This window comes from Ziziphus jujuba, chromosome 9, assembly GCF_031755915.1.
Source record: "Ziziphus jujuba cultivar Dongzao chromosome 9, ASM3175591v1".
NCBI classification, from domain to species: Eukaryota; Viridiplantae; Streptophyta; class Magnoliopsida; order Rosales; family Rhamnaceae; genus Ziziphus; species Ziziphus jujuba.
The window spans coordinates 10,098,730-10,170,818 of record NC_083387.1 but is presented as its reverse complement, the minus strand read 5'-3'; the positions used below and the strand labels follow the sequence as shown (position 1 = coordinate 10,170,818).

At 30.2% G+C, this 72,089-nt stretch overlaps 2 protein-coding genes and 2 long non-coding RNA genes across 5 annotated transcripts; 3 read left to right on the top strand and 1 right to left on the bottom strand.

The window, feature by feature from the left end:
• Positions 1 to 6,816: 6,816 nt before the first annotated feature.
• Positions 6,817 to 8,220, bottom strand: LOC107426817 (BURP domain protein USPL1). The gene is made up of 2 exons (XM_016037113.4): positions 8,055 to 8,220; positions 6,817 to 7,911 (listed from the first exon to the last, which is right to left on the bottom strand). Exons 1-2 carry the CDS (start codon positions 8,109 to 8,111, stop codon positions 7,162 to 7,164), a joined length of 807 nt encoding a protein of 268 aa, XP_015892599.2. The 5' UTR covers positions 8,112 to 8,220; the 3' UTR covers positions 6,817 to 7,161.
• Positions 8,221 to 22,233: 14,013 nt separating this feature from the next.
• On the top strand, positions 22,234 to 23,882 carry LOC132799476 (uncharacterized). Its single transcript, XR_009634099.1, has 3 exons — positions 22,234 to 22,248; positions 22,730 to 23,638; positions 23,851 to 23,882. It is a non-coding gene; the product is annotated as an uncharacterized LOC132799476 (long non-coding RNA).
• Positions 23,883 to 31,210: 7,328 nt separating this feature from the next.
• Positions 31,211 to 32,985, top strand: LOC132805387 (uncharacterized). Its single transcript, XM_060820197.1, has 3 exons — positions 31,211 to 31,366; positions 31,862 to 32,584; positions 32,639 to 32,985. Exons 1-3 carry the CDS (start codon positions 31,322 to 31,324, stop codon positions 32,759 to 32,761), a joined length of 891 nt encoding a protein of 296 aa, XP_060676180.1. The 5' UTR covers positions 31,211 to 31,321; the 3' UTR covers positions 32,762 to 32,985.
• Positions 32,986 to 33,376: 391 nt separating this feature from the next.
• Positions 33,377 to 48,366, top strand: LOC132799525 (uncharacterized). 2 transcript variants are annotated; one of them, XR_009634243.1, is made up of 4 exons: positions 33,429 to 35,449; positions 42,836 to 46,530; positions 46,688 to 46,748; positions 47,347 to 48,139. It is a non-coding gene; the product is annotated as an uncharacterized LOC132799525 (long non-coding RNA). The 2 variants fall into 2 exon arrangements; XR_009634244.1 differs by lacking the exons at positions 42,836 to 46,530; positions 46,688 to 46,748; positions 47,347 to 48,139 and adding an exon at positions 48,146 to 48,366 and having other exon boundaries at positions 33,377 to 35,449.
• Positions 48,367 to 72,089: the final 23,723 nt, after the last annotated feature.

The following is a 72,089-nucleotide window of genomic DNA, read 5'->3' as shown; positions in this document are numbered from 1 at the left end:
GCAAATAATTGAGTAGGCATTATGAAAAAGAGAAAAGGCCCTTTTTCATAAAGTTTAACTTTTATTTTTTGTTAAAAAGGTAACTTTTTTTTTTTTTTGGTTTTTATTGTTTTTTAAATGGTTTACTATTTATATATTTCAATAATATATTAATATTAATCAGTTAAATATTTTTATTAATTATAAATGTAAGTAGAAAATCTAAATAGAAAATAGAATACAATATAAAATTGTGTTGTTTTTTAATTTTTAATTTTTAATTTTTTTATAATTAATTAATATATCCAAAAAAAATTAATTATCATCAACTAATATTTATAAATACCTAAAATAAAATAAAAAAACTATGTAACATTCTTTAAAAAAATAAAAATAAAACATAAAAAATAAATTTGTTATCAAATAGAATTTTATATATATATTTTGGTAAATAATATCATATTCTTTTTTGCTAAAAAATAATATTATATATTTTTGTTATTTGATCATGATCTCCATAAAATTATTAAAGTACTGAATATTACAAACCACGTGCAAAAACTTTTCTATTTTTTCAGCTCTAGCACGATCAAATTTTAAATCTGAAGGTTATCATCTCAATTGATAATTTCCAATTACTCGACTATTCAAAAGGGACATAATATTTAATTATTCAAGCAATGATGTAAGTGACGTATATTAAATAACTTAAACATTAAACATGCCTTTGAAAATTAAAAATATAAAATAAAAACTTAACATCAATTACATAGTCGATCGTCATTCCTTTTATTTTCTAATTGAAGTTGAATGCAATGCCTACAATCATATTCTAGTAACAGAAATTAAAGCATTAGGTATTTATTAGCTAATGAAGTTTAACCGACCTAATATGAATATTATATATCTTTTTTTAAAATATTTTTTAATATTATACTTTTCTTGATATTTATTAGATGGCTTGTTACTGAATTATCTTTATTTGGAGGATGATAAAAATATAATCTTCATATTTCTTCAAAAGTCATAGCTAGTTTTACCACTAAAATTATGTAATTGACTTTATACGTTAAAATGGTGGATAATTTACAAAATATATATATATATATATACGGAAATTCTATGGTGAGGACGGTCCGCATGAGGACCGTAGTATTAGTAACGGTTTTTCATAATATTAACAACGGTTTCTTAGAAAATCATCACCAATACTATGAAAAACCGTCAGCAATACTGTGGTCCGCATGAAGACCGTCCGCACCATAGACGGACTGTATAAAATATATATATATATATATATATTAGTGTTATAATCTTATCAACAACTCATGTCACAGTTAATTAATAAGTATTCAATTATCCAGCTTAGTGGACTGACATAGCACACAAGCTATTAAAAAAAAAAAAAAAAAAACTCAAATAGCTAGAGGGATAATTGTTTTATAATTATTAGGATAAATTCGGCAAAATGCCTCTTTAATTTCTCTTTAATTTCACGGTTTTTTTTTTTTTTTGTTTTTTTCCATATACACATTGATTTTTGAAAAACTGCACATATACTTCCCTTTGTAGTTTGAATTGTCTTCTACATGGTATACTTCTTTAAGTCAAACTTTGAAATTTGATGGTCAAATATAGTTTACTTTATTGGATGAAGTTGATTTAGTTGATATACTCCATCCCTTACCTTTACACTCATAAAGTCACATGGAATTTGTTGTAATGATAAAAAAAAAATAGTTTATTTTTATGTAATGAAAAATATAATCAATGTCTGATATTAACAATATAATAATTATTCCATCTTTTTAGTAATTATTTTATAAATAAGTTTATTTGCAGGAGTTATAATTCAATGTTTGGGGGGCCAAAATGTAAACCAGAAAAGATGATATTGCATATAAGGAAATTATATGGTGCGGACTTCAATATTGATGACTATTTTTGAACCATCTTCAATACTGAGATCCGCATGATAAAAATATACAGATGTTTGCACTATAAACAGACTTATTGTATATATATTTATATATATAAATATCGTATGCACTATAATATGAACGTCAAATATTAAGTAACATGTTACTTGAAATCCCTATCAGACAACATGTTATTTCACGTTAGAATACATTATGGTATACTTTGTATGCACCATAAAAAATTTATATATAAATATATATATATATACATATAGCAATGATTTTGTGGGCAATCTACTTTATTTTATGGTTAGTTCTTGAAAGGTAAGATTGACAAATAGTATATGACAATATTAATTTATAAGATTTATTTTGATTTTTATATTTTAATGCTAAAAACCTAACAAGGGAGAGTTAACCTTTTTATTGACATTCAATTAGTTTGTCATATGGGTTTGTATATTAAAATTGGATTTTTCCTCCGAAAAAAAAAAAATTACATATATTGTCTTTTATCCCCATTTAATATTATGGTACGTAAATATTATATATCATAAAGGAAGTTAGTATCTCATTAGATTAGAACCGTATTTGCATATATGATATATGATCAGAGATCATTTGCATGTAAAACGTTTATAGAAATATACATAAATCACTTTCTTTTACTTGTGAATGGTAATTCATTATGATAAAAAAGAGCCTAGACCTGAGAAAGAATAATATTAATACAATTTAATACATTATTCTTTTGACTATTCTATAAAATTATTTACAAGAAAATTTTAATTTTTCAAAGTAATTATCAATATTATGTTACAATAGTATATTTATTTTAATCGTTAATATTATAATAGATATGTTTTAGCAACATTTACAAATAATATAATACCACAATAAACAAAATATCGCAAATCAAAACCAAATTTTGAGCATGGGTAATAAAACAAATAATGAAATTCCAAACTTTGATAAACATTAACTAAAAGCTATCAAAGTAATCTTATTTTCCTTGATTTATAACTTGTTTATAAACTAAACATATAAAATATTATCAACTGATTGTTACGATGGAAATTAAATTCAATCTACTTTTGAATTGTAAACTATAATTAGTTATGATAATTTTTATGTGCTCTATCTAAAATTCAAGATAATATATGCAATGTTTATGAAAAAATATATGCAATGTTTTTTTAAATAACATTTTTAAAAAAAATATATATGCAATGTTTTATTTTAATTTTTTTAAATAACATTTTTTTAAAATGTGTTATATGAAAAAAAAAAAAAAAAACAAAACTTTAAACTATAAGTAGAATTTATGTAATTACCTTTCATTATTATTATTGTTATTAGAAAAGAATTTATTTTTATATTTTTAATGTTAGATTTATTTGTCATTTTTTTTATCAGTTTAAATTCAGTAGTAAAATATCAAAATTATAATTTTTTAATATTATTTAATTATAAAATTTTAATTTTAATTTGTTTTATTTGTTAACTATTAAAATTAATCAATAAAAATTGATAAAAATAATTAATAAATTTATTTTAACAAATAAAAATTTTTAAGAAATTAATGATGACTTTTTTTTTATAAATATAACATTTAATTGAAATAGGTGTAATTTAATTATAAAATATTCATTTTAATTTTTTAATTTTTTTAACTATTAAAATTAATTAATAAAAAAAATTGATAAAAATTAATAAAGAATTTTATTTTAATAAATAAAAAAAAATTTAAAAAGCTGTTAATGATGACTTTTTATAAATGTAACATGTAATTGAAATAGGTGTAAATAAATTTACCATTATTATCATTGAAAAATAAATTCAAATAAATGATCATAGGAAGACATCAAGAAACATGACAATTAATAATAGACCCCCCGACACAACGTGAATCCTCCTGCTGTCCCCAATCATATCCAATTTTCTGAAAATATGTTCGTCCAAAGAAAAATTAATCAAGAAAACTTTTAAATTCAAATAGATCATCATGAGAAGACATCTAGGGGTGGGCATGGATTGGGTTGGTTCGGTTTTAGACTGAAATACAACCCAATCCATACATATCAGTTTTTCTAATTTACAATCCAAACCAAACCATTGAAGCATTAAATCCAAACCAAACCAAACCATTTATGATCGGTTTGGTTTGGATTGGTTGATCGGTTTGAAACTTACTAATTTATAAATATATAATACAAATAAAAAAAATTTCAAATATAAAATATAAATAATAAATTATAATTATCTAAACATAAAATACAATTAGAATAATATAACATAGTCTACAATGGAAAATAAAGAAGAAAATATAGCAAATGATACACATCATGCACTTATTAAATAGCAAACATTAATGCCATCATCTCACTCCTATAAAATCAAATTAAAATTGTTAGAACAAATAATGTAAAATAATACATTCGTCAAAATTCATTCACTCAAGAATCAATGCATAATTCTTTTTTTTTTTTTTAACCTTAAAACTTTGGTAAATTATAAGTTAATCAATGTTGATAGATTCACTAATTTTAGTTGATTCTGTAAGCTCTACAAAGATCAAAACAATAAAATTAACAATAAATTATATTTAAACATTTATATATATATATATAAGTAACAATTGGATACAATATATGTAGATATATATATATATATATATATGATGGGGATGTAAAAAATATATATATATTATGGTGATGGTGATGGACGGGTGGTGAGCGGCAACAAAGGTAAATATTTAGTTTAGGGTTACAACTTACAATTTGATTTGGGATTTGGGATATGGGGATGTAAAAGAAAAAAAAATTTATCTATATATATTAAAAATCAATATATAAAATTGGAAAAAAAATTTAAAAATTAATATATAAAAATGAAAAAAATATTCTAAAATTAATGTATAAAAATGAAAAAAATAAAAAATATATAATTTTTTAGCTATATAATATTTTATTTGGATTGGATTGGATTGGATTGGATTAGATTAGATTTATATTTCCAATCCATAACCAATCCAATCCATACAATTTATAATATTTTGAATCCAATCCAATCCAATTGATGTAAAAATCCAATCCAAACCGTTAAAAATGGATTGGATTGGACGGGTTGAACGGGTTGTATTGGATTTTACCCACCCCTAAAGACATCAAGAAACATGACAATTAATAATAAACCCCCAGCGACGTGAATCCTCGTGTTGTCCCCGATCATATCCAATTTTCTGAAAATATGTAGGTCCAAAGAAAAATTAATCAATAAAACTTTTAAGAAAAGGACAAATGAAATAAATGAAGGGTCCAAAAAAGGAATGGCATGCAACCTTGTGAGTCCCACTCCATTTATTAGTGTAAACAGGAAATACGTCATGCCGGATCCACGGTATTTTTTTTCAATGAATTTGGACACTGATGGCTCTGTCGTTTCCGTATACGGCAGAAAGGCACTGTTTTCTCACGGGTCGTTGGATCAATGCTCTTTTCTTGTATTGATTTGCACATTATATTATACATTACTCGTACAGATGCACGTCCAACAACACACACAATCAGCGCCATGTTCTTTGCTTCTGGCGATTCTAAACTATTTCAACGTATTTTTATTTTTTACACATTATTATTAAAATATAAAACAAATATAAATTTTTTTTATATAATATTTTTAATATTTAAAATATTCTTGATTTATACAATTTTTTTCTAATATATTTTTTAACTATTTTTAAAAATCGATCAAAATTATTTTTTTATTTTTAATCCTTCATGAAAAAGATCTTTCTTTAATGATTGTCTGTCAAATGTTTTCCATTGACATTGATTATCTTTGAACCAAAAATATTGTGGGAGGTCAAATTTTTTAATATTTGATAGTAAAATTTTAAACAATTTTTAAAATATTTAATTGTATATTTCTAAATATTTTTTAAATTATTCAATCATAAATTTTTGAATATCTTTAAATTTGTATTATTTTAAAGTGTTTAGTCTTAAAATATATAAAATAATAATAAAAATAATATAATATATCATTTACTTGTGTTTGACATGTGACATTTTCTTAACGTGACACACGGCACCATTATTAAGTTACACGTGGCATATACTGTTCACATGCTAAACAAATAATATTAAAATGATACGGTATTTGAAAAATTTTGCAAGTTCATAACTTTAAAACAATATGTCCGAATAGGGCGTGCCGCTAGTTTACGGACTCAGGTCGATGCGTACTTTGCAATGGTGCCTCGATCAACCTAGAATTCTTACCGAGTCAAAAAGTCAAAATTTGACCTTTCTCGGTCAACGACAATCAACTTGAGAAAATTCCGATGTACTTCAGGATGGGGTGTTACAACCCGCAAGCGATATTGTCCTTTTTGGGTCTAGAGAATCCTCTTATAATCCAGCCCTCAAGGTTTTAAAAGATCTCGCAAGGGAAAGAATGAAACACTCCTTATAAGTGAGTGTGGATACATTTCACTTGCGATGCGTTTTAACAAAACCATACGAACTGGGCCCAAAGCAGACAATATCATATGCAGGTGGTTTGCCCTGTTGCAATACCGGACAAATTGCCATCCCTATGTCAAACTTTAAAGAAAGACAGAATGATTCCTGTTGTCTTCTAGACGGCCCAAAGCATTGTTTTGTTTTTGGGTAATATTTGGTGGAAACAATGAGATTGTTACTCGAATGTTTCCTAGGGATTATTTTATATTTTGAACAGTATACTTTTTATTAGAAGAATAACAAAACAATTAAGAATTTTTCTTGCATAATTGTTGAAGTTAATTTTTAATATCGCATATTATATATATAAAACAAAAAAAAAAGAAAAAAAAGAAAAAAAAAATAGATATGTATATATATATATATATATACACCCTATAACAAATCGGCAATACTTATTAATAATGCATATTATATTGATTTGGACATTACATTAAACTCTACTCGTACAGATGGACGTCGACGACGCACACAATCAGCTCTATGTTCTTTGGCAAGTCGAGAGCCTCATGCTACGTACAGACTCGAAACCTTCTAGTGGTCATTATTCGTTATAGTAGGTATAGAGAAAGCACACAGACCAAGCATTTTTTTCTTTTATTTAAAATTTTTCGGTGGACTTAATTAGATAACATTATTAAGGACGATTTTAAACACTACAACAGAGGAAGTACCCGAGTACATTCATGCATAAACCTAATACACGAATAAACAAACAAATAAACTACACATTGTCGTTAATTTTTAACCCAAACAGGGTTATGCGGGCCGAAGAAATGGCAAATCGAAACTGTTCCAGGCTTGACGCTGAGGAGTTTGAAAGAAACGTGATCGGGTGCCCATTGAGATGTATCAATGTGACAAACCGCAATAGCATTAAGTGCATCTCCGACCTCTTGACCAACGATCTTGATCTGGTACACCCTACTGGTTTGGCTGTGGCACATATATACTATATAAGGGTAGTCCATAATATGGCAGGCCACCATTATTGGGCTATGCACCTCTTTGATGTCGAGGAAAGTGTAGTTCTGATAAACGCTGACTGGTTTCCCCAAATGGGTAGTTTTTATAGCTCTGAAATCGACCCCGTATTGTCCTCCTCCTAACATAGAGCTCGCGAATTCGATGAAGGATTCTATGGAAGTTGCACAAGTCTTTTGCTCCCCCTTTATGGGTTCCTCTGCGCAGGTTCTCAGGGTCCTCTCAGCTAATTGGACCTCTGGAGATCCTGGAGCCATCCCAAAGAGTTGAAGAATAAGCGGAAGTTCTTTCACTGAAAATGGAATGCGATCCGCAACTTCTTTGGACAGAAACGGAGGTAAAGAAGAAGGGTCTCTGGTGTAAAACTGAATGCCCACTGCTTTTCCCACATAGAGATCATCCACAGTGAAGAATCCTACTCTTCTAGCCATATCCAGAGGATCGTCACCGCCGTACTGCTGCTGGTGGTGGTGCTGGGGATGACCATTTCCAGTACTGCACAACTGCATAATCGAATTAATTCAACATGGAAAAATATTGTAAATTGATTAGATCATAAAATATATATATATATATATATATACACATATATATACTAACTATATTCAAACCAAAACATTAATAAAAATGAAATTTAAATTATTACCATCAACAGGGAAAGGTACACGATGAGAAGAACACAAGAAGCAATTTCCTTTGCCATTTTTCTAATTTTCTTCGCCGTCCTCACACTTTCTCTCTCGTTTTTTTTAGATAAGGGAGTATATGAAAGAGGATATAAAAGAAAAATTAGACTTTTAGAGAAGGGCCTGCTGTCAAATATTATTCACCCTCTCTCTCTCTCTCCACACTACGCGAAAATTAATATCTAGCGACAGTTATTTAGCGACGTTACGAAACAAACACGTTTGAAAAAATAAAACCGCAACTCTAAGATTAATGCATCAGTAAAAATTCAATAAATATACGACGCATTCCAAAACAATCGATGTCAAATGATCGCTAAAAAAAAAAACAACATGCGACACATCCGTAAAGAGTCGCTGAATATGCAGCTGAATAGAGTCGCTTTTAATACTATTCGTATATTTTACCTGAATTGTATTGTTTAAATGCTAGACTTATGAAAAATGGTTAACCATCCACTTATCTATGTTTACATTATAACAAATTTTAATTATACGAGGTTGTTGTTCAATTATATAATTTTTCATATACAGTTTATTCTTGCAAATCTCTTAAATAATATTTTTCTTTTTTTTTTAAGATATTGGTAATAGGCGTGTCGCCTGTTCTCCTTTCTTTTCTTTTCTTTTTTGGTTTTTTTTATCAATCTAATTTTATTTCAACTACAAATAACCAGTGAAAATATTAGAGTAACATAACCGAGCTAGTTTATTTTTTATTTTTTATTTTTTTAGATTTTGGTAATAGGCGACACACAAAGAAGATCGTGCATCGCCTGATCTCCTTTTTTTTTTTTTTGGTTCTTTTTATCAATCTAATTTTATTTCAACTACAAATAACCAGCAAAAATATTAGAGCAACATAACTGAGCTTCTTTTTTTTTCTTTTTTTTTTTTAAATATTGGTATCAAATTAGGCAACGCACATTGTACGTCTCCAAATAGTAATAGGCGACGCACATTGTGCGTCTCCAATTAGGCGACGCACATTATGCATCTCTAGTTACCAATATATTACCAAAACAAAAAAAAAAGCTCAGTTATATTGCTCTAATATTTTCACTAGTTATTTATAATTGAAATAAAATTTGATTGATAAAAAAAACAAAAAAAAAAAAGATCAGGCCACGCACAATCTTCTTTGTGCATCGCCCGTTACCAAAATCTAAAAAAATAAAAAATAAAAAATAAACCAGCTCAGTTATGTTACTTTAATATTTTCATTGGTTATTTGTAGTTGAAATAAAATTATATTGATAAAAAGAACAAAAAAAAAAAAAAAAAACAGAACAGGCAATGCACAATCTTCATTGTGCGTCGCTAGTTACCAATATATTAAAAAAAAAAAAAAAAGCTCAGTTATGTTGCTCTAATATTTTCACTGGTTATTTATATTGAAATAAAATTTTATTGATAAAAAAAAAAGAGGAGATTAGGCGACGCACAATCTTCATAGTGCGTCGCCTGTTACAAAAATCTAAAAAAATAAAAATAAAAAATAAATCCGCTCAGTTATGTTGCTCTAATATTTTCATTGGTTATTTGTAGTTGAAATAAAATTATATTGATAAAAAGAACCAAAAAAAAAAAGCTGAACAGGCGAGGCACAATCTTCTTTGTGCGTCGTCAGTTACCAATATCTTTAAAAATAAAAAAATAAAAAAGTAACTCAGTTATGTTGCTCTAATATTTTCACTGGTTATTTGTAGTTGAAATAAAATTATATTGATAAAAAGAACCCAAAAAAAAAAACAGCAGAACAAGTGACGCACAATCTTCATTGTGCATCGCCAGTTACCAATATCTTTAAAAAAAAAAAAAAAAAAAAAGTAGCTCAGGTATGTTGCTCTAATATTTTTATTGGTTATTTGTAGTTAAAATAAAATTAGATTGATAAAAAGAACCAAAAAAAAAAAAAAAGGCAACGCACAATGAAGATTATGGGTCGCCTGTTACCAAAATCTTTAAAAAAAAAAAGAGCTCAGTTATGTTGCTCTAATATTTTCATTGATTATTTGTAGTTGAAATAAAATTAGATTGATAAAAAAAACACAAAAAAAAGGAGAACAGGCGACGCACAATCTTCATTGTGCGTCACCTATTACCAAAATCTAAAAAATAAACCAACTCAGTTATGTTGCTATAATATTTTCTCTAGTTATTTGTAGTTGAAATAAAATTAGATTGATAAAAAAAAAAAAAAAAAAGCAGATCAGGCAACGTACAATGAAGATTGTGCGTCGCCTGTTACCAAAATCTAAATAAAATAAATAAATAAATAAACCAGCTCAGTTATGTTGCTCTAATATTTTCTCTAGTTATTTGTAGTTGAAGTAAAATTATATTAGTAAAAAGAACAAAAAAAAAAAAAAAAAGCAGAATAAGCGACGCAAACTCTTCTTTGTGTGTCGCCTGTTACCAAAATCTAAATAAAATAAATAAATAAATAAACCAGCTCAGTTATGTTGCTCTAATATTTTCATTGGTTATTTGTAGTTGAAATAAAATTAGATTGATTAAAAAAAAAAAGGAATAGGCAACGCATAAAGAAGACTATGGGTCGCCTGTTACCTATATTTAAAAAAAAGAAAGAAAAATCTAGCTCAGTTATGTTGCTTAAATATTTTTACTGGTTATTTGAAGTTGAAATAAAATTAGATTGATTAAAGATTAAAAAAACAATAATAAAACATGGAATAGGTGACGAGTTTTATTGGAATTGCGTCGCCTGTTCCTTCAATTTTTTATTTTTTTTTAAGAAAAAGCAATTTAATATACTTTCAATTTTTAAAAACAAGTAAGCTATTATTGACCACAAATACATGAAATTTAAGCTCATTGAACATACTTATATAGATAAATTGGTCAATAAATGCTTGTTGAATTAGAAATCTATATTCGGTACCCTATTTCAAATTAGGTCTTGAGATATTTTGTATCTTGTTTATACACATATATGTGAATAATTGAGAAGAGCCTTGACAAAACTATTTTCTGTTTTTAGATCAATGGAATTTATATTCATTGGATTGCTACATGAATATATTTGTATCTTGTCTATACACATATATGTGAATAATTGAGAAGAGCCTTGACAAAACTATTTTCTGTTTTTAGATCAATGGAATTTATATTCATTGGATTGCTACATGAATATATTTGTAGATGAACAATTAAAAAACTATTTAAAGATTTTAAAGAAAATATAAAAATTGGAGCAGGCGACTCTTTTCGACCATAATGCGTCGCTTGATCCCACAATTCAAGAACAGGCAACCCTTCTTGAAGAGAATGCGTCGCCTGTTGTCTCAATTAAAAAAAATAAAAATTTTAAAAGATATGCAAATTTTATCAAGAATAAATGTGTACTTGAAAAACAAAAAAATAAACAACAATCTTCGATATTTTGCTTCGTATTTTTAAGAAATATTTTTAGTTTTTATTTGTAGATGAAAACTAAAAAATTAATAAAAATAAAAATAAAATTGAGAGAAAAGGTGCGTTGTTGCCATTTTTTGAAAATTTTTGGAACGTTTTGAAATTTTTATGCTTGCCTTTAAATCTCTTTTCTTTTTTAAAATTACATCAAGTACACTATCTAATAGATATTAAATTTGGAAGCAATCTAAGAGAGACTTGAAGAGTGGGATATTTCGGGTTTCATTTTTCATTTGCCTATGTTGTCGTCGGCCGGGAAGCTGGATTTCTCTGTGTTGCATGATTTTCTAGGTTTCTTCTTTCTTCGTCTCCATCATTTAGGTGATTTTCTTTTTTCTTTGTGGTTGGCGAAGACATGTGGTGGGTTATTTTATTTTTTTTTTCATTTTAACCGCAGGTTCGGTTTATTGGGTTTTATTAATCTTGCTTTTGTAGAAATTTTATTTGTGATATTGCTTGACATTATTTTGCTAAGTTCAACAAGTATTTTATGTTGAAGATCAACATGATTCGAGATGGTCTGTTGTTTTAACTTCACCATAACTTCGTACTTTTGTCGAAGAAGATGTTCTTGGAGATATTACAATGGCTCACAATCCATTTGTCATATAGTTGTCAAGTATTGATGAAAATAACAATGTGGATGAATGTGATAGTAGCTATGTTTGCAATGATTGTAAGGGGATATATATAAACAATATCTTCTAAATAAATTGGTATGTATATTTATTAACCTATGTTTTAAGTAATATTTATAACATTTATTATTATTCATTTAATTATTTTTTTGATCCGCTTCATTATGTGTTTTCCATTTTTCATTGGGAAAAATGCGTCTCGTCAAATATTAAGAACAATGGTAATATTTTTTAAATTTTCATTTACTAAATTACAAATTTAATAATGATTAATATTTTATTTATTTTGCATAAGTGTTAATAACTTTTTTAATTTTTCCATATGCAGTATGAGAGTGTAATATCGTCAACAAGAGGACATCAACTTCCATCTCAATGAGTGTACATTCATGGAAGTTTAATTAATATTAAATTTGTTATGAAAAAATACAATAGTTTACAAATTATGTAAAAATATGTCAATGAGATAATATTTAATTTATTTGATAATTAATTTGTTACAAAAAATATTTATTTTAAATTTTTGTATTCTAATTATTTTGGATAAAGCTAGTTTTAGTTTTTTTATATTTTAATTATTTTTATATTTTTACTATTTTAATCACTTTTCACAAAATTAAAAAAAAGTAAAATAAAAAAAAAGGGACGACGCATTAACAAATAACAATGTCGTCTAACATATTTGGCGACCTTTAAATTGCCTATTTTTAGCAACTAATATATTTAACGATGCTTTAAAATAAGTCGCTAATAGCTTTTTTAGCGACTCTCCCGAATAGTATCGTTAAATAATGCGTCGCTATAAGTGGATTATCAAATGGGTCACCAAAAGCGTCGATGCATCGCTAAATAGACAACTCTATTAATGCGTCGCTAAATAGGCGACTCATTAGCGACGAATATATTTAACGATACTATATAAAACAGTCGCTAATATATTTTTAGCGATATTGTGATGAAGCGTCACTATAAGTGGATTGAAAGAATGTGTCGCTAAAAGTCAATATGTGTCGCTAAAAACTAAAATATATGCGACTTGCATACTGCGTCGCTTGTTGTTTTATGACTTTAGCGACGGAATGTTAGGCGACACCATGTGATACGTCGTTATTTATTTTGTGCGACGCATTTATTGCGTCATTTATCAATGCGATTCTAGTAGTGCTCTCTCTCTCTCTCTCTCTCTCTCTCTCTCTCTGTCTTTCCTTTTTTTAATTTATTTATTTAAAGTGAAAGGTTATTTTAAATTCAATATATATATATATATATATATATTAATGGTCTATATTACTAAAGTATTAAGTGAAGAAGCTCGACCATCTGCTGATCGGCTCGAGCTCAGTTCAGTTTTATCTTGCTCGAACTCGATTCATAAAGAAAATAAACCAAATTTGAACAAAAATTGAAGCTTGTGAGTAGCTTAAACTTATCATTTATATATATTTATATAAAAATTATATTATGAATTTAAGTACATTAAGTATCTATAATGCATAAACAATATTTTTCATATTTTAAATTTATAAACTTTTTAAAAATTAAATTAATTTTATAATAAAATTAATTGAATAATCAAAATTTATATCTATTAATGTTAAAATATTTTAAGAAAATAAATATTCAAGTTTTAAATTTTTTATAATATAATAATTTGAGTAGATTTAAGCTTGAGTTTTTCAAACCAAGCCGAGCTTAAACACTCTTAAAATCATGTAAGCTGAGTTTGAGAATACAAATACTCGACTTGATTTAGCTCATTTACACCATATACTATAAGATATTAAAATAGATTACCAAATGATTGAGCACTTTGCTAGTGTATATATATAATAATAATAATTATTTTGCTTCGATGAGAGAAACTATATGTATATATATATATTGAATCCTATTTTGAAAAATTTTACTATAGCCTCCACTAGATTTTATTTCTGTTTCACTCTAGCACCCTAATTAGTCAAATTATTAGTTAGCATATCCATTTTACTCAAGATGACATTGCTTAAACCTTTTCTCTTTTTTATCAACAAAATATATATATATATATATATATATTTTTCTCTTTTTAATATAATACATACAAGAAATAACAGTTATAACTTTATTTATTTAGCCAGTAATCAATTGTTTTTCACAACATATATATATATATATATATATATAGTAAAAACGTAGATTTATTTAAAAAAAATAATATATATATATATATATAATAAAGAGGGCTAAAGTGAAATTTACCATATATATATATATATTTATATATAATAATCTTGAAGATTAATTAACATTGCCAATTTGCTTGCAAACAGATAATTTGCTAAATTTAAAGAAAATATCAATTTGTTAGAATTGTTTAAAACAATGTTAAACATTAATAAATTTGTTATATTTTTATTTATTTATGATTATAATTTTACCAACAATTTTTTTTTTTTTTAGTATGTTAAAGATACATCCCGATAGTATTATAATCAATAGGTTAAAATTATGCAATATAGCAGCAAAAATCGTTCAAAATAATAAAAAAACTTATTAAATGTTCAAACCATAACTCTTAAATCCACATACATAATAACTAAGTGGTTTGGTTTTGTCTAGTTATCACTTGGTGGTTATCTATAATTTAAATTTTGTATAATTTTAAACTATGAAAAAAAATTCATGAAATCGTCCTATAGGATGACCCATTCACATATGAGATCCTCTAAAACTTTTACCAAATTATTTGCGCTCTTTATTGGGAAAAACAAAGTTAATTACGCTACTATCAAAGATGAAAGAAAGATAATATGATATATATCTTTTGATTCTCGCAACCATTTTATTTTTTTGGTTCTTATAACTTCTATTTCTAAAATAAAAAAATAAAAAAAGAAATGATATGATAAATCTTAATATGATATATCATATATCGATTTAATAAACTTAAAACTAATATATATTTATAAATTCAGAAGCACGATAAAAGAGAAATCCACCTTGTACGTACATATGCAGGGGTCGACTGTTTTTTATCCATTTTGGAAGTTTTGATTGATTATATAAAAATTGGGAAATGTAGACATCCAATAAAACAGCAGTTAAAAGAAAACAACAGGATTATTTGTCTTGTAGTAATGATTGACGGAAAATTATTATTGATGTGACAAACAATTGAGCGCGTTTATTTATTCAAAAAGGTAATAATAATGATAAAATAAAATAATACTTCAATCATGGCAAAGCCAAAAGAAAAATGTTAAGTAGTGCCATGTCAGTTTTTTTCTTTATTTGTCTGTCAGGATTCCCTTTTCCGTTTTTTAGATGGGAGACCGCGAGGGTTCCATAATATTATGTTTGGAACATTATTTTAAATACCAACATATTCTAATTTTAAAAGGGCGGTCGTCACCACTGGATCAATCTGATTATGTTAATGGATATAGTTATTTTAATTCATACCTCCGATTGATAATTTGCTATATCTTTTGCGATAATTTTTGGCCTAAAATCAGTTAAATAATTAATTAATTACAAAATATGAAAAATGTTCATATTTTAATTAATATTTTTAAAAGAGTTTTAAAATATAAAAATATTCAATTTATATTTACATATAATCTATAGGACTCTAAATGTATTTAATTTAGATTATATAAACTTTATAAGTGTTCAATTAGAATTTTTTAATAATTTATCAAAATTTAAAAGTATGTGAGAAATCATGTATTTAAAAGAATTTTATAAAATAATAGATTATATTAGATTTTAGAAAGGTTAGTATAAAAATCAAAATCTATCACATATCCAGTCTTATGATATAAGCATTTTCAATAATTCTATCTATTATTATTATTTTTTTTACTACATCGAAAAAATAAACAACTATCAAACTGATATGGTGAGGAAAAAATAAACATTTCAAACACTATAAAATTTCCTTCAAAATTTAAGTTTTAATATATATATATATATATATAACTAATTAATAATCATAAATAGTATTACGTATATTAATATTAAAAATAATTTTATAATAACTTTAAAATCCACAAATATAATGGTTAAATAGTTTATTCTGCCAAAATTATCTGCTATCCAAATTTTGTAAGATTTTAAACTGTCGGTAGTTACTACACATAGTAGAGTAGTCCTTTAGGATGCCCCAGTCACTGTAGGCGCAATGTGAGTAGAGACCACTAATACTTCCACCAAGTTAGTTGCACTCTTTATTAGAAAAGAAAAAGTTTACTGCATTATTGTATAAACCATATAAGAGAGATAATGTGATATTTATCTCTTGATTCTTGCAATTATTTTAATTTTTCCATATAACTTTTATTTCCCAAAAAAAAGAAAATGAAAGAGATAATATATTAGATTTTTAGAATAATATTATATGTTGTTTAATAAAGTTAAAACTAATATATATTTATAAATTTAGAAACACGAAAAGAAAATTTACCTTATATGTACATACGGAGGGGTCGAGTGTTTTTTTTTTTTTTTTTTAAATTATTTGCAATTCTGGAAGTTTTGATTTTATTATAAAAAAAATTGGGAAATGTCGACATCCAATAAATAGCAGTTAAAAGAAAACAACAGGATTATTTTTGTGTTGTAGTGATTGAGGGAAAATTATTGGTGATATGTAAAATAATTAAGCACATTTATTTATCCAAGAAGATAAAATAATACTCCAGCCGTCACGACCGCTCCATTTAAAATTAGAATATATTGGTATTTAAAATAATATTTGAAACATAATATTATGGGAACCCTCACATAATATTATGGGAACTCTCACAGACTTCCACCTAAAAAACGAAAAAGGGAATCCTGACAGGCAAATAAACAAAAAACTAACATGACAATAACTTATTAACTTTTTTCATTTTGCTTTGCAATGATTATTTTTTTCCTCAACTTGTAACACTTTTAAAAGAGTTCTAAAATATAAAAATATTCAATTTATATTTTTGTAGAATCCATAGAACTCTCCATAGAACTCTAAGTGTATTTAATTTATATTATATAGACTTTATAAGTATTCAATAATAATTTTTTAATAATCTATCAAGATTTAAGGATATTTGAAAAATCATTTATTTAAAAGAATTTTATAAAATGATAAATTATATTAGATTTTAAAAAGGTTAGTATAGAAATCAGAATCCAACACATATTTAGCTTGATGATAAAAACATCTCTAACAACTTTATCTATTATCAATTTTTTTATCAAATTGAAAAATTAAACAATTATCAAAATGATATCGTAAAATATATAAATATATGTATATATAGATAATGTCAAAACAACCATTGAATTTTTAAAAATCTATCACATATTATGAAATTTCATTTAAAAGTCAAGTTTTAAAAAACTAATAAAATATATATAATTTTGTATAGTATTATTTAAAAATAATTTTTTAATTTATATATTTACATAGTTTAAATTTAAATAATATTAATTTTTATACATTTATTACTGATTATTGAAGATAAAGATTTTACTTTTCTTTTTTTTGCTGAAAAGATTTTACTTTCTCAGTCTCACAGTTTCTTGGATAGAAAAGCAAATGCGGTACTTTTTTATATGAAATTTTCTCTTCCACTTATATTTTGATATTTGGGATTTTTCTGGGTATATGCCGATTAGGATTCCCTGCATCAACCCGTTACTGTTACCTGATTGCCAAAAGATCAAAAAATAAAAATTAAAAATCACTGATCCCGAACCACCACTTCTCTGTCATGATGGAGACAATTTAATGGAAGAATCAATTATATCACGGAATCGCTGGTCGTTAAGGACAACTTCTCTGCTATCCACTTCTGTATAGTTTTTTTTTTTGGGGCGAATAAGGACCACTTCTATATAAGGATTCAATAATGGAGACAATTCCATTGGATTTTTTTTTTTGTTTTTTTTTTTTTTCAAATGCCTAATAATATATGTGTGTGTATATATATATATATTAAGTTTTTTTTTTTTTTATGGTTAGGATCTGATGAGAATAGTACGGTTTAAAAATATAAAAAAATAATTAATCATTAAATTTCAACTTATTCAGTGAACGGTTTAGATATTTCCTTATCATACTTGAAAAGATTGCAACTTCAAAAAAATTTCTTTCAATCTTTCTACTTCAAAATATCATTTTCTTTCCTGCTAGCACCACTGTTTCACACAGACTTTACCATTTTAAAATTTCCAAATAAAATCCTCCATCTCTTATCATTTTAAAATTTCCAAATAAAATCTTCCATCTATTACCGTTTCAAAATTTCCAAATAAAATCTACTGTTCCAGCCCTAGATATTTTTTTATTGCTTCCATCGCCCGGGCCTTCTTCTCGACAATCCAAAATCCATTTAGAGCTTTGGTTAAAGGTTAATATTTGTGAGCCATTGTTTTTTTTTTTTTTAGCCTTTTTTTTTTTGGTCTTTTAAGTGTGAACAAAAAATCAAAAAAAAAAAAAAAAACAATGACATTGATGATCTGTAAAACGTCACTGGCTTAGGTACCAAACAAGTGGGCATTTTCCTCCAGATTAAGGGCTACTCTTTCTTGGTGGTCCAGAGTAGTCTTAACATGGCCGAGAGCAAAGTCTTGGTGGTGACTGTATCACTCCCAAAGTAGAAAGGGTGCCTACGACTTTGATAATTGAGTCTCGTTTGATTGAGTTCTTTTGAATTTTGAGGCCCCGATCTTGATCGGATATGAGACTGAGGAGTTCCTACTTGGAGAGTTTCGATTGAGCTGTGAGGGATGAGTAGGCGATCATAGAGGAGTTAGAATGGTAGGGTTTCAGAGAACAAAAATTGAAATGGTGGTGTTGTGGGTTGAATTGAATATTGGAAAGAAGGAGATTTGAGGACGTAGAGTTCTGGAAATTTTCTTTTTTTAATTTCTTTGTAATTTTTTTATATTTTTGCAAGTATCATTCAAAATAATAAAATTAAAACTTAACCAAAAAAGATTGAGGACTAATTGAAAATTACTAAATTGAAAATATAATAAAAAAAAATAGGGGACCAAAGCCAACGCTATTATATTCTAGCAATGTTGGCTTTGGTACTTCAATTTTAAAATTTATTTTTATTTTCATTTTCATTTTCTTTTTTTAATTCCTTTATAATTTTTTTAAATTTTTGTAAGCAGCATTCAAGATAATAAAATTCAAACTTAACAAAAAAAATTGAGGACTAATTGAAAATTACTAAATAGAAAAGATAATAAAAAAAAAAAAATTGGGGGACCAAAGCCTGCACTATTACATTCTAGCAGTATTGGCTTTGGTTCCTCAATTTTTAAATTTTTTTATTACTTTTTTAATTCTTTTATAATTTTTTTATATTTTTGTAAGCATCATTCAAAATAATAAAATTCAAACTTAAAAAAAAAATTGAAGACCAATTGAAAATTACAAAATTGAAAAGATAATAAAAAAAATTGGGGGACCAAAGCCAACGCTATTATATCGCAGCAGTGTTGACTTTGGTCCCCCAAATTTTTACTATTTTCTTTTTTATTTTTATTTTTTTAATTCCTATGTAATTTTTTCATATTTTTGCAAATATCATTCAAAATAATAAAATTCAAACTTAACAAAAAAAATTGAGGACCAATTGAAAATTACAAAATTAAAAAGATAATTAAAAAAAATTGGGGGACCAAAGCCAGTGCTATAACATCCCAGTAGCGTTGGCTTTGATCCCCCAATTTTTTAAATTTTTTTATTATTTTCTTTTTTATTCTTTTTAATTCCTTTGTAATTTTTTTTATATTTTTACAAGTATTATTCAAAATAATAAAACTCAAACTTAATAAAAAAAAATTGAGGATCAATTGAAAATTACAAAATTTAAAAGATAACAAAAAAAAAAAAAAATAGGAACCAAAGCCAACTCTTTTACATCCTAAAAGCCTTAACTTTGGTCTCTCAATTTTTTAAAGTTTTTTATTATTTTCTTTTTATTTCTTTTTTTAATTCCTTTGATGAAAATTGGACAAAAAAAAGAGGAAATTTTTTTTGATGAAAATAGGATAATGAACAAAAAAAAGAAAAAAAAAAAAAGAGGGCTTCTCTTTAAAATTGGACCAAAAAAAGAGAAAATCGTTTTTTGATGAAAATATGAAAATGAAAAAAAAAAAAAGAGTTTATGTTTAAAATTGGACTAGAAATGAAGAAAAAATGGGAAGAGAAAAAAAATTGTCACAAAGGAGAGCAAAGCCAACGCTATTTTCTTAACAAACGTCGACTTTATACAGGCTTTAGCGACGCTATTTTAAAATTGCACCATTAAAAACTATGTATATAAATTTTAAAAACCAAGTATATACTTGATTTTGTCGCAATTTTAAAATAGCATCGCTAAATCTTGTACAAAACCGACGCTTGTTAAGAAATAGCATCGGTTTTGCTCCCTTTTGTGACATTTGTTTTTCCTTCTTATTTTTTCTTCTTTTTTAGTTCAATTTTAAACACAAACCCTCTTTTTTTTTTTCATTATCATATTTTCATCGAAAAAAATTTTCTCTTTTTTTTGGTCCAATTTTGAAGACAAACCCTTTTTTTTTTTTCATTATCATATTTCATGAAAAGTTTTTTTTCTCTTTTTTTTATCCAATTTTAAACACAAACCCCTCCTTTTTTTTTTTTGTTCATTATCATATTTTCATTAAAGATATTAAAAGAAAGAAAATAATAAAAAATTTAAAAAATTGGAGGACTAAAGCCAATACTTTTAGGATGTAAAAGCATTGGCTTTGGTCCCCCAATTTTATTTTTGTTATTTTTTCAATTTTATAATTTTGAATTGGTCTTCAAATTTTTTTGTTAAGTTTGAATTTTATTATTTTGAATGATACTCGCAAAAAGATAAAAAAATTACAAAAAAATTTTAAAAAAATATTTTAAAAAAATTAAATAATATATTTACATCGTTTAAATTTAAATAATATTAATTTTTATACATTTATTACTTATTATTGAAGATAAAGATTTTACTTTTCATTTTTTTTTTTTTTGCTGAAAAGATTTTACTTTCTCAGTCTCACAGCTTCTTGGACTCAGAATAAAAATATAGAAAAAAAAAAATCTCAAAATAGAAAAGCAAATACGCTATTTTTTTATATGAAATTTTCTCTTCCACTTATATTTTGATATTTGGGATTTTTCTGGGTATATGCCGATTGGGATTCCTTGCATCAACCCGTCACTGTTACCTGATTGCCAAAAGATCAAAAATTAAAAATTAAAAATCACTGATCCCTAACCACCACTTCTCTGTCATGATGGGGAGACAATTCAATGGAAGAATCAATTATATCACTGAATCGCTGGTCATTAAGGACAACTTCTCTGCTATCCACTTCTCTATAGATTTTTTGTTTTGTTTTGGGTGAATAAGGACCACTTCTATATAAGGATTCATAATGGAGACAATTCCATCGGATTTTTTTTTTTTTCCAAATGCCTAATAATATATGTGAGTATATATATTTATATATATATATATAAATATAAGGACCGCTTTCATATATTTTTCTTTGGCAACATATTTTGGAATTTCAGAACCACATCATCCAACGTTTTAACGGTAGGTTTGAGAAAGTTAAAATCAACGAGAATGAAATTTTTTCATTAAAAATAAATTTTTTTATAGATTTTGATGATTTTTTATAAGAAGAAAAATATAGATTCTAGTAGAATTTAAATTTTATAATGTAAAAAAAAGGTAAAAAATAAATTCTTTAACAAAGACATCATTTTGAATTCCCTTTCTATATTTTATTAAAAGATAATTTTTTTTTTCAAATTTTAAAATATAAATTAATTAATCACATAATAATCCTAAATATCCAGATATTAACCAAACACTTTAAGAAATAATACATAAGAAATTGACAACTGATTCCAGTTTACCAGTGCCAAGTACTGTTCATTTCTCTCTACCTTTTTGTTCTTAATTTTCCTTTCCCCTTCTATGACTTCACTATATACTGCTTTAAAACTTGAAAAGATGTCTACTGAATATTCTACAAATTAGACAAGTGCTTATGTTGTAAACAAAATTAATTTAAAAAGGTAAATTGACCTTCTCTATTATTGTTTTCTTGAAGAATGTAACTCTGATACATCATACATAAGCTGTATTTGACCTATACGATATTATTATCATATGACCATTCATTGGTTATTATTTATTTCGTTTTATTTTTTTAATTGAAGTTTACTTTCTTCAAAAGTAAAAGCAAAAGGTTCATACCACAGAAGATCTTTATGCAGTTTAAATATCTGTAATACTTTGGCCATATATACGTACTCCTGTCCTGTTAATAGTGAACAAAGTTAATACCTGTATTTGCATAATATTTATTTTATATTTTATACAAATTTTGAGTATGGCATTGTATTGTGGCCTTAGTTTTATTATCTTTTGGGCTTAATATAATACAATATATATTATCAGACTATTGAATGTATTGTATTCATTGATTTTGATGGATAAGTAGTGCAGTCTAACTAATTAAGATAATAACTGGATTATTAATTATTACTACTTCAGATCATATGGTATGGAGCATGGCTCAAGAAATCTTCTGAGGATACCATGAGTCATTAACCGTAACAATATTGTAAGTTTTCTTATAATTGTTACTATTGCTTTTGTTATTTCATTTTTCTTATGTTCTTTTACTTGTAATTTATTCCCAAATGCGACTTGCATAATTTATATATAATACATTTTAAGGAGCATAGTGAACCACAGTAATTATGCTTTGTGTTTAATGTGTTTTCATTTTGTGGTTTTGGATTTTCTTGATACGGAATGCTTACATAGATCTAAATTTCCCACATCTCTTTTCGTCGTGTTTCTTTCTTTCTTTCCTTTTTTTTTTTTTTTTCCCCTTCTTGTAATGCACCCATCAATGTTAAATTTTAAAGGACGTAACAGAAGAGAATGACTTAGACCTTTATTTTAGGACTCTTATGTAGTATTTTGGTTATTTAGATATACTTTTTGGACATGCCATACAAGAATCTTCTTCAGCATGTTTTCTTGAATTTTATTATTCAAAGATTGATTACACTATATAAGTTCCGTATTGATTTTGCCTTACTTTTAGAATTTTGCATTAACAGTAATTTTGGTAAAGAATTAAGTAGTAAAGGAATTAACAAGTCACTTCCTGCCTTTCTACTCTCACAATAATTTTAGTTGTCCCCAAGATACCGATTTTCTTTTCTGCATTATATTCATCTAACCCGGCCTTGAAATCTCTGAGCCTGGAGAACGTTGATGGAACAGATCTTCCTTTTCTTGTGACTCTCAATGCAAAAGATAAACCAAAACAAACCTTGCTTAAGTGGTCTACTGGCCACCCCGTTCCATCTGTTGCTGCATCAAAAGCTTCACTTGAACTTCATCATATTCAAGGAAAGAGAGGAATTTGGTTTTGTGGAGCATATCAGGGTGAGCTTTCCTGCTCCTTAAAGATAGCAAACATTAAAATCCTGAAAATAAGACTGAAGTGTTTCCTAGCTAAGTCATAGCTCTATCTTGGAATAACTTATTAAAAATATTAAAATCAGAATAAGTAGTGTTATAGGTCTCCAATTCTTTAACTGTTCACATTGACTTTACATTTTCTAACTCTTGAGTATCTATTTTATGTTTTCTGTCAGGTTATGGCTTCCATGAGGATGGATTGAAGGCTAATTGTGCTCTTTGTTAGAAAAGAAAAAGAGAAAATAAAAGAGAAATAATGTGATATGTATCTCTTGATTCTTGCAACCGTTTTGAATTTTTTTTTTTATAACTTCTATTTCCCAGAAAAATAAAAAAAGGAAGAGAGATGATTTGATAAATTTTTAGTATAATAATAATATATGTGAATTTAATAAAGTTAAAGTTAATCTATATTTATAAATATAGTTACTATGTCGGACCAAAACTAAATTGAACAAAACAAAGACCTTAGTTACCAAAATAAGAAAAAGAAAAGAAAAGAAAGGAAAGTCACAATTCGTGCATCAAAAAGAGAAGAAAAAAAGAGAGTCACAATTTATTTAAAAAAAAAAAAAAAAAAAAAGAGAGACCGTCAGAATTTATTTAGCAAGAAAACAAGAAAAAGGACGGTTCCAACTTGACAAACATGACTTAATAAAATATGTGGCACTTTAAAGAAAACAAAAAAGAAAAAAAAAACAGTATATATTTATTATCAAAAAAGGAAAAGCAGTATTCTTTGTCTTGTAGTAATAATTGAAGGAAAATTACCAGTCATGTCATATGTAAATAATAAAATGGTGAATATTGTAATAAATTTAGGAGAAAAGAAGGTGTTTGAATTGTGCTTCAGTCTTGAAAAAAGTTGAAGGATACATATCAGCCATAGTTAGCAAGTATATGTTAGCGGATGTACAAGTTGAATGTTACTGATAGTCCGTAAAGTTGACAATCTAGATGTTCGAACTGGAAAACGGGACGTTTTACGTTCTACTATAATTTTAAAAAGTTACGCACTTTTGTTTATTGACCAAAAAAAATGAAAAAAATACTTTAATCTTTATATTAGCCAAAAAAGAGAAAAGCTAGCTGGTGCCATCTTTTGTTTTTTTCTGCGTTTGGTGAAGCATTTAATTCCTCTGCGGTGCCGCATGCACCAAAAGACAATCTTCAGCCTGTCCTGTTTTTAGAAGGAGGGGTCGTGATTGGATTCCCAAGATTTCAGGATATAAATTTAGAAGACAGGATAACGTGACATTTACCATATATGTACATATGGGGGGGGTCCTTTTTTTTATTTTCATTTATTTACAATTTTGGAAGTTGATTTATAAATAAAAATTGGGAAATGTCGACATAAAATAAATGGCAGTTAAAGGAAGACAACATAATTATTTGTCTTCTAGTAATGATTGATGGAAAATTATTGGTGATATGTCAAACAATTAAGCACGTTTATTTATTCAAAAACATAACAATGATGATAAAATAAAATAATACTTCAATCATGTCAAAGCAAAATGAAAAAAGTTAAGTGAGTTCCATGTTAGTTTTTGTTTATTTGTCTGTAAGGATTCACTTTATCGTTTTTTAGGTGGAATTCTGTGAGGGTTCCATGATATTATATTTGTAATACTATTTTAAATACCAACATGTTCTAATTTTAAAAAGAGCGGTGGTGACTACAGGACCAATCTATGTTAATGGATACAGTTATTTTAATTCATACCATCATTTGGTAATTTGATATATTTTTAGTGATAATTTTTTGCCTGAAAACAATTAAAGTATTAATTAGTTACAAATTATGAAAAATGTTCATATTTTAATTAATACTTTAATATTTTTTTCCTCAACTTGTAACACTTTTAAAAGAGTTTTAAAATATACGAGTATTTAATTTATATTTGTATGGAATCCACAAACTCTAAATGTATAGACTTTATAAATACTCAATAGGATTTTTTTTAATAAGCTACCAAGATTTAATGGTATTTAAAAAATCTTTGATTTAGAAGGATATTATAAAATAATAAATCATATTGGATTTTAGAAGGGTTAGTATAAGAACTAGAGTCCATCATATATTCAGACTCATGGTAAGAGCCTCTTCAAAAATTCTGTCTATAATTAGATTTTTTATTACATTAAGAACAATAAACAACTATCAAACTGATGTGATAAAAAAAGAAAAAAAAAAGATATTGTCAAGATGATCCTCTACTTTTTGAAAGACTGTCAAATATTGTGAAGTTTTCTTCAAAAATTAATTTTTGAAAACGAAAAAATTTGATAAAATATATATAATTAATTAACAACCATAAATAACATTCTGTATATTATTATAAGAAAATAATTTTATAATTTAATTTATATTTATGTTATCTAAATTTTTTATGATGTCAAATTTTCTATTACACAAACAACAATCCACAATTACTATTAAAGATACTGTAAAGGTTTTACTTTCTCCATTTCACAATTTCTCAAACTCTCAAAATAAGACATAAAAATTAAAAAAAAAAAAACAACTCAAATAGAAAAGGATATAAGGTACTTTTTATATGAAATTTTCTCTTCCACTTAGTTGGAATTAAAATATGTTTGTTGCTTTATTTCATGCTATAGTTATGCTTATAGATTACATTAAAATAAAAAAGAATAATAAAGAGTCTTGCTAGAAAATCTAATAAAATTTCACTTTTATCTTTAAAGATATTCTTTAATTTGAAAAATACACTTTTTAAAATGAAGAGTTACATATTTTGATTTTTGATATTTTAATTCATGAACAAGTATAGTCGGTGTTCTATTTCAATTTTACTTTTTGAGATAGATTCCTGTGGTTGATTCCATGCAAAATGGGGCTTCTATTCATCACTTATATAGCTTAATTGAATGGTGCATGAAATTATTTATTTCAAGTTAAATTTTGATTTGCATCACTTTTCTGAAAATCTAACAAAGTGACCAATATTTTAGCTGACTTTAATTGAGGTGAGTTGGGCGTAACTAATGCGTGAGCTTGATTGAATTTGTTCTTTTTTTTTTTTTTTTTTTAACATTTCAAATATATTTCAACACATGATCAAATTAAATTTATTTTTGTTTTTAAATTTTTATTGATAAAATGATTTAATAATAACCATTGATTTCACAGTCAGCAAGTAAAATTGAAAGCCAAAACATAAACAAGGATGAAGAAAAACAAACAAACAATCCTATTCAAAAAGATAAAGATAGGTGGTTATTACTTTCTTAGAAAAAATGGAAAAAAAAGAAGAAGTTCAAAACAGTTTTCATCATCTCTAAAATATTTAAATTAATATGAATATGAAAGAAAAGGAGAATGGCGAATGTTTAATCTTAAAATATATTTTAAATTCATGGGATTTGATTTGAGAGCCCAAAGGCATAAAGTCTTTTATCTTTATTTTATTTTTGTAAAATTAATTTTCTTGAGGGCAATAGATTTCTAAGCGACACACTGGAACTGGCCAGGCGAAAGTCACGTTCCATTTATTCCAAAATATGAAATCGTCAGTATGTGCATATCCTGCACGCGATGCTTCTCTCCGGATTGGGTGTCTCCAGTCCAATATTATTAATTGAAAATTCATTATTCACCCACAAGTGTAAGTGTCAATTTCGTCATTCTTCCAATTGGTTTTCCCCCCTTAAATTTGATGAAATTAACAAGTAGCATTCAAATATACAGTTTATTGCTCAAGTGAATTGGTTTCAATTAATAAACTGTGGATTCGAAACATAAAAAATAGATAGTTTTATAAGTATGTTTCAATTTAATTTTGTTCTTCTTAAAACATTTATAAAAAAAAGGAAATGAATTTTTTTTTTTTATATAATTCTCCTTTAATTTTTATCAAATTTTATTTCAAAAAAGTTTATAGGTAAGCATATTTATATTGTTTGTATAGATTTGATTTTTAAGAATGATATCTTCCAATTTATAATGGAAAATATAATGACATGACAAAATATTCCCAACTAAGTTTTTAATTTTAAATAATTAATAACATTTCTTTGACAACTTGCCAAGTCACAATGTTATTCTTTGGTAAATACTTATGATTGTTTATACATGTTATGTATTTGACTATATAAAGTTACCCAAAAAAAAAAAAAAAATAATAATAATCAAGTGATGTTGGCTTGATTGATAATCTACTTATATCCATAATCTCTCAAGACATTGGGATAAAAGAAAAAAAAAATTGTAAATGATAATAATTATAAAAAAAAAAAACTCTAATTAAGATATTTTTAAATTTTTAACTTGAGGATAAATAAATTGGATTAACTTATCCTTAATGTAACACCCCGTCCCAAATCGCACCGGAATCCGTGCACGTTGACCGAGGTTGACCGTTGACCGAAGGGGGTCAAAAGTTGACTTTTTGACTCGGTGAGAATTTTGAGTTGACTAGGGTACCGTGGCGAAGTGCACGATGCCACGAGTTCGTAGACTGGTAGCACGTCGAAAATGGAGCTACGGTTTGAAAGTTATGGATGAAACAAGTTGCGGTCCAAACTGTCCAAGGGGTGCGGGAGTTGACTTTTTGTTTATGGGGAATTGAGCTTTGACTCATGCATGGTTGTGAAGTACTCGTCGATACGAGTTCACAGACTAGCGGCACGCTCAAAACGGACATCCGGTTAAAAAGTTATGGACGTTTGAAGTTTACCGGATACCGTATTATTTTAATGTTTTTGGGTCGTGAACAGTGAAATGCCACGTGTCAGCTTCTGAGTGGTCCACGTGGCATGAACAGTGTCATGCAGGGTTTTAATTTTGAAAAACTCTCGGGGAAGAGAGAGAAAGAGAGAGAAGAGAGAGAAAGAGAGAGAGGAGAGAGAAAGAGAGAGAGGAGAGAGAAAGAGAGAGAGAGGACCCGCCGGCCGCCGGTCATTTTCACGTTTTTCCGGCCTAGTTACTGTACACGCGCCGGCCAGCCAGATTGCCCACCTCATTTCCGGCAAAACCTCCAAATTTCACGGCGAACGGCCGCCGGACGCGCCCGGATTGGACGTCCGAAGTTTGGCGGCGATTTTTCCCCCTCCACCGCCGGCCACCGCGAATCAGCACTATTCCGGCCGATATACAGTACACGCGCCATACACCCAGCATCCTCTCCTCAAGTCCGGCCTACCCACCAAAAATCACGGCCATCGGACCACTGACGCGCCGGGATCGGAGCGTTTTCCGGCGAGGGGTCGAAAATCTTCAAACGATGATTTCTCCGCCGTCCGACCTCCGTTTTGCTCACCGTCGGTCCCGTTGGATTGCTCTCCTCACGATCTACAAATCTGCAAAATTTCACAGCAAACGGCCACCGCCGAAAAATACTGTTCCGGCGACGCTTGCCGGTGACCGCGGCGGCCCGCCGGAAAATACTGTTCCGGCGAGTACCCGAAAATTCCGGCCAGCTCCAGTCCGCAGTGTTCGACCTCCTGAACCCAAATCCGACTTCCGTTTCCACCAATTCGCGATGGTTTGGGAGAATTGCGGAGCCGAAACCCGAAAAGCTTCCCGATAAAATTTCGACCCCGTCGGGTACGATCATCGGAAATTAAGACCGGATCTGTGATTAGCATCACTCGAGCTTCGATTCGGTATATAATTCGTAAATTTTAGTTATCGTTTGGTGTTCGCTCCCCGGGTACCCATTTGGGGATTACCCGAATAAAATATTAATATTTGTGGTTTTGGTACTGTGGATGTTTTAGGTGCACGTGCAAGTAGCGGAGTCGATCCTGCGGAGGATCTTGATTGAGATACGTGCACAAGGTGAGTGACCCACCTTCAAATTAATTTTGGGGAATTTAATTGATGAATATATTATGTGTGAATTAAATATTTGGAATTTAATTTCTATGTGCCAAATATTTATTGGATTTATTGTAGAATTATTTATGAATTTATTGGATTTAAGAAAATGCGAATTCTACAAATTTATGCCGTGTGGAATTATTTTATGGTTTTGAGGATTTTGAAATTGGTGTGGTTTTAATGGTAAATTGGGCACGATTTGATTTTCAAATATTTCAAGGAAAATATTTGGTTATGTTGGTGATTTCAATTTTTATGAAATATGCCCATAAAATATTATGGGATTTGATTATGATATTTCGAGAAATTATTTATGCTTGGAAAAAATGTGGATATTTAAATTGATGGATTTGGGAGTTGGTGGATTTGAAAATCATGGAATTTATGGTATGGATTATAAGGAAATTGTGGAGAATTTCCCGGTTCAAGCGGATGGATTATGCCCGCTATGCTTATGAAAAATGTGAAATTTGTTTTATGATTTAAATTTATGGATTTTATAATTTTTAGATGCACCGTGCACGTACTGGTGTTCTGATTATGTGATATGGTATATGTGATATGGTTAGTGTGCACACGGTTGTGATTAGCGCGCAGGTGGGTGTGAGTAGCGCGCGGTTGATATTATGAGGGTGTCCTGTGGATGCCATCGGAGAGGGCGGCCACCCCCCTTTGGCCGGGACACCAGGTTAGCAGCGGCGCTGTGGGACGCCACGCGACCGTATGCCGGTTTCTCTCTATAACCTCCTGTCTGGCGGTACCTTAGGACGCTGGGTACTGTTGGCGCCACTGGTATATAGTGGGTGCATCAAATGATTTTCAGAACTGTGTTTTAAAAATAAAATGTTTGGAAACTGAATTGGAATTAAAAATATAATTGTTACCGCTTCTGGTATTTAATTGATGTCTTGGTTTTCGGGGAATATGGATAAAGGGTTTTGTGAAATTGTTTTAAAAGGGGAACCTTTCCAACTGAGAGAATTGTAAGGGTTTTGAGAGAAAATATTATTTCCAAATAATTATTATTTATATACCTATTACCGTGGTATTATATTGTATAGTAGTAGGGTCGCTCACTGAGATGATTAGCATCTCACACTCTTAAATTCCGTTCCTCTAGGTACCAGGTTGTCGGCGTTCACTCGGAGCGGACTTGATCTTCCTCGCTGTTTTAGTTCGTACTGTACCCTGTTATTCTTTTATTGCAGTTGTAATATTTCTTTCACTCTTGTTGTATTTATTTTGCACTGGATTACTGTATTTATTTTTTTTAAGTGCTGCAATTTGTGGAATCGATTTGTAGTACTGTGGGAGGAATAAGGGGATAATTTTAGAAGTGTGTTTTCAGTGCAGGGAATTTTGTGGTAAGTAAATCCCTTAGGGGAGGCTCTGCCGGATTTTCCGTTGGAAGGTTCGGTAGGGTTTCCCTGGGATCAGGGCTGTCTAGGGTTCCGGGGAAGGAATTCCGGACGGGTCCTGACACTTAACTTAAAAAGTTAAAGACATCCTCATCAAATCTTCTTTGATTATATGTATATATATATATATATATATTTGAATAGCAGGGGAGAGTGAGCAATTGGACATAAAATGAAAAAGCCTGTCGAACAAATCGAAGCAAAAGTTGAGGGTAGTCTTGTAATTATCACTATGTAATATTTGTTTTTACACGTAGAGTGATCAATAGCCCATGCCTGGTATGTCTATAAATACTGAGAGCTACGATAGCCTCTTCACCATTCAGCAACAAAGCACCTTAGCACTTCGAGCTTTTCCAAATCCAATTTGTCATCAAGATGAAAAGTTTCTTTGCTCTCCTAGCCTTCTCTTCACTTCTTCTGGTAAGCATCACAAGGTCATATTTTGTCAATACAGTGTCACTAAATGTAGTCTAATCCATATATGATAAAAAAACATTTAGCTATAAACATAAAAATTATCGTTAAAATATGTATTTGTGGCCAAAAAAAATATTTTTGTCTCTATCTAAGATTTGTTACTAAACCCTTTTTTTTGATGATGCTATGTGATAAACTGGCTAGAAACAAATTTTCATGATATTAACTAGTATGCTAGTCAACTTGGAAAGAATTACTAGACATTTTTCTTAAGTTGATATTAATGATGAAAACACATATTTGCCCTTCTTCATGACCTTCTCATTTTACTTATTTTGGTAAGCATTTTTCCTATGCTACAAATCCAATTCCCTGAAAATAGCATGATGAAATGGGAAACATATGATTTATGCATATACATTATGCTTTTGACTTTATTGAGAAAAAATATTAATGATTTGTTTACTTTGATCATTACTCTTATATATTTTATTACAGTTGTCAAGCATCGTCATAGCAAGGAAAGAGCCTGTTGAATATGTGAAGACTGTTGTGGAGCAAGTAGCCAAAGATCTTTCTATTGATCCATCATCCCGGTTTCCCATATACCATGATAACCAAAATGGACAATCTGTCGATACTTCGTCCCGGTTTCCCATATACCATGATAACCAAAATGGACAATCTATCGATCCATCGTCCCGGTTTCCCATATACCATGGTAACCAAAATGGACAATCTATCGATCCATCCTCCCGGTTTCTCATATACCATGGTATAGATCCATTCTCCCGGTTTCCCATATACCATGGTAACCAAAATGGACAATCTATCGATCCATCGTCTCGGTTTCCCATATACCATGGTAACCAAAATGGACAATCTATCGATCCATCATCCCGGTTTCTCATATACCGAAATGGAAAATCTATCGATCCATCGTCCCGGTTTCCCATATACCATGGTAACCAAAATGGACAATCTGTCGATCCTTCGTCCCGGTTTCCCATATACCATGATAACCAAAATGGACAATCTATCGATCCATCGTCCCAGTTTCCCATATACCATGATAACCAAAATAGACAATCTATCGATCCATCGTCCCGATTTCCCATATACCATGGTAACCAAAATGGACAATCTATCGATCCATCCTCCCGGTTTCTCATATACCATGGTATAGATCCATCCTCCCGGTTTCCCATATACCATGGTAACTAAAATGGACAATCTATCGATCCATCCTCCCGGTTTCCCATATACCATGGTAACCAAAATGGACAATCTATCGATCCATCGTCCCGGTTTCCCATATACCATGGTAACCAAAATGGTGACCAAAACTCTAAGGCCAACGAAGAAGGTGCTGCCAAAAGTGCTTCTACTGACCAATAAATTGTAGAAGCAGATGATAAGAAAAATCAAACTTCAAAGGAAAATCCTATCAAGAGATATAATAAAAAATAACGGATTGTAGTTTGAAGTTTGTGAATGCCTTTATATGGCAAATTGTAGAGGCTATGACCTTGAATGATGTATCTTCTATGTTTGTACTGTTATTCTTCTCGTTGTCTATGTATGCTATTTCGTAGTTAAATAAATTTTTATGGCTTGTTTCATATCTGCATCCTTCTCCAGTTTTATATTAATGGTTTGAAACTTATGTTAAGTTTATGAACCTTAACAACAAGCTAGAGTTTATGATTGCAAAGTATTTTATGTTATATTTGGTGTTCTTTTATCATATTAATTAATTTTTGAAAATCAATTAGTTATATATATATATATATATTTAATCAATATAATTTCTCAACTTGGATATGCCGATGTGAATCCAAATTTTAATAAAATTAAAATATTTTGATGTAAAAATGAAATGTTAACAAATTATACTACAATCGTTGTAGTTATTAGGTGGAAAAGCTTTCATAACAAAAAATCTAAGCAATTCCTATAAATTTTCAGTTGACCAAAAAAAAAAAAAGAAAAAAAAGAAAAAAGAAAAAAAAAATTGTCACTGATTGGTCAGCGACTGTGAGAATAAGATGCATTTCACATTATCAAGCATGGTTTAACAGCATATTTGATAGCATCTTTTTTGTTGTCACATGGTTTTGACATAGAAAGTCCCAAAATATATTGGTGTCAATTATCCCCCCAATTTTTTGAACTTCATCGTGACAAGGATTTACAAGTTTGTCACCGATACTTTTCATGTTGACAAGCCGATCACTACCAGTTGTTTGAGTCCAACGACGTCGTTTAGTAACACCAACGATATGAAAATCCCCAAACCTTTTCCAAGTCCAGGTCCCCATTTTCACTTACCCCTCGTGGCCAACTTCACTCTTCGGACTGCACCTCCTCTCAATCTCTCCCTCTCGATCTCCTGCTCCGCTCCCAATCTTGGTTTCTTACTCGCCGTCTGCCTCTCGATCTCTGTCCCCCTGGCCCGCTTCTCCCTTTTTCTATGGATCTTGGTTTTACTGCCGAGAGCTCCGTATGGGAAGGATGAGAGGCAATTCCAAGGCTTACACTGTGAGCAATTAAAGCTTCCTGAAAAGGCCGGATATGTTGCCAGCCCTACGGTTTAGACAGCAATCTATCTTCCTTCCAATGAAGCTGTCGTTGTCAAGTGCTTGGATCTCGATCGCTGCGATAGTAATCTGGTTACCTGCTTATTATTATTTTCTTTCTCTCTATAATTATTATTTCTTTTTTTTTCTCAGAGTTTTTCATTTTGATTCAAAATTTTGACTTTAGCTAGATCTTGGTTTTGTTTTGGAATTGGATATTTTGGAATTCGAATTCTCTTTGATTTGTTCGGTTCCATATGCTGAGTTTGCATAGGGGCAGAGGGTCATTTATCTTGGTGTGTTTATGTCTAACATCTTTGGTGATTATTCAGTGTTCAAAGTAGTTTATTTACTTATTTATTTTCTGCCCTGGCCTCAAAGGAGTCTAAGGTAATTGGGTCCAGGCGCATGGGATGGGAAATTTGGGTGTGAAACATAATGAGGAGTACCGTAGGTCCTTGTATGGTGAAATCACTCACAAGGCTTTGCCGTTTTGATGCTGTTGGCACTCTTCTTGTTCACATGGCTAAACTATCCTCGCTCTTATATTTTCATTTTATTTTTTATTTTTTATTTTGATATTGTAGCTTCTTCGTAACTTTTATTTATTTATTTATTTTTTGGTAACGTAATTATATGCTGATTGTGTGTTTGATGTTTATGTAGCTACTAAAGGAGCATTTTAGGCAAGAAGGCTGGTATTTGGATTTCTCAGTATGTGAGGCTCATACTATATTTTTATTTATCTTTTTCTTGTATCTAGCTGGAAACATAAACCATCATGTTTGAATGTTTGCTTTTCATGCTTATGTTAAGAATGTGATCTTGGCGTTGACACATGCAAATTTATTTGAGTTTTGAAGGTCCCTTCCTAGATATTCTAGATGGATAAAGTACGACTGCTCGGTCTCTGAATTATTGAGATATTAATTCTATCTTCTAGGAATTATCTTCATTTTAATTTTAGTGCCTAATGTGGTGCATGTTATATTAGAGACCAGAAATGCCTTTTATCTTAGTGCTTCTTTGCTGTGATTGTAAGTTTTACCAGTTCAATTTTCCGAGAACGTTTATTTAACATCGAAAGAGATAATGGCAACTATATTATATGTGATTATGTTGACATTGTAATACAAAAATATTGAAGTTATTATAGAGCATAAGTGCTTTTTTGTACATTGTTCTCATGCTTGCGATGGTAGGATCGTGTTTACTGGATGCATATTATTCCAACATATGTGTGTCTCTTTGTTCTACATCATGATAATCGAGTGGTGTTTGTCCATTCCGAATCATTCTTACATCGAGATACTGAGCCAAGACAATTTCCTCATGGATTTAGGGAGGCGTGCAAATCAGGTATGTGGAAAATATTTTAAAATTGGAATTTTCTTTCACATTCTACAGGGCATTCCTTGATACCTGCTTCCTCATGGGTTTATATCATTGACTTTGGTCTTGCTAAAAAATATAAAGATGCTTCAACTCGTCAACATATTCCTTTGAGGTGAGTCCTCTTTTATTGTTGATATTGTATAATTTCCTTGGTACAGTAAGAGGTTTACAGGCTGAAAGCTGGTTGCTTTGCTATCTTTTTCCAAGATGATGCAGCCTATTCCTGTTCTTTTTGTTTGTTTTAATTATGATAATATGCATGCTACATACTCATTGTTTAATATATGACTAATGTGCCATCGCTGGTTTCTAGTATATGACTAATGTATCATTGTTGGTTACTTGGGCGCATCATCTTTTAAATTATTCAATATATATGTATATATCCCAGTAACATATCAAACCTTTTTCTGCTTACCGATTTGATATTAAAGAAAGTTAACAATCATTTAAAAAGCTTCATACTTTGTCCATGCACTCTTATTAGTTTCTGAACTTTTCCCTCTAATAATGGCAAAAAATGCCTTATAGGAGTTTAAATGATGGGCTTGTTTTAGTATTTCGAGAATTTCCCTTTTTATGTTGTTCATTATGGAATCTCTTTTAATACCCATCTTGGCGTTTAGATTAGCTTTTCTTTTTGTCACCAGGACTTGCTGTTTATTAATGGCATAATATGATAGGATCCATCCCAGGAACCCTCTCAAGATCTCCCAGGTGGTCCGGCCTAGTGAAGTTCCACTAGATAATCCCTAGAGGATATCCAATGGAACCTCACTTAAAACGTGGATAACCAAAAACAAGCAATATCAATAATGCTTTAATATATATATAAATAAATCCACAACACAAAGTCCACAACCGGCCGATTGTACTACAGGCCATAACTACACACATAAGTAATATGGTTTCTACTGAGTCCAAAATATAGATCAGAGCATTCTAAGAGTGTTAACAATGTTTCAAACTACAAATAGGTGATAAACGAGTCCAGAATGATAAAGGTAAGATAAAGAAAAGATAAGTACTGTTGCCGTCGTGGAAAAACGAAGTGACAAGCTGAGCGCAAGGTAGAGTACTACTAACTGCCTGAATCTAGGGGAACAGATTTAAAACAAATAAAATGTGAGATAAAGAAATCTCAGTGAATGACATAGTATAATAGAAAATAACAATTTATTTTCATAAAACTTTCTCTCAAGACCTCTCATTCCACTCGTTTGAAAAGTTCCCTGTTTAAAAATAATTTTTTAAAATCCAAACTTATACCCCAATTCAATATCATAAGATCAATGCTAAAAAATGTATAAAGTGAAAGATCATTAAGTTATTGTAAAATATCTTAATCAAAATATAAACATTGAGTATAAAATATTATAAACACAATTTCACAAAATAATTATGAAAGTATAGTAATAACTACCATATTTGAAAGCCAACAATATACTCAAAACATATACAATATACCATACGATATACCAAACTATAAACCATGAGATACATCCATCTCATGACCCTTAATATATGAAAGGTATCGTGGAAATAATAAACCATCGAGACGTACCCAACCTCACAGTCCATGGCAATAATAAACCGTTAGGTGAAACCAACCTCACAACACCGTGGCATTAAAAAACTGTTGAGATAAACTCAACTTCACGGTCCGTGGCAATAATGAATAGTTGGATGAAACCAACCTCAGGGTACCGTGGCAAAACGCACGCTATAATATAATATTGATCCAAGACACTGGTACTGTATGGTACATCAATTCAAATAACCAATATAGTATCCGTAAAACAATCTTGTAAGATCATACATACTTTTCCAAATAATACTGTATCATAAATCATAATTTTATTTTTAATTTCAACCGCTTATTTTAAATATTTCAAAATTTTCAAATCATCATTTCATACTAAATCTGAAATATTGCAGTGAAATATATTCACCATAAACCAATTTTAAGCACATAAAATTATAAAATATTTGAATATGCTTTCTTAAATAAATTATTTTCTCAAATGATTTAAAATCTCAATTCAAATATCAAGATATTTAAACACCACAAGTTCATTTATGAACTCATTAGAATTGAAAACCATTTAAAATATTATCAAACATCACATATAATGATAACATATATATGTAAAATATATATATATATATATATTTATATATGCGTAAACCAAACATTTTAATCAAATGGTATATACGTAAAATATTCAAAACACATATATATTATACCATATATCCAAAATATTTTAAAATAATATAACCATTTACAGTACTATAGATGCTTACTCCTGCTCCTCTGCAGGATCGCTTTTAGGCTCAACTCGAGCACCTGTAATATAATAACATAATTCTCAGGCTCCAATAACAAACCAAAGACATTGGTGTGTACCAAATATCTTAGAATTGTTTTTATAATTATAAAATTACATAAATTGGATACTGATCGGTCCAATTATACAGAGTACCCCAGGATCCAGTACCCAAAATTGGGGATTTTCACCCGAAGACGAATCTTTCGAAATTGAACCTTCTAATGAGTCCTAATAATATCTAATTTCACTAATCCAACTCAAATTTTGACCAATTTAACCAATTTTGTCCAAACACAGTCCCAATTTATCCAGTATTTAACTAATTAACCCAAAAATGGAAAAATTACCAAACGACATTCAAAATTTACAAATTTTATATTAACGGAAAGCTCAAGAGACAAGGAACCTAGTGGTATACTCACCTCGATCCAAAAGTTCCTCTGGTGGCCAAAAAACTTAGTTGAAGTTTGACCGAACTTCCCGTTATCATATCTATCAAAAGATGAATCTGGGAAAAAGAGGCACAGAAATGAGTTCACAGGGTCCAAAAATGGTAGGATAGATGTATGGGTTGGCCTAGAATAGCTAGAAAACATAAAAATCCAAAGACCCACCTCGTCGGCCCCTGCGAGTTTCGCTGGCCAGATCCGAGCCCATCTGGCTGCCGTTTGCCATGAAATTTCACGGTCGAGCTCACTGTCATGTGGGCTTCCTCCTAAGCTGGTGCACGTAGATGGCGTCTTACTAGAATGGGCAAAAACAGCGGTGACCCGTGTTGATGATAAACGGGTTCGAAACGATCCAGTTCAGACCCACGGGTCTGGGGAGGAATTTCTTGGGGTTTAGGGGACAAAATGGATATTTTGGGATTTATTTCCTGTTTGACACGCTTCTCGAGGCTTATATAGAGCATTCTGTTAGGACCCGTCCAAAATTCCTTACCGGAACCCTAGACAAGCCTTGATCTTAGGAAAAACCTACTGAATCCTCCAAAGAAAAATCCAGCAGCATCTCCCCTAAAGGCTGGACTTACCACAAAATTTCCTACACAGAAAACATGGTTCTAAATAACCACCTTATTCCTCCCACCTCACTACAATTTATTTCCACAAGTTTTTAGCACCTCAAATAAATAACAGGGAATCAATACATAATTAAATAAATAAATGTCCAAAACAATATACAAAGCTTTATCAAGATACGATTAAATATGAACTTTAATACGACAAAAGATTAAAGAAACAATACAAGATAGCGAAGAAAAATAAGTAAGGCTCCTTGAACTTTCAGCAACGAACAAGACATCGAACTCGCCTCCGGACGATCAACATCTACTAACCTGAACCTAGGAGAACGGAATTTAAAAACATGAGATGCTAATCATTTTAGTGAATGACCCTAACTACGACACAATTATAATAATAATAATAAGAATAATAATAATCATAATATAACCATAAGATGAACTTGATTAATTAATAATAAATAATAAAATAAATAATAAATTTTACTCAATTGGAAAATTTTCACTTTTAAAACATTTTCATAAAATCCAATATTTGTTTGCCCGGAAAATCAAGGATTTATTAATTAAATATATTGCCAACAAAATACAATTATTTAAAGATCTAACCTTATAATGAAAACTAAAATTAATTTCAATAACAATTATTAAATTGTAACACATTGTAATAAATAGAATAAAATAAATCACAATAAAATTTATATTAGAAATAATCAAGGAATATTAAATAAATGGAATGCAATAATTTAAAATGCACATAAAATACAAATAATAATTGAGAACTCAAAATTTATATTGAAAACACTTTAAAAACCAATTATTAATTTATAATAAGATACAATTAGACAAAATAAAATAAAATTATAAATAAACTTGTATTAAAGAAATTTGGCATAAAAACAAAAATAAATCCAATATATAAATTATCAAATTTATTAATTAAATCAATGAAATAATCATAGAAATATTTTAATTAAATTTAAACCTCAACCTGAGATAGATAACGAAATATAAATAAAATTCATGTTAAAACCTTAACTTAAAATAAATAATAAAAACATGAATAAAATGCATTTAAATAATCAGATCTAAAATAAGTAGAAATAGTCATTTAATTAATATAAGAAATACTTAAATCAATTTAACATCTATTTAAAATAAATGGTAAAAATATAATAAAATCCTTTTTTTTTTTAAGTATCAAATCAATTTAAATAATAAAATCAAGGTAAATGCATTTTTAAAACATCAATTGAAATAAATGATAAAAACATAATTAAATACATTTTTATTTTTGAATACTCTTTTAAAAACATTATTATTTTAGAAATCGTATTGGAAAACCTCTTGATGCACCAAACTATATACCAGTGGCACCGATAGTACCCAACGTCCCAAGCACCGCCAGACATGGAGGTTAAACAGAGAAACCAGCATACGGTCACGTGGCATCCCACAGCGCCGCTGCTAACAAGTGTCCTGGCCATGGAGGGGGGTGGCTAGGACCAATATCGAACTTGCCTAACTTCGGTCCGATGGCAACCACAGGACAACCCCATAAATCACCTGCAAGCTAATCACATCCACCTGCTCACTAACCACATTCACATGCGCACTAATCATATCCATATATAATACAAAACACTAGTACTGTATGGTGTATCTAAATCATAAAATCAGTATATTTTTCAAATCTCATGATACCACTGGATTTAAAGATCTCTTTTCAATCCATATTTCTTTACACCATCATCGTAAATCCATCACCTTAAAATCCATTCTCACAATCTCATTGATGCAAATATACCAAGTTTCCAGTACCATAAAATCAATCCATAATATCTAAATGCAGGGTTAATTACACTGAGTACCCTCGAGGTTTCTCTTAATTACAACCAGGTACCTTTCATGTTTCCATAATTACATTGCACACCTTCGAGGTTTTTCTTAATTACAACCGGATACTTTTATATTTTCATAATTACATTGCATACCCTCGAGCTTTTTCCCTTGATTACAACCGAATATCTTCATGTTTCCATAATTACATCCGCCTCTTTTCTGACAAAACTTCATCCATAAAAATGTATTCCCTCTTATGTGGCAGTTACAATTTTATTAATTGTCCCTTATATATGTTAATTAAACATGGATTTTGATTGATTTGAAAAATAAATTTTTTTTAACTTGAAAAGGTTGAAGCCCAATGAATAGTAAGTATAAGAACAACTACCAAGTTTTAATGGCACCTTCTGGAATGTTTAAAACATAATTTTTATGTTTTCTAATTTTTGATTTTTTTTTTAAAATTTGTTTTCAAAATTTGTTTTTGAAAATAAGTGGCCAAACAAGTTACTATCTATTGGGCTTCAACCTTTTCAAATTAAAAAAATTTTGTTTTTCAAATCAATCAAAATTCATGTTTAATTAATATATACAAGAGACAATTAATAAAATTTTAACTACCACATAAGAGAAAAAGTATATTTTTATGGATGAAACTTTGTCAGAAGCGAGACGGATGTAATTATGGAAACATGAAGGTACCTGGTTGTAATTAAGAGAAAAATATCGAGGGTGTGCAATGTAATTATGGAAACATAAAGGTATTCGATTGTAATTAAGGGAACCTCGAGGGTGTGCAATGTAATTATGGAAACATAGAAGGTATCTGGTTGTAATTAAGAAAAATCTCGAGGGTGCTCAGTGTAATTAACCCCTAAATGCATAAAAATATTTTTGAAGCATAATACTATAAAACAATATTTTTCTCCAATCCTCAAAATCAATTTAAATCAACATATCCTTAAAACCACGTAAAATTCATATATAATTAAATTCCACAATTCCTCAATACCACAAAATAATTTCCACAATTATTTCAATGCATAATAAATTTAATTAATTATTTTTCTTCGAATCCATAAAATCAATATATATCAAAAATAATATTAAAACCACATCAAATTCATATATTCCTAAAATCATGTAAACACATTTATTATGTATTATAAAATCAACATCAAACTCAACAATAATTTATTAAAAACTTTAAACCATAATTTCTTAAAAATCAAGATATGATTTTTAGGCAACATATATTTTTATTTCATCTCAATTTGGCATCATAAATTCAATAGAAGTTTTTATTCAAAGTTCAACACATAAAACATATTTTTTCCAAATAACCGATTAACACAAAATATATATAATTTAACATCCTAAAATAATTTTGAAGGTGGGTCACTCACCTTGAGCACACCATTAAATCGAGATCCTCCATAGGATCGATTCCACAGTTCACACGTGCTCTTAGAACATTGACAATACACAAACCGACTAAAATAATATTTTAATCCAATAAATTATACACGATTATCCAGAGAATTTAACATAAATATTAACCAAATTTCGCAAATGAGGTACCTATAGAAAGCTAATGAGACAAGGAATACATTAACAACCTCCATCGAGCTCAAAGCCGCTGGAATTGATCGAAAAATAAATGGAAAGTTCCAGCCAAACACTTCCCTCCATGTATCTCACAACCGGCTTAGAATTTGGGCAAATGGAGGCCAGTTTTGGAACCAGGGCGTCGAAAACTAGAGGGCCGGGTTAACCACATGATCAATGGCCGTCGAAAAACCAACCAACCAGCATCACACCGGCCGCGGGCTTTGGGTGCCAATCCCAATGCATTTGCCCCCCAATTGGTCAAAGACTAGGCCACTGGCGTCGCCTGGCTGTGGGCTCTCAAGCCCATCAGCACGTGTCACCGTCGGGCCACTGAAACACGGCCAACTGGCTGGTCAAAGGAGATAGGGGGAGAGAGTCAAAGTAGAGGGAGAGGGAGAGAGGTCTCTGTGTGTGTTTCTTGTCTTTGTCGGGCTTGGGAAGAAGGAGAAGAAAATAAGAAAGAAGAAAAAGAAAAGTGTTTCTCCACGTGGGGGAGAAAACGAAAAAGAAAATAAATATATATAAATATTAAAATATTAATATTCTAATAACAAAATAATATAATATTTAGTTATGGCTGACATGTGGCATGTTTATGATATTACACGTGTCGCATCCCATTTGGTGACACATTGCACAAACTGTTCACACGTTTAAAAATAATATAGTATTTGAAAAAATTTTGTAGGTCCATAACTTTCAAACGGGAGCTCCATTTTCGATGTACTACTTGTCTACGGACTCGGGTCGATGTGAACTTCACAACGGTGCCTCGGTCAACCTATAATTCTCACCGAGTCAAAAAATCAAAGTTTCACCCTTCTAGGTCAATGATGATCAAACCCGGTCAATTTGAGAAATTTTTGACGTACTTCGGGGTGGGGTGTTACAATTGGGTCACTAACAGACAAAAACTTGGGACTGGTTGGATACTGATATAAAATTGATGCTTAAAACTGCTTAGAACCATAGCTTTTTATCCATAACTTAGAATTTGACGTGCCTCCAGTTTATGAACTCGTATTGGCGAGCTCTACACAATGGTACATCAGTCAAACCAAAAATCTTAACCATAGAAAAAGTCAATTTTAGACTCACATACTGTTCACTTGGTCAAATCTGGTCAAACTTGTATAACATGTGTATTTTGGTACGGATTGTTACATAAGAAGTATAAACTAGGTGGAGAATTCTATATGTAAGCCTTTCTATGGGCTTGCTATGTGTTTGGAAAATGCAATTGAATCTGAGATCGAATCTGTTTAAGACTCACTAATGTTGACCATACACAATCATATATTAAGATACTATTTCTGCTTCTTACAAGCTTTGGTGGTCATTTATACCAGATTTTTGTGTTTTTATTTACCATGAAGATCTGGTTGTAATCCTCTAATCACAAAAAACACAGAAAACCAACAAAGAAAATAAAAAAAGATAAAACACAAAATATTGAGAAAAAAAAAGATGTATTATTCTCTTTGAAATTAATATATAGAAAAAACTTTTCTAAAAACTCTCTCTGGAGTCTCTAAAAAGATATCTAATACACCATACAATATACCAGTAGTGTCAAATGGTACTCAGCATTTCAAGTACTACTCAGATGGAGATGTTAAATTGAGAAACCTGTAATTGGTCACCTTGGCATCCCAAGGCACCGATTGCTAATAACTTGCCACGGCTTAACTAGTCGTCCTTCAACCGAGAGGTAGGGTGGCTGATGCTATCACAGCAAAATACTTGCCTACCATCTCTCACCACATATTACAAAAGACGCCCATATACATACAACCTACGTACTAATCCATAATATAATAACCAGTCATCCTACAGCCAAGGGGGGCAACTGATGCTCACTGTGCAAAATACTTGCCAACCCTTATGCTCAGAACTCCTACAGGATGACCATAAATATTTGCACGCTAAACACAAATAAAGTACAAAATATCAGTACTGTATGATGCATCTACAAACTACTAACCGTACATAAAATAAATATATAAAATATGTGTGTGTGTGTGTGTATATATATATATTTAGTTACCAAAAGTGTCAACTCCTCATAATTATACTTTTAAAAGCGTAATTTAATTATTTTAAACAAATGAATAAGTAAACAAATAAACAAATAAATAAGTGGATGAATAATTAAATGAATAAATAAATAGATGAATAAATATATAAATTAACTACATAATTAAATAAGTAGATAAGCACAATATTAATTTTTTCTTAATTCAACATAAAGATCTAAATGCATAATTAAATTCCTCAATTTCCTAAATCGGATTCTTTAAATCCATCAGATCTTATTAAAATTAATTATTTCCAATAAGTACTATTTACACAAAATTTTACATACATAAATATATTTTATCATGCATAATAAATTTAGCAATAAACTCAATAAGAAATTTAACACAATAATTTCTTTAAGCCATAAAATTATTCTTATACAACAATATGTTTAAATTTGCATAGATTGGCACAATAAAATTAAATAATAATTTTTCTAAAATTTAAACACAAACAAAATTTTGGAATATTTTAAACAACTCAAATAATTAATTATACCTATCCGAAAATAGATTTTGAAAATGGGCCACTCACTTTAATGATCTTGTCTATCCTTGCTCTATCGCAAGATTCGCCGCAAGTCCCACCAATGCCTAATATACTTCAAAAATATTATCCAATTAACATATATATTTTCCCATCATATTGGAATACTTTAAATATTTTAAAACTCACTTTCGCTAACTCAGGATTCCAATGTTGGACTCTAAAGGAGCCAGGCTACACAGTATACTTTTATGAAATTGAATATTCCATTAGCATCTACTACCCATTGAGAACATACATGTGACAATTTTTCTTAGGAAAAACTTTCAATATAGTCCAATTTTTACAATAATTTCTAAATTAGCTCAAAAATGGTGCAATATTAAATACATAACCATAATTAGTAAACTATATATCAAATGAAAGCTTGTAAGACAAAGATCAAAGATACTTAGCTCAAATACCCCAATCTCATTATCGGTGGCCAAAAAACAGCCAAAAAGTTTTGGCCAAATTTCCATTCAATATATCCCTCAAATGATTTAGAATTTGAACAAATAGAAGCCGTTTACAAAAACTAGGGGGAGAGACCCAGCTCGTGGCCGGAAACCGTTGAAACACCAGCGAATGGGTGGTCACCGGTCACCCACAATGGAGCATCGATCCAGTCGCTTCTGTGGGCCAAATGGCTAGAGACTCAGTCGTTGGCGTTGACCAATCGTGGGCTTCTATTCCAGCTAATGTGTAACACTCCGTCCCGAAATACGCTGAAAATTTCTCAAGTGGACCAGGTTTGATCGTCGTTGACCGAGAAAGGGTCAAACTTTGACTTTTTGACTTTGTGAGAATTCTAGGTTGACCGAGGCACCATTGCAAAGTACACATCGATCCAAGTTCGTATACTAGTAGCACGATGAAAACGGAGCTATGGTTTGAAAGTTATGGGCAAAACAAGTTAAGGTTTGAACTATCTAAGGGTGTCGGAGTTGATTTTTTATTTGTGTAAAATTGAGCTTTGTCCTATGCATGGTTATGAAGTACTCGTCGATACGAGTTCATAGACTAGTGGCACGTCTAATTTGGACATTTTGTTGAAAAGTTATGGACCTGTAAAGTTTTTCGAATACCGTAATATTTTAATATTATTTTTGAATATGTAAACAGTGTGTGCCATGTGTCAAAATCTAGCCAACCCGTGAGTGCACAGTGACACCCATGGGAGGCATTTTGATTGGGCAAATGGTTGTGTGGGGGCATGGGAGGAGTGAGGTGGAGGAGAGAGAAAGAGGAGGGAGAAAGAGATGAGAGAGAGTCAGGACCGGCCACCACAGATCCATCCTTTTCTGGCCACCCCCGATCTACATGTGCTGGACCACCGTGAAGCCAACCTACAAACCGGCTGGCTAGCAAAAAATCACAACCAACCGACCCCGACACGCCTGGATAGAGGTGACTTCCGTCGGCGGCATCGATTCCTTCTCCGGTCGATTTCTCCCAAACCAGACCTCCATTTGCCTCACCGCTGGTCCCGTTGAGTCACATGTCCCCTGATCTACCTTCCCACCAAAAATCACAGCCAATGGCCATCGGACATGCCGCTGATGGTGATGGTTTTTGATGACCACAGTGGCTCGTCGGAAAACTTGATTCTGGCGAGTTACCGATTACACTGCCCACCTTTTCCCACTAATCCAAGCCCCCTGAACCCAAATTCGAGGTTAGTTTTCTCCAATTCATGGAAGTTTGTGAGATCTGAAGATTTAAAGATCGAAACCTTCCCGGTGAGATTCCGACCACCTTGGGTCCGATTTCCGGAAGGTAAGGGTCAATCCTTAATCCTCGTGTTATAAGCTTTATTTTAATATATTAATTGCGAATTTTGGTTAACGTTTGCGTTAAATCCTCCGGGTAATCGTATATAATTTATCCGATTAAAATATTAATTTAATCGGTTTGTGTATTGTCAATGTTCTAGGAATACGTGTGGATTGTGGAATCGATCCTATGGAGGATCTTGATTTAATGGCGTGCTCAAGGTGAGTGACCCACCTTCAAATGTATATTTCGAGAGTTAAATATTTTGAATTTTAAGAATTTTATGGATTTGAAATTTTATTAATAATTATTAGATTTTATTATTGGAATATTGCATAATTAAATATTTGAGAAATATTTTTATGTATTTGATATTAAGGGAATTTCTATGTAAATATATGTTGTCACTTTGTGATAATTTTAATATATGTTGTGGTGTCAAAAATATATTTGGGAATTTAAAGAAATTGTGGTTTTAATTTCTTTTAATTATTGTTATGTTTATTATTAGACTTATTATGCATAATTGTATGATTTTAATAATGTATGATTTTCATGACGTTTAAATATTATTTTTGGTATGGATTGATTTTTTCGGATTTGAAGGAAAATAATTATTTAAATTTATTATGCATTGAGATGAATTTCGTAAATTATTTTATGTTGGAAATTTTGGGTTATATATATATATATATATAGCATTGGATTTTAAGATGATGAATTAATTGATGAATTGGAATTGATGGGTGTTAGCCCCTGTTTTATGATAACTGGAAATGGTATATTATATATATATATATATGATTTTATTGGTTTTAGATGCACCCATATAGCACTGGTGTTCTATGGTTGTGGATATGATTACCGCGCGGGTGGAATGGATAAGCGCACAGGTTGTAATGTCTACCGTGAATTGATATGGATCTGAGGGTAGGCAAGTTTTATTTAGTGCACATAAGTCGCCCCCCTCCATGGCCGGGATGACGGTTTAAGCAGCGGTGCTGTCAGGACGCCGAAGCGACTGTACGCAAGTTTCTCTCTTTAACCTCCCGCCAGATGATGCTAGGGATACTGGGTATCGTAGGCCATCACTGGTATATAGTATGATGCGTTAAGTTATTTTGTGGATCCGGTTTTCAAAATGTAATGTTTTCAAAATTATATTTGAAATTAAAAGTATTTAATTGTGATTTTATTATTTATTAAAATTGTGTCCAAAAATATATTTTACCATGTTTTCAAGGCTTACATAAATTTAAGATTATCAAAAAGATTTTCTATGCTATCTAGTATTATTTTATTAAATTATTGAGTATAATTTTTATAAATTAATTATTGAAATCAATTTTGTTTTACGTTAAATCCCTTTATTACTAAATTAACTTGTTGCATATTATTTGCATTTTATTTATCAATATTCATTGGATATTCAGTTGGCTGATTATTAAATGTCATGATTATATGTTGAATTAAATGTTGGCTTGGTTAATTTATTTGATTATTTATTATTAATTAATAAAGTTCATCTTATCGTTATATTATTATTATAATTGTGTCATAATTAGGGTCATTCACTGAGATGATTAGCATCTCATATTCTTAACTTCTATTCCCCTAGACCAGGTTAGTAGACGTTTGATTGTCCAGAGGCGAGCTTGATGTCTTTGTTCGTTGTTGAAGATCCAAAAGGCTTTCCTTCCTTTTCTTCTTTATCTTGTATCATTTCTTTATCCTTGTTGTTGTTGTTGTATTAATTTCATACTTAATTGTATTGTATAAAGCTCTGTATACTGATTGGATAAATATTTATTTAATTATACACTGATTCCCTGTTGTTTATTGAAGTGTTGCAACTTTATGGAATTTAAATTGTAGTAAGGTGGGAGGAATAAGGTGGTGTATATATATATAGAAGTGTGTTTTCAGTGCAGGGAATGTGTGGTAAGTCCAAGCTTTAGGGGTGGTTCTACCGGATTTTCCATTGGAGGGTCCGGCAGGATTTCCCTAGAATCAGGGCTTGTCTAATGTGCCGATGAGGGATCTTGGACAGGTCCTGACATAATGTGTGTCACCACTCAGTGGTTAGGATAGCCAAATGGCCAGTCAACAAAGAGAGGAAGAAAGAGAGAGATGTTTGTTCTTTTTCACTCTCAAGGAGGAGGGGGAGAAAAAGAGAGAAAAGAAAGAGAAAAAGGAAAGGAAAAGAACAAAAAAAAAAAAAAGAAAAGAACAAAAAATTTTATATTATTATCTTATTATGTTTTATGAGGTGACATGTGATATCCACTGATTGGTGACATATGGCATTTACCAATTAGTGACATATGGCACCTACAGTTGGTGACATGTGGTATTTATGAGGGACCTCTCTAAATATTCCACTACCCAATAAAGTCAATCTAAAAAAAAAAAAAGATACAACTTTATAAATCCATAACTTTTCAACCATAGGTCTAAATCAAGCATGCTGCTAGTTGACAAACTCGTATTGATGAGCACTATCATATGATGCATAAGTGAAAGTCAAAATTCATACAAATAAAAAGCCAACCTTGAACTTACCAATCTGTTCGGATCGCACTTTGTTTTGACTGCAACTGTCTAATCTCAGCTCCCACTTTGCCATACTACTAGTCTACAAACTCGTGTCAATGAGTACTTCACCAAGGTAACTCAATGAATGTAAAATTTCTCTCACAATAAAACATTAAACGTGGAACCCACTTCGTCAACCTCGGTTAGCCTTGATCAAACTTGGTTAAAAATTAAAATTTGAAACATTTTCTCGAGTCAAGGTACTACAGAATCTCAATATATATCTAGTCTTTTACCATGTTGATCTAATAATATTATATTAAATATCTATGCGATCAATTTTGTAAATTTAATTTTAGAAAATAGATTTGGTCAAATTAAACAAACTCACAATTGTTGAATTTGAAACTCACCATATGCATATATATAAAACCATGCTCATATCATGTTAACATGATGGTTTTAGTGTTTGATCTTCCTTTATAAGCAATTGAATTCCTTCAAAAGCTGAGATTTCAAAATTCAAGTGCTAAGATTTAAAAATTTATTTATACTTAATCAAATTCCTGCACGATTCACTTTTTTCAAATAAAATTTTAGCATGTAATTAAATCCTTATTAAGCCATTTATTTATTTTTAAATCTCAATACTTGAAGCAATCAAGGACTTATAAAAGACTTAATACTAAAATCATTAAGTTGACTTAATATGAGCTTCTATACATACATATATATATATATATATATAAATTCTCACATTAAAGACAACTTAATGGAAAAACTCCAAAATCTCCTTATCAGATTTAGATCGTTTGAGGTGTTGAGATTTACAAATATATTTGAAATTTATTAATCTTAATATGGTTCATTTTATTATTCTAAGTGAGACTTCAATCTGAGAAAATGTTCTAAATTTGAATTTTTGACCAAGGTTGATTTGGATTGACCAAGTGAGTTCTATAGTTGACTTTTTACTGTGGAAGAAATTTCATATTGACCGAGATACCATGGTAAAGTACTCATCGGCACGAGTTCGTAGACTAGTAGTATGACAAAATTGGAGCAAATAATAGAAAATTATGGCCAAAACAAGATACAATCTGGACTGATCAATGAGTCTAGAGTTGACTTTTTATTTATATAGATTTGCGAGTCCGTAGACTGGTGACATGCTTAATTTGGACCTGCGGTTGAAAAATTACGGGTCTGTAAAATTGTGCTTAATTTTTCTGGGACTGATTTTACTGGGAGCGAAATTTAAAAAAAATCCTTGGTGGGTGCAATGTGGCACCCATTAGTGGCTGCCACATGTCACCAATCGATGATGCCATGTGTTATCATAGATTAAGAATAAAATATTAATAAAAATATTCTCTCTCTCTCTCTCTCTCTCTCTCTCTCTCTCTCTTTTCTTTTTCTTTTTGTTTTTCTTTTTCCTTTTTCCTTTTCTTTTTTTTTTCCCTCTCCCCCTTTCTTTGTCTCCCTCCTCCTCACGAAGGGAAAATAATTTCTCTCTTTTCCCTTTGTCTTCTTTCTCCCTCTTCCTCTCTCTCCATTGATCGGTTGATTGGCCGTGCCTCGGTCACCAGATGGTGTCATGTGCTGGTGGGTGTGGGAGCCCACGGTCGGGCGGCATCGGTGGTCTAGGTGGCATCAGTGGTCGAGTTTCCAACCGTTTGGCCGTCCAAAATTGGTGGCCAGTGTTCTCCATTTGCTGGTTTTTCAACAGTTTCGACCTCTTGATTTCAAAAATGACCTTTATTTGTCTAAATTCCAAGCCGTTTATGATACATGGAAAGGAAGTTTGCCAAAATTTCTGTAACAGCCCAGTCCACCCGCATGCGATATTGTCTGCTTTGGGCCCAGCCCGCACGGTTTTGTCAAAATGCATCGCAATGGTTAGGGGGAATCCTCTTACAACCCCTACCTACCAATCCCACTGGCACGGGCCTCCCAGACCCAATCACGATATTGTCCGCTTTGGAAGCTAGGTGGTGAGCCCAATCCTACCCCTCACGGTTTTACTTTTCCTCATGGGAACGCATCGCAAGGGAAAGGTATCCACACCCTCTTTTAAGGCATGCTTCGTTCCATTTTCCAACTGATGTGGGATCTCACAATCCTCCCCCCTTAGGGCCCAGCGTCCTTGCTGGCACATCGAACCGGGTACTGGCTCTGATACCATCTCTAACAGCCCAGTCCACCCGCATGCGATATTGTCCGCTTTGGGCCCAGCCCGCACGGTTTTACTTTCCCTCATGGAAACACGTCGCAAGGGAAAGGTATCCACACCCTCTTTTAAGGCATGCTTCGTTCCCCTTCCATTGCGACATATTCCCATGAGGGAAAATAAAACCGTGCGGGCTGGGGCCAAAGCGGACAATATCGCATGCGGGTGGACTAGGCTGTTACAGATGGTATTAGAGCCAGTATCCAGATCGGTGTGCTAGCGAGGATGCTGGGCCCCAAGGGGGGAGGATTGTGAGATCCCACATCGATTGGAAAGGGGAACAAAGCACGCCTTAAAAGAGGGTGTGGATACATTTCCCTTGCGAAGCGTTCCCATGAGGGAAAGTAAAACCGTGAGGGGTAGGATTGGGCTCACATATCGTGATTGGGCCTGGGAGGCCCGTGCCAGTGGAATTGGTAGGTAAGGGTTGTAAGAGGATTCCCCCTAACCATTGCGATTCATTTTGACAAAACCGTGCAGGCTGGGCCCAAAGCAGACAATATCGCATGCGGGTGGACTGGGCTGTTACAGATGACATTAGAGCTAGTACCCGGATATGTGTGCCAACAAGGACACTAGGCCCTAAGAGGGAAAGATTGTGAGATCCCACATCGGTTGGAAAGGAGAACGAAGCATGCCTTAAAAGAGGGTGTGGATACCTTTCCCTTGCGACGCGTTCCCATGAGGGAAAGTAAAACCATGCGGACTGGGCCCAAAGCGGACAATATCGCATGCGGGTGGACTGGGCTGTTACACCCAGCGTCCCGAGCATCGTCTGGCGGGAGTTTAAAAAAAGAAACTTGCATACGGTCGCTTCGGCATCCCGATAGCGTCGCTGCTTAAACCGTCATCCCAGCCATGGAGGGAAGCGACTATGGCCAATATTAAACTTGCATGTCCTCAGTCCGATGGCAACTCACGGGAGACATTACGACTTATGCGCTTATTCACATATATAGTACAGAAGACCAGTACTGGATGAGTGCGTCTAAAATTAATTACTAAATTTATTATTAAAATATCAAGTTTTCCAAAATTCACCATGGGAATTATACCATTTTTCAAACCCACATTCTCTTAAATCCTCATCATAAATCCATCGATATAATTATACAATTTTTCCAATACTATAAAATCAATCAACTAATAGTTTAAGCGCATAAATATATATATATATATATATATATAATATTTTTTGGAAGCACCAACTTGAAGAAATATTTTTCTTGAATCATTAAAACCACTATGTCAAAAATAATATTAAAACCACATGAAATTCATATATCCTTAGAATCATGTAAATGCATTTATCATGCATCATAAAATCAACATCAAACTCAACAATAATTTATTAAAAACCTTAAACCATAATTCCTTTAAAATCTCAAATATATTTTTGGCAACAACACATATATTAAAATCATCATAAATTGGCATTGTAAAATTAAATGGAAATTCCTTCAGATATTAAACATATATTAAAATTCACATGAAAGCATTTCTAATTACACAATATTCCAACAATAAAATTTAACAATTATTAACAAAATCCCATATCCATAAAATTCTTGAAATCAAAATATTTCTTAATGTACAAATAATTATAATTTATTCAATTTTGGCATCAAAATTTCAAATATAATTTCCAAATATATAATCAACACAAAAATATATACAATTTATCAACCCAAAATAATTTTCAAGGTGGGTCACTCACCTCGAGCACGCAATTCAACCAAGATCCTCCATAGGATCGATTTTACAATTCACACATGTTCTTAGAACATTGACAATACACAAACTGATCAAATTAATATTTTAATCAAGTAAATTATACACCGTTACCCTGAGGATTTAACACAAATGTTAACCAAAATTCGCAAATAATATATCAAAATGAAGCTTACAACAAGAGGATTAAGGATTGACCCTTATCTTCCGGAGATCGAACCCGAAGTGGTCGGATTCTCGTCGGGCATGTTTCGGTCTTTAGGTCCTCGGATCTCACAAATCGCCGTGAATTGGACAAAACTGACCTCAGATTTTGGTTCATGGGGTTTGGATTAGTGGGAAAAGGTGGGCGATGTGATCGAAAACTCGCTGGAATCAAGTTTTCCGATGAGCCGCCATGGTCATCGAAAACCATCATTGCCGGTGGCCATTGGCCGTAATTTTTGGTGGAAAGGTAGATCGAGGAACAGATGACTCAACGGGATCGATAGTGAGGCAAACAGAGGTCTGGTTTGGGAGAAATCGACTGGAGAAAGAATCAACGCTGTCGCTAGAAATCACATCAATCCGGGCTCGTCGGTGATTGGCTGGCCGTTATTTTTGGCTGGCCGACCTGTTTTTGGGTTGGCTTCATAGTGGTCCAGTGCGTGTAGATTGGGGGTGGCTGGAAAATGGCAAATTGATGGTGGCCAGTGGCGGTGGTCTCTCCTCTCTCTCTCTCCTCCCCTCATTCTCTCTCTTCCCCCGACCCACAAGTGTTTTGGCCAAAATAAAAGCCACCCATGGGTGACACTATTCACTCACAGGATTGGCTAAGAACACGACATATGGCACACACTGTTTACTGAATTAAAAAATATATTAAAATATTACGGTATTCGAAAAATTTTGCAGGTCTATAACTTTTCAAGGAAATGTCCAAATTAGGCATGCTACTAGTTTATGAACTCATATTGACGAGTACTTCACAACCATGCATGATTTAAAGCTCAATTTTACAAAAATAAAAAGTCAACTTGGGCACCCTCGGACAATTTGGACCTCAACTTGGTTTGCCCATAACTTTCAAACCGTAGCTCCGTTTTCATCGTGCTACTAGTTTACTAACTCAGGTCGATGCGTACTTCGTAACGGTGTCTCGGTCAACCTAGAATTCTTGCAGAATCAAAAAGTCAAAGTTTGACCCTTCTCGGTCAATGACGATCAAACCCGGTCAACTTCGGTCAACTTGAGAAATTTCCCGTGTACTTCGGGATGGGGTGTTACAACCTGTGACAACTGATATCATTAGATTGTGTATTAACATGTTATATGGTATCGTATTTACTTCCGATACAAGTGTGCATATTTTGTAGTATATTTATGAATCTTAAAATTTTATTTTACTTTATTTTATGTGATCTATTTATGATTATAATTTTCTAATATTACCCTTATTGGCCATTATTATTATTATTAATATTATTGTTGTTATTGATATTGTTAGTATTATTATTGTTATTATTATTATTTATTTATTATTATTATCATTATTATTGGTTATTATTATTATCATTATTATTAATATCGTTATTGTTATTATTATCATTATTATTGTATTTATGATTATTATTTATTATGATTAAGTTTGTTGTTATTATTATTATTATTATTTATCCTTGATATTGTTGCTAATAATTATTGTAGTCGTATTATTAATTATTGTAATTATTATTATTGTTATTAATATTATTATTATTATTATTATTGTTTTTATTATTTATTTATTCATTATTATTATTATTATTGTATCATTATTATTTTATTATTATTATTATCATTTATTATTATTATCCGGTAATCTTCGGGTAAGTATCACAGCCTACGGATAAAAACAATAGTCATCGGACAAGTATAATAGCCATCGGACAAGTGGTAGCCTTTGGGCATGTACGATAGCTCTCAGACATGTATGGTTATGTGATAGCCCTAGGGTAAGTGGTAGTCTTTGGCCAGATATAGTAGCCTTTGGGCAAATCGTACTAATACCAATATTATCATTATTATCTTTAATGTAATACTTATTATTATTGTTATTATAGTTGTTGTTTTGTTACCCTTCTTTCTATATTTATGCATTTGATGTGTTCATAAAAGCGGTATAGAGATATAAAACTATACTAAGTGGTAAGTGGGTGATGTGGGCAAACACGAAATATGAAGGTAAGTGTGTTTTATTAAATTATTCGTCTCGTCTATATACTTGTACATTTTTTTATAGAAGTCCTGTAAATTTGTGGAATCTATTTTAGTAACATGGGAGGGATAAGGTGAAGCTGTATAGAAGTGTGTTTTTTTATGCGGTTAATTTTTGGGACATGCTCAACCCTTAAGGGAGATGCTATTAGATTTTTCGTAGGACGGCCTGATAGAGTTTTTCTTGGGATCAGAGCTTATCTAGGATTCCGGAAAAGAATTCCGAATGGGTCCTGACATTCTAGAATTTTAGTATGCCCTCAAATTTATATAATCTAATATTACATTTTCAAATCATAATTCTTAAATTAATCTAATAGTTAACAATAAAAATCCTTATGAATTTCTCATTAAAACATTTATTAAGAGAATGAGTTTGTATAAAATAATAATATTCTTGTGAGCAACGCCATGGAGACCAAATTATGTTGACTACACATGTATATATATACTAGGTGTGGTCACGGGCTATCCACGTGGTTTAATGTGAAATTTAGATATCTAATAGTTCACTTTTTGTTTGGAATATTTTTAATTAAAATAATCTTATGATTGTTATGACATAATAATTTGAAAAAGTGTCTATCTACTAATCATCTTTTCAATGTTATATTAATAGGAAGGAGGAAGCTTGTTTGAATAGAATAATTATATAAAGCGTTTCATGAAAGGTGATTTATTTTTTATAGAAAATAGGATATCTTTTACTAAGTAAAAAATTAAATGAGGTAAAAGAACTTAAACATATAAAAATATTAATGAATATTTCATTATTGACAATTATAATCTATTTTACTTTTCGATTGAAGAGAAGGAAACCAACTAATATTAATTACTCTAAACTAAAAAAATAGTGAAGAGTTGTCAATAATATTAATATGAAAATATTTACATTCTGATCATCTCTATCAACCAATAATAATGTACTAACAAAACAACTCAATAAAATTTAAACCATACAAATTCTTTAAAAAAATTTGAAAAGACATATCGAGTAAAGAAACAAACATATACATAAGCTTACCAAACTTCACTACAAACAAAAGGCACGCCAAATTTATGTTATAAAAGCAAAAAACACCTAAAAAAAAACTGTCTATAGAGAAACATTAATAACAGTTGCCACTTTTTTTGTGGAAAAAATAATAATAAAGTTCTAATATCCAACAAAAATTTAAGCAAAAACAATACAACAAAATCTAGACCACATAAAAAATTATTTTCATTTGTTGTTGTTATTAAATCTTTGTTTGCTGTTTTTTATGCAAAATTTTTTGCCTATTAATTGAGTGTCATCAATTGATAGGTCTTTATCATTTTTTTTTAACCAATAAAATGCATTATTATTATTATTATTATTGTTATTATTCCTAATATTATCCTCTCCTGATTTTTTAGTTAGCAAAAAAATTCTAATAAGAGGATCAAAGTTAAACAAGAAGTTATCAATGAATAATTCACAAAAATGATACAATTGTTTTCTTCTTCAAGGAAAGAAAGTGCATGCTTGAGTGGACCTTAAATAATGAGTTCTTTTGTTTGGGTGAAGAACAGGACAGAAATTGAAATGGAAAGGTCATAGCATAGCATATGTGGTCAACCCTTGGCTACTTTTTTTTGTTTGTGGAAAAGTCATGGCTACCCTTTAACAAAAAAAATTTTAAAAAAATTCAGATTTTTCCAAATAAATTAAAATAAATAGAAAATTGAACTCCGGTTTAAAGTGAAAGAATAAAATATGTATATTTTTTTTAAGTCAAAAATAAAATTAAAAATCCGAACTTGAAGAAATAAAAATGGGCAAAAATCAAAAAGCAAAGGTTTTTCATTTCAGGTGAATCCGAGGTCTTTGGTGGGTAGAATGGAATACTCTAATTCACACAAAAACCCATTGAGGAAATCCAGAGAGTGAGAGAGAGAAAGAGAGAGAGATAGAGAGAGAGATGCTGGAAAACCCTACACCTCCGTCGTCTCAATCACAACCATAAACTCAACCAGATTCAGCGAACGTCGTCAGACGCTACACTCCTCCTAATCAAAGGTCCTTCATTTACTATCTTTAATCTCTGTTTTTTATCTTTCTTTCTGTCTTTCCTTTTTTTTTTTTTTCCCCCCACTTTCTTCTTCTTAAAAAGTCGCTAATTGATTTTCCAGGTGTTCTCTTAACAGATGCAAATCAGCAGGTAAAAATCACCCATTTCTTCATCTCTTTCGCTTTAAATACCCATTTATATATATATATATATATACATATATATATATATATTTTTTTCTGTGGAGTTCTTAGTTTATGAATAACCGAATGGGTATTCACTTCGTTGACTTTTTCGGCCTAATTACAGTAGTTTCCATACAAGCCCCTACAGTAACGGCTCAAATTCATGGGTTTTTTTGTTTTTTTTTTCGGTTGTTGGGCCTTGGGAAAAGTGAAAAATGTCCTGGTTATGTGAATATCACAACCACGTGTAAATCTTATTCAATTATCTCTGCAAAGCTTATTTTAGTAAATGTATTTTTATGTGTTAATTAGAGGGTGGATGGCAGTGAAAATGAGATACTTATTGCCACATTCTGTTTATAATGATGTGGTAAGTAATATAAGTAATATGGTTGACAAATCGTGCAGATTGGGTTGATGAAGGAAGCAACAGTCTTCTAAATGAGATACATAAGGCTGCAATTACGGAAACACATTTGTGCATTAATTGTAAGTACAAGAAAGGCTGTCAAGTTGCAGGAAAACCAGTTGTTTACAAAACCAGTTGTTTAGATTATATGGGGGGTGTGCAATCATCTCCTGACACATGGAAACAAGGTTGGCAAAACGCATGGAGGAGTGCTGTTTTTGGACCAAAATGAATAGGAGAAAATGACAAAAAACTGCATCTCTTCGCGTTTATAGTATAAACAAAGGATATGTCTGTGTGCGAGCCTAAATGGCTATGTTTGTATATTTTAAATTTTTATTATTATTATAATCTTTGGATGCAATCCCTATTGATATAAGCTTCATATATTCGGACGGCAAGGACTGCTGATAGCTTTAGGTTTTTGGAGGCCTAATTTTCAAGAATCGAAAAGAAATCTTTCAGAGGGCCCAAGCGGCCTAGTGACTCTACTCTTGCACTTGGAAGCCCAGAGAGAATATGTTTTCCTTGATGATACATTATTTTTATTTCTTCTTATAATAGTAAAGTGAATATTAATTGTTTTTCATTGTAAAACTACGTTCTTAGCTATATATATATATAGAGTACTTTTTCCATCAATAGCTTTCACACCATGGATGAATTACAAAATAAGATCGGAGTTTGAATTACTTATAAACCTGGTTTCAACTTTTGTGTACTCTTGTTTTAACAGGTAAATGACTCATTAATCCGAAGGCCACTATAACAACCAAAACCACCCATTTTGAGGGCAAAAGAAAATTGGAGAAAAAGCTATAAACTGCACCATGTTTGTTAAATCATTATCTTCTTTTGTTTGACAATAAAAACCTTCATTCATTCGGTAAATTTATGTGTTAATGAAGACAATTTGGATATTTTCCTGTAATATCTAAAATTTTATCATCTGTTGTATTTAAGTACATGATCAAGAATACGTCTTACTCTGATTGACCTCAATTCTAATTAGAATATGAATTTGGAGAATTTCGTGGAAACACTAATGCATGTCTTAAAACTGTTATTCGATTAGACACCGTATTCTGCTCCTGAACTCAGCCTGTGGTTTATTTAACTGAGGCTCAACATGTGGCATAGTTCTTATTTGCAATTGGAATTGAAATTAAAGTTGAAGTTAAAGTTATACATTATTTTAAACTTCCAGAAAAAAACAGTATGCAAGCTTTCATTGTTGGAAATTTAGTACTTTTTTTTCCTAGCATGCGGTTTTCCTTACGAGGTAATCTCCCAACACAGAAGGGTATCATTTTTTTTGTCTAGTGATAGTAATCATGGCATATTATTGTTTTTCCTTTTTTTTTTTTTTTAATGTAGAATTATTCATTTTCTGTTAATTTTGTTCTTTTATTTTTATTTTTATTTTTTTGGATGGGGGGTGGAGATTTGAAACCAATGTATATATAGGAATGCTTGGGTAAACAAGGAGGGCATGCATGTTTGAAATGTCAGGCTCACACCACCAGGTACATGTGATTTACATCGTAAGGAGCTTGAAACCCACAGACATCATAAACAAACAAGAAAAGAAGCTTGACGGCTAGAAACATAAAAGATGACTACTCTACTAGGTCTTGATGATGGACCTTTGCTAAGCACATAGCACACAATGCATTAATAACAGTGATCACTTCCTACTAATTAGACTGTAACTAATTTTGTCCATGGAGTCTAAACAAGATAATTTACACGAAGAAAATATCACATTGGAGAGTTGAGAAGGGACTTATGTTATAAATTCACTTTTCCATATAGATTTTTCATATAAACTGATAAAAAATTATTTTTAATTAATGTTTTCAATTAATAATTAATAATTGACCACTTAATCTTCTTCTGTTATATAGTTTTTTTGGTACATAACCAAATTACTTTTTAAAATCCCTTTGCCCAAAAAACTACACCATAATTTTCTGTTGAATGATTTACCAAATGCTTGGGAAAAAAAAAAAAAAAAAAAAAGATTTTTGTAATCACAAAAAATAATTTTTGCTGATCGCTTGTGCGCAAAGCGGTACTAAAGAAATTAATTTAATTTTTTTGACGTTTTTATAGTTTTGGATGAATCTGTTATTTTTTATTTTATTTTATTTTTGATGTTTTGCCTTTACAAAACGACAAAAATGTCTTAAGTCAACCAATCCAACCCAACCATCCATCGTCCATTTCCTGTCTTCTTGGGCCTATTATGGCCCTATTGATCCAACGGACCTTTCCAGTAGATCTAGTCAAAATTATTATTCGACGGGCCCTGCCCATAAGCCTAAGGAACCATTCAGCCCAAGCAACTTTCACAACAAGTGATCACGTACATGTTAGCGGAATGCAAGAAAGAGGCCCAGATAAGGCCCTTAGAGAAATCATTACCAGACAAAGGAGTGGGTATTAAACCCCATTCTCTGGTATAGAGGAATGACACGTGCCCATGAAAAGCACAGTAAACATGCTTGTGATATTCAGAATAAATATAAGAATTACTGTTGATTTAGGAGAGTTAAGGGAAGGCTGCAACTTCGGATAAAAACGTGGTTTTCAAACTCATTGGAAGCGAATATAAAAAGGGACGAAAAGATCGTACTAGGCATGCAATTTTTTTCCCATAATTCTCTCTTATGCTTTCTCCACAACTGACTTAAGGATCTTGGGGGCTTTATCCGTCACCTTTCTGGTGCCCTTGAAGCCTTTTTTTGCAGGGTTTAGTATAGCAATGAAGTGGGCTAAAGGGGAAACATGGGCAGAGGGATGGTGGCAAAGATTCATATGTTAACAATCATCATCATCATGGAACAATATCAGTATATGTCCCTAAACTATATTGATTGTAATACTTGCGTCCTCAAACTATTTTCTTTCCTTTTTTTTTTTTTTTTTTTCCCCTTTTTATGAGACAACTTGCCCTAAACTTTCTAATTTGTTATATATTATTAGTCTCTAGTCAATTTTTCATCCAAAGATCCGTTGGTGAGAGGGATCAAAGTGATACTTTCATATATAATTTAGGATCACAGATGATATAAACAACACTAAAAAAACATAAATAATAAAAACAATTTTTTACTAATAATTATTTAAAAATCTTAACAAATTTAGTTCCCCGAAAAAAAAAAAAAAAAAAAACCTTAAGTATTTATATTCTTTCCAGAAAATCATGAAAATAAAAATTAGTTAAGTACTTTACCATTTGAAATATTTTAGAAAAGATAAAAAATTTTAAAATATATAAAAGTAATTGTTAAAATCAAATATCATTTGGCAAAGCTCTTTTTACTTTCTTCATTTGTTTTTTGTAAAAAAATATTTTTATATTCATGGAAAAATATTAATATTTTCAAATTATCAACATTAACATTATTAAATTCTTAACATTTTAAATCATATGTGCCAATATTTTTTAAAAAATAAACATATTTTTTAAAAAAATAATTTTAAATTTGAAAACTTTTTGTAAATAATGAAAATCTAAAAGTTATACTTTTTCATAAAAAAATACCACATTAAAAAATTGATTTGAGTATAAACTTTTTAAAAAATTAAAGAGAATATAAAATAAAAAAATCAATATAAAAATTTTAAAATTTAATTTTCCATGAATTGTAATCAAATAATTTATGTTAAAATGGACTAATGAATAACATAAAAGTTTCTTCACTGCGTGATATCTGATTCTAAAAATTTTAAACATAATTATATATATAATTTTTTATTTTTTATTTTTTAATTTCAAAACATAAAATACTTGCCCCATTTTTCTTTTCATGATTTTCTCTGAAGAAAATATATTTTTCTTAAGATTTTAAAATAATTATTAGTAAAAAAATAAATTTTATTAAAGAATATTTTTTAGAATTATTTATTTTTTTACTTTTCAATTTTTAGTGTTTATGGCATGTGTGGTCATTAAAATCGATATAGTTTAGAGATTTTTACTAACATTGTCCCTATTGTTATTATTTTGTGAGGATTACAAATATTTTTTCGACTAAAAATAAGGGAGATATGATTTGAATTAATGACTACAAAAAATTGTGTAAGAGGCTTACCAGTAAATCAGCTTCACCTGTCAATTTGAGACATTACCTGAGTAGTCATTTTTAGTAGATGCCATGCATTGCCAGCATGATTTCCAATGTTAAGGGGAATCATGTAATGAAAATATTAAAATTACATATATATACAATATTCAAAGGCAATTTTATATACCAAGATAGACAAATATGTTCATCTTGTCTATTAAATGTCTACATCTTAACAATGTACAAATTATGGAAATAACTACTCATTAACTTCCTAATGTTTATCAACCCTTGAATGTACCAAATAATTTGTCAAATATTTTGATATAATAAATACTCTTCATATAAATATATATATATATATATATATAGAAATATTCTACTGGATTATGTAACACCTCATCTCCACTAACGGATCTGTCACTCTCTGCCAATATCATCCCCAATTTGGCCATTACACGCGATGTGAGATTTTTTTGTTCAAAGCTTCTCAAGAGATCAACCATTCTTGGATTGCTCTCGCCTGATCACGCTTAATTTCGAAGTTCTTTCAAATGCTGAAGCCAACCGCTTTGAAAAAGACATCGGTGTTATGAGAGTGACTATTATTATATTTGAATCATCCCCTGGTCTACACCCGGTGTAACACTTTGATCCCAAAAAAATACCTCAAGTTTGAAGTTTGAACCAAGTTTGACCAGGGTTGATCAAGATTGATCAAGTGGATCCTACCAGTAACTTTTAATTGTGAGAAGAATGTTGTGTTGACCAAGATATCATGACAAAGTACTCATTGATACAACTTGATAGACTAGTAGTACACCAAAATTGGAGCTAAGATTAGAAAGTTATGGTCAAAGCAATATGCAACTCCGATTGATTAGTGAGCTCAAGGTTGACATTTTATTTATATATATATTTTGATGTCAACTCATGTACTATGTGATAGTGCTCGTCAATGTGAGTCTATAGGCTAATGACACATTTAATTTAAACCTACGATTGGAAAGTTATGGATCTGTAAAGTCATACCTATCTTTTTTAAGACTGACTTTACGGGGTAGTAGAATATTTAAAGGAATCTCTGATCTATACCACATTTTACCAATTGAAAAGTGCTATATGTCACGTTTAGAAAAATACCACATGTCACAGTAGAAAGTTCCATGTGTCGTCTTTAATAAAAAAATATTTTTTTCCTTTTCTTTTTCTTTTTCTTTTCTCTCCCTCTCCTCCCACACGTACAGAAACAACCCTCTCTCTCTCTCTCTCTCTCTCACCTATTGATAGGCCATTGGTCAAGTTCCTGTTACCGGATGGCAACAAGTGCCGGCCGGCATGGTGGCCCATGGCCGAGGGATCTTCGCTATCCAATTTTTGACCTTTTGGTTGACGTGTGCATCGAGATCAGCGGTCCAATTCCAGCGGTCTCCGGCCATGAGATCTGTCTCTCCCATAGTTTTCGACCCTCTGACCTGAAAAATGGCTTATATTCATCCAAATTCCAAACCGTTTGTGATATACATTGAAGAAGAGTTTGGCTAAAACTTTCCATCCATTTTCCAACCAACGCCGATGTTGTTGAGCCTAATGGAGGTTACTAACGTATTTCTTGTCTCTTTAGCTCTATTGGTACCTTGTTTGTGAATATTGGAGTCTATTTTAATAGTTGCTATTTTTAAGTAGATCTTGTATTTAATATGATAATTGTGTTAAATTGTGTATGTATGTACCTATTTATGTACAGATATGTGACATATGTTTGCAAATGCATATTCTTGTATATATATACATACATGCATAAGTATATATGAGTACTTCTTTGGCATGTGTGTAGATGCATATCTATATGTATATATATATATTTGAGTATATGAATATATATATATATATAGATATATGTGTGTGTGTGTATATGTATATGCTTGTTAAAAGAATTGTATATATATGAATACCCATGTGTGTGTGTGAACATATGTGATTATGTATATGTATATCTGAGTATATATGAATATACATTATATATATATAGATATTTTTGTATAAATATGTATGTGAGCATGTATATGTTTGCTGAAAAAATTGTTTTTATATGTATATGACTTTATATATACGTCTATGAATATATATGAATGTATATAGATGAATATATATATATATATATATTTTTTTTTTTTTTGTGTTATTGGAAATTTTTTTTAAAAGATAAATAACTATTATGTGTGTTTTAAAATTTAAGAAAATGTTATTTAATTTTATTGTGTAGAATTTATGGGATTTAAATGTATTTTTTGCATAAAATTATATTTATGGTTTTAAAGAAATTATTTTGCTAAGTTATGGTGAAATATATTGTTATATCCTATTTTCAATTTATTATGCAGAATAAAATATATTTATGTGTGTTTATTTTTATGAGAAATTTCATGTGATTTTAAATGATTTTTCATAAATTAATTTAAGAATTTAAGAAAGGTAATACTTTTTAGTGTATAAAAATATATATTTTTTATTAGAATAATTGTGAAATTGAAATTATTGTAGAAGTAATTAATTTTATAAAATCATTGGATTCATGCAGTTGTTTATATGGAAATATGGAATTTTATGGATTTAGTAAAAGTGTATAAACATGATTGTATTTTATCAAATTTTAGCATTTATGATATTGTAAATTATTATAGATTTTAAATGCACTATACAGTATCGGTGTTCTATACTTTATTATTGATTAGTGTGCAAATATATATGGTCATCTTATGGGAGCCATGGACATGAGGGTAGACAAGTATAATGCAGAGTAAGCATTACTCGCCCCTCTCTTTGTCTGTAAGATGATTGGTTATTATATTATGCTCATATTATAGAAGCCATGAACCTAAATGTTGGCAAGTACATTTGTATAGTGAGTGTCAGTCATCCCTTCTTTAGCTGTAGGATAGCTTATTATTATGTTATGGATTAGGTGCAAGTTATATTCATGATTGACCTTTGTGATCTATTGTAAGAGAGGGTAGGCAAGTATAATGCAGAGTGAGCATCAATCTTCTCCACTTGGCTGCATAATAGTTGTTTATCATATGTTAGTACACGTATGCATAGCCATTTTATTTGAGCTATGGGCCTGATGATTGACAGGTATAACGCACAGTGAGCATCCACCACCCTATTCTTGATCGAAGGATGATTGTTTTAGCTATGATAAATTATTAGCAATCAGCGTTGTGGGACACCAAGTTGGTCGATTGCAGGTTTTACTATTTAACCTCCCCGTCAAGTGGTGCTTAGGACGTCGAGTACTGTGTGACATAATTATTATATCATATGGTGCATCAAGTATCTTTTTTTATGTATATGTATATATATATATTACGTTATGTCTGTATATACCATACTATACGGGGACAATGATCTAATTCGGCCCATGAATAGCTTAGCTTCATAACTTTGCTGCCTAAGAGACCAGTGGATCGGAGGCCCATTATAAACAACCATCCTAGACCAGTATTGGTAGCAATGTACTGGCAATAGCTGATATAATGAGATCGTATATCAATATGTTATATGGTATTGGATGTATCTTTACTACGAATGTACACATTTCATAGTATACTTATAAATTTTAAATTTTATTTTACTATATTTTATTTTCTCTATTCATGATTATGACTTTCGATTATTATCATTATTTTTTATTGTAATTATTATTGTTATTATTACTATTACTGTTATTAATTATTATTGGTATTATTATCATTATTGTTGTTGTTGTTGTTACAACTGTTGTTATTATTATTATTTATTATTGCTATATTATTACTTGTGAACACTATTATGGTTATTGTTATTATCAATATTACGACTATTATTTATTATTGTTATTATTATCATCATTAGTGTCAACTGCATACTCATTGTACTTATCTAAATGGGCAAGTATCATAGTTTTTAGGCGAGTATTGAAGCATGCATATAAGTATTATAGTCTTCGAACAAGTATGGTAGCTTTGGAGAGATTACCTAAACTCTAAAAGAGTTGTTATTATTATTATTATTATTATTACTATTATATGGATATATATATATATATATATATATATATAATCCTTCTATCTATATTTATTTTGGTGTGTTTATAAAATGGTACAAAAATGTAGAATTGTACTAAGTGGGTGTTATAGGCGAACATGAACATTTAAAGGTATCCTTTATTTATTAAATTATTTCTAGTATATTTATTCTTATACTTTACTATCGAAGTGTTACACTTTGTGAAAAACTTTGTAATAAGATGGGAGGAATAAAGTAATATGGTAGTGGAGTATTTCTTGTGCAAAAGATTTTTGGGGCATGCTCAACTCTTAGGAGAGATGCTGTTGGATTTTCTGTAAGATGGTTTGGTACGGTTTTTCCTAGAATAAGGGCCTATCTAGGATTCTGTTAAGGGATCTTGGATGGGTCCTGACACCCGGACGATGTGTGATTGGACACCAAGTAGCTTGTCAGTGTTTCGAACCTGCCTTGGTCATCACAATCCACCCTTTTTGAGGCCCATAGTTCTCGTTGGTTCACTTTTAGCTAAATACAAGTTTTGGTAGCATTTGTAACAATCTCGTCCCTTTTGGGGGGATTGTCACTCTCCGCCGATATTATCTCCAATTCAACCAACACACTCGATACGAGTTTTTTTTTATTCAAAGCTCTCCAAGAGTCACTAATCCTATGATTAGTCTTGTCTGAGCATGCTTAATTTTGGAGTTATTTCGAATTCTGAACCCAACCGCTTTAAAAAGACCTCATCATTATAAAAGTGACTATTAGTATATTTGAACAATCCCCTTATATACATTTGGACAATGTGGGATTGAATATCAAATAGCCTGCTAATGTCCCGTACCTGTCCACATTTGATCTTCACAAACACAGTTTGACAATAATTATGTGTAATCATTGTGAAAATTAGCTATCTCTCTTTAGAAATCGATTGTCTATGATCAAAGATAAGTGATTTTGGCAATATTTATTCTATTGGGCATCTAACTCTTGATTACATGAAATCCAAGTGTCATTCAACATAAATAATTAGGTAACGATGCCCAATAGATAATTATTATACATTATGTATATAATTTTGCACAAAAATACACTTTATCCTTCTCATATTCTGCATAACCTTACATAAGATAATATATTGTTTAATGTTTTTGTCTGGTAGCATATTGTCTAACGTGATACACGTAAAAATATGATGAGGGTGAAACACACATTATAAAAATCTATATATGTACATAATTGTTCGTATATCATGCTTATATCTAGGATAATAATTTACTATGGCCTACAAAATCAAATCATAGATGTCATTCAATTAAATAAACTTAAGTAAATCCCAGTTTCCTACACCCAAAATAAAAAAGTAAATCAAACAACTTTTGTAACAGGGCACTTTATGATAAGAGATTTTTATAATATATAAAATATATTAAAAAGTCATGCAACACAAGCATGATCATATATATAATATATTCAAAAGTCATGCAACATAATCATGATCCAGTTTAATTTAACAAAATAGCAACTTGGGAAAATGTAAGGTTTAAAAAATCAAATTTTCTATGGAAATTTCTTTGAAATTTCTATTTTTCAAACGGTGAAAAGGAAATTTTGATTCTAAATTGAAATGAATGAAATTTCAAAAAATTTCACTGATATTTTCACAAGATTTCCATTAAAATTTTTGTTAAATCTCCACATCAATTCCTTCACAATTTTTTATCAAAAAATTCATAATTTTCATGGAAATTTTTGAAATTTTGTATGAAATTTCTGTTAAAGTCTCTATTAAACTTAATTTCCTTAAATTTTTTATTAAAAAAATTTAAATATTATGGATGTTAAATTATCTACTTACTTAATTTTTTTTACCATAATAAATTTAATAGTTCAATAAATATTATAAAGTAGATATAAATTATAACATGGACAAAAATACGAATATATATGTGGAAGAAATGATAAATATTGTAGAGTAGATCAATATTATAAAGGTATTAAGAAATATATTCTCTGCAAATGTTGCTAAATGAAATGATAATTTTTTATAAAATGTTGTCAAGTAATAAATCATGTGTACCATTTCAAATTGAACCATTAGATCCAATATTATGTAATAATTATCAACAAGGATAGTCCCATTTAATACAAATTTGTATAGTTGGCATATTAACAACTACATGTAAAATTATCAAGGAAATACAATTTTTAATAATTACTTCTTATTATTTTACATATCAAAATGAAAATGAAAAAAAGACTAATAATTTTCAACTACATAAAAAATCTAAGTATTATTGATTGAGATGATATTTTCTAATATATAATATAACTGCAATAATTATTTTATATATTTTAATTATTAAATATGTATTTTTTGCATTTTTATTTATAATAATATACTTATAACTATCAACGTTTATGATATATCATTACTAGAGAAATATCAAATCCATCCAATATTTTTGTGATTTTTATAGTTACATTAATAATTAATTAATTAAATTTAATATTTCAATAAAAATTTCTATTTACTTACATAAATTTCTATCAATTTTTATATTTTTAATAAATTTTTATCAATATTTAATAATTTTTGATATTTTTTAAATATTTTTATATTTTAAATTTTTCATATTTTCGTTGATGTTGAATTTTAAAAAATATCCAATTGATGAAAAGGGAGCTAGATTCGAAAGGGACAAAATTACAAATAGTAACTAAGTTATGTGAGGATTTGAAATTGAAAGATAAGATTTCTAATTAGCCTGGCAAAATGTCACACGACCCATTAACACGATACGAACCCGCACGATAATTTACGGGTTTAGATCCACGATATTGGATTGGATTCGTATTAGTACCACCCAATAAGACACGTTAAGAAAATGGGTGTAAATGGGTGTTAATGGGTGGAACCCATTAAACCCATTTCTATGGGATATTTTTGTAATTTTATAGGATATAATAATTTTACCCTAAAACTAAGATAATAAAATGTTTGCTGCCTCTTTAGCCTTTTTCCTAAATACGTTATGATTCTCTCATCTCTCAATTTTATAATAAAATCCTCAACAAGATTCATCGGATTCGGGAAGCTGTTTTAACATCATTGGAACTTGGAAGTTCGCAGATTTAAAAAAATAGATGTTTAAAGATAACAAAGTAAGATTCTATTCTTATTTTTCAATTCTTCAATCTTGATTTTGTGTTAAATTTTATCACATTACATTAAAATTTACTGGGAAAATCATTGGAAAGTTACAAATAAATGTTCCTGTGATGTCCAAAAAATTTTAGTTATATTCTTAATTGGTTTATTCTTTTAGTTAATTATTTTGCCTCTGATTGAAACCTCCCTTCAACTATTCACAGTTCAGAGCCTAATTTTTTTATTCATTCATTCATTCTTTTTTTTATGTTTTTTTTTGGTGAAAGTCCCATAACCCAGATGAAGCTCCAGATTTCAAAATCCCATCAAATTATATACTTGTTTTTTTTTTCCTGAAAAGTGAAATTGACTAGAAGATAGATTATATATGAAATTGAGACTAATTTTTTATTGTAAATTTATTTTCTCACATAAGTGACAGCCAATTCACTTACATATATATATATATATAGTGACAACCACACAGGAAAGAACAACACCGCACGTAATATGGAAATTTATATTTATATAAGTCTATAGTATTTGTTTTTCCAGATTATTAGTCCTATATGAATTAAAAATATAAACACATATTATAAGAGTTGTATATAAGATAAATGATCAATGACCATGGCTGGCTCTATTTTTTCACTGATTTCCAAATTTTTTATCATACTTTCATATACCAAAAAACAGAAGTAAATAATAATAATAATATATTTTTTGAATCAACATCATGTGTTAACATTAGTTTATATTAAATTAATAGTATATTTGATTTTTCAAATATATGCAAATGGATTCAATCAATGTTAATGAAGACTCTATCGATGCTCCAACTAAAGTAGGTGCTACCACAAACAGTACATAGAGCATTGGAAAAACTAATACAAAAAGGAGACTAAGGGCTTACATGTAGGTAAAGGTGCAAAACGAAAATTGAGATCACCTTCTTGGAATTTATTTGAGTTATTACCACTTGCTGAGGACAAAAAAAAAACGTGCTAAGTGTAAGCAATGTGGAATAATATATTTATGTGATAGTTCTCATGGAATAGGAAATATGTTGCATCATATTCCAATTCGTCCTAAAAAACGAGATGGTGATGTTAAACAAAGGCTTTTATCTAATTCTCAGCGGCATGTTTTGATGAAATCTCCAAATTTTAATTATGAAACTTTTCGCAATTTGGTCATAGAGGCAATTATCAAGCATGATTTGCCTTTTAACATTCTTGAATATGAAGGCATAAGAGCTATCTTTTCATATATATTTGCTAACCTTAAGTTGCCTTGTAGGAACATAGTTAAGTCATGCATATTGAGGATGTTTAAAACTGAAAAACAAAAGCTTCATAATTTGTTAGATTCAGTTCAAGGTAGGATAAGTTTGACATCAAATGTATGGACCTCTGTATTAACTGATGGTTATCTTACTCTTACAGCCCACGTTATTGATGAAAAATGGAAATTGTAAAAAAGGATTTTAAATTTTTGTTATATGCCCCCACGTCACAATAGTGTTTCACTGTTTGATAAAATTAGTTCACTGTTAACTGACTGGGGAATTGAGAAAAAAATATTTTCTATCACATTGGACAATCAATGCTTCTGTTAATGATTGCTTTGTTGAGACTTTAAAAAATCAGTTGAACTTTAGAGGTGTACTTTTGATGAGTGGTCAATTCTTTCATGTTCGTTGTTGTGCTCATATTTTAAATTTGATAGTCCAAGATGGACTAAAGGAGATTGATGATTCAGTTTCAAAAATTAGAGAATGCATCAAATATATTAAAGGTTCTTCCAGTAGGAAGCATAAATTTTATGATTGTGTTGCACAAGCAGGAATAGTAGGTACTAAGAAAGGCTTAAGACAAGATGTGCCAACTAGATGGAACTCCACCCATATCATGCTTGACAGTGCTATTTTCTATCGTCATGCATTAATCAATTTAAGATTGTTTGATTCAAATTTCAATTGGTGTCCATCTCTAGAAGAGTGGGATAAAATAGAAAAGATTTCTAAGTTTTTGGGATATTTTTATGAAGTTACTTATTTATTTTCTGGAACAAAATATCCCATATCAAATCTATTTTTCCCCAAAGTGTTCATAATGCAGCACAACATTAAATTAGCCATGAAAGGAAGTGATAGCTTTTTGAGAAAGATGGGAACTTGTATGAACTTGAAGTTTGAAAAATATTGGTCAGAGTATAGCTTGATTCTTGCAATTGCCATTATTTTAGATCCACGGTACAAAATTCATTTTGTTGATTGTGCTTTCAGCATGTCCGTTGTACAACAATGTCTCTATTTGAGGTATATATGGATAGGTTATCTCATGTTCTTAATACAAGTACCACAGTGAATGAAACTTCTAAGTAGATGGACAGCGAAGACTTTATTTTTTAGGTAAATTTTGATTTTATTTTATTTATTATATGTAAAAATAAATTTTTTGTTTTTTTTTTTTTTTACATTCATTAAAAGTATTAATTATATTATATTGTATTATGCAGGATTTTGATATTTCTTACAAGGGTGGTGCTTCTTCAAGTAGAAAAACTGAACTTGATAAATATTTTGATGAAGAAAGGCTAGACAAAAAGTAAGATTTAGGTGTTCTTAGTTGGTGGAAAGTAGAGCAATTTCGCTATCCAATACTTTCTCATTTGGCCCGTGATGTATTAGCCATGCCAATTTCAACAGTTGTCTCTGAATCTGCATTTAGTATCGGTGGTAGAGTGTTGGATCAATATCGCAGTTCATTGGTGCCTGAAAATGTGCAAGCTTTGTTGTGTACTCGAGATTGGCTTTTTGGAAAAGGAGGTAAAATAATGATATGTTTATATTTTAATATGTTTTATTATTATACACCATTGGATGTATTACAACTTCTTTTTGTTTTTGCTATTTGTCTAGTTCA

Bases quoted from the DNA above. Each gene is read 5' to 3' on its own strand.
- LOC107426817 (XM_016037113.4), bottom strand. From the start codon at position 8,111: ATGGCAAAGGAAATTGCTTCTTGTGTTCTTCTCATCGTGTACCTTTCC. The intron at 7,912-8,054 runs GTAATAATTTAA...TCGATTATGCAG, and splicing joins TGTACCTTTCCCTGTTGATG to TTGTGCAGTACTGGAAATGG.
- LOC132805387 (XM_060820197.1), top strand. From the start codon at position 31,322: ATGAAAAGTTTCTTTGCTCTCCTAGCCTTCTCTTCACTTCTTCTG. The intron at 31,367-31,861 runs GTAAGCATCACA...ATTTTATTACAG, and splicing joins CCTTCTCTTCACTTCTTCTG to TTGTCAAGCATCGTCATAGC. The intron at 32,585-32,638 runs TAAAATGGACAA...TACCATGGTAAC, and splicing joins TTCCCATATACCATGGTAAC to CAAAATGGACAATCTATCGA.